At 53.9% G+C, this 60,948-nt stretch overlaps 2 protein-coding genes and 1 long non-coding RNA gene across 3 annotated transcripts in view; 2 read left to right on the forward strand and 1 right to left on the reverse strand.

The window, feature by feature from the left end:
• Positions 1 to 8,311, forward strand: part of STRIP1 (striatin interacting protein 1) — an 18,050-nt gene extending 9,739 nt beyond the window's left edge. The window contains exons 12-21 of the mRNA XM_060090230.1: positions 1 to 51; positions 1,156 to 1,227; positions 1,716 to 1,790; positions 1,978 to 2,075; positions 3,381 to 3,507; positions 3,720 to 3,820; positions 4,586 to 4,652; positions 5,214 to 5,318; positions 5,967 to 6,171; positions 7,345 to 8,311. The exon at positions 1 to 51 is cut by the window's left edge and continues 13 nt beyond it. Of these exons, the coding sequence (XP_059946213.1) occupies positions 1 to 51; positions 1,156 to 1,227; positions 1,716 to 1,790; positions 1,978 to 2,075; positions 3,381 to 3,507; positions 3,720 to 3,820; positions 4,586 to 4,652; positions 5,214 to 5,318; positions 5,967 to 6,171; positions 7,345 to 7,592 (1,149 nt within the window). The 3' untranslated portion in view covers positions 7,593 to 8,311. The remainder of the gene's footprint in view (positions 52 to 1,155; positions 1,228 to 1,715; positions 1,791 to 1,977; positions 2,076 to 3,380; positions 3,508 to 3,719; positions 3,821 to 4,585; positions 4,653 to 5,213; positions 5,319 to 5,966; positions 6,172 to 7,344) is intronic.
• Positions 8,312 to 12,342: 4,031 nt separating this feature from the next.
• Positions 12,343 to 22,687, reverse strand: ALX3 (ALX homeobox 3). The gene is made up of 4 exons (XM_060090231.1): positions 22,411 to 22,687; positions 16,882 to 17,198; positions 13,892 to 14,020; positions 12,343 to 13,478 (listed from the first exon to the last, which is right to left on the reverse strand). Exons 1-4 carry the CDS (start codon positions 22,685 to 22,687, stop codon positions 13,170 to 13,172), a joined length of 1,032 nt encoding a protein of 343 aa, XP_059946214.1. The 3' UTR covers positions 12,343 to 13,169.
• LOC132484100 (uncharacterized) lies at positions 21,496 to 60,443 on the forward strand. Its single transcript, XR_009531148.1, has 5 exons — positions 21,496 to 21,771; positions 26,393 to 26,598; positions 57,394 to 57,598; positions 59,693 to 59,906; positions 60,358 to 60,443. It is a non-coding gene; the product is annotated as an uncharacterized LOC132484100 (long non-coding RNA).
• Positions 60,444 to 60,948: the final 505 nt, after the last annotated feature.

Consider the following 60,948-nt stretch of genomic DNA (forward strand, 5'->3'; position numbering starts at 1 on the left):
GTGGTGGGGCTGCCCAGGCCAATCCACGAAAGCATCAAGACTCTGAAGCAGGTAGGTGGCTTTGGGTGAGCTTTTGGCCTAGGTTGGTCCCAAGTGAGTAAAGTGAGACCAGCCCTTTGGGAAAAGCCTTTTTAGACTTCTGTCTGCCTGAAGGAACTGGGGGTGGAGGAATAGGTGGACAGTGGCAGCACCCTTTAAAACAGTTTTTCATGCGTTTTACTTATTTTAACGGAGCTTTTGTTTGGGGCACTTACTGGGGGTTCATGAAAGATTATATTACCTGACAGTTGGGTTTTAAGGGGCTTAGTAAGTAGCCTGCCTTTTCCTTGCCCAAGTACTAAGGCAGTTGAGTTAGGGGAGTAGGCAGAGGGAGATTGAAATGCCAGCTTTATTGCCCGTGGAGTGATTGGAGAATGAGGCATGAGAACACAACAACAATAGGTGTCCAGATACTTCACTTCCAGAGTTAGGCAGACTCGCCTACCCAGACCAGGCAGTGCTAGAACCCTGCTGAGCCTGGTCAAGGAGCAGAAGAGTTTACAGCCTTTTCTTTTTTCTGAAGAGAGAAGAGAAAGAGGGGCTGAGACTGTCCTGTTCCTCCTCCTGTACTCACTAGACCGGGAGGGGAGGAGTGAGTGTGGGGGGAGGGGCGGGGAGGGACCAGGAATGCTCTGTGCACTGGTGTCCCTCCACCTGGGAGGAAGCAGCACGAGTGGGGAAGAGGTGTGGCCCCTAATAGCATGTCTGGAATGTAAATGTTTATATGTTTTTGAAATACGTTTTTGAAATTTGTAGTACCAAGTGGGCTTCATGCAGGGGCTTTCTGAGCATTTGAGTACTTGATTCTGAGTACTTGGGTGCTTGATTCTGCTTTTGTTTTCCTGTCATTGTCACTATCTGAAAAACCCCTTTTCTCCTTTAATTTGCTTTTTTTTCTGATCTATTGTGTGCTTTTTTACACTGGTTTTAAGAGGTAGGTGCTCACTTAGAAAAATATTTCAGGTTTGGGAGTTTAGTTCGGGATCTGTATGGTGACTTAGCGCTCTTTGAGAAGATGGTGTTTGAGGAAAATTGTGTGGGGTCTTTGCCAGGTGTGGGCATTTGGCCAGTGAATGAGGGGTGTTTTCCCCGGTGCCTCGTTCCCTCTCTCTCCAGCACAAGTACACGTCGATTGCAGAGGTCCAGGCGCAGATGGAGGAGGAGTACCTTCGCTCTCCTCTCTCAGGGGTGAGTTGGAGGCCTTCCTCAGTCCGTAGGATCACAGCTGTTCCCAGCACTGTGCTGGGCCTAGACCGCAAAATGCCCCAGGCCTGCCCTCAAAAAGCTCCCAGTCTGGCTCCCGCTGCAGGGCTGGTGAGTGTCAGGTCCAGGGCTAAAGAGCACAGACTCTGGGCCAGCCACCTTCCTCTGAATCCTGGCTCCACCATTTAGTGGGTGGCGACCTAGGCAAGGTACTGGCTCTCCTTCTGCTTTCGTTTCCTAGCCTGTTAAATGGGAATGACAATAGTACCTTCTCCATAGAGTTGTAGTAAGGATTAAATGTGTTTTTACAAGTAAAGTGTCTGGCATGTTGTATTATTCAAGGTTTGCTATCATTATCATCATTTACATCCATACTTACAGATTCTCCTCCAGGCAGCCAGCAAGCTGGCTCAGGAGAGCATCGGCAGGACCGGGCTTTGTATTTGTACCCATTGTACCCATTTTGTTGAAAGGGAGAAGAGGAAGTCGAGCAAGTCCCTGCAGAAACCCTCTACCAAGGCTTGCTCCCCAGCCTGCCACAGTACATGGTGAGTGCACTTCTCGGAGTGCTCTCCCTGCAATGGGGTCCCCTCCCGACAACACTGGCCTTGAGAACATGCCCGCCAGTGTCCTTTAACCCCTCCTTCTGCTGCCTGAGCACCTCCAGAAGGAGCACCCCTCAGGGCCTAGTGCTGCCCCTGGCCCTCCTCGTCCACGTCGTCTGCTCCTCCCCAGATTGCGCTGCTGAAGATCCTGCTGGCCGCAGCTCCCACCTCAAAGGCCAAAACGGACTCAATCAACATCCTAGCAGATGTCCTGCCTGAGGAGATGCCGTGAGTATCAGGTCTTGAGTCTTGAGTGTGTATGGTTCCTGTGAATGGAGCAGGTCAGGGGCAGAAGGGTAGAGGGGAAAGGGGAAGTGTTTGCCTTTTGGTCCCACTGTTTGCTAGGTTGTTTGCTGTTGTCATTCTTTGTTTTTGTTGTTGTTGCTGCTGCTGCTGTTGTTTTGGCTCAGCTTCTCTGCAGATTAAGTTTAGGGTATTCCTGGCTCAGAAGAAAGAAAACGTATTGGGTGAAATATTCAGTTTTACTGCTTGGGGAGGTGGCTTAATCTGGTTGGCCTGGATTCTAGTGTAGACTCTGCCACTGAGTGAATATCTGAGTGAATTGGTGAAAGTCACTTCCTCCTCTGTAAAATGAATCGGACTGCGTTTGACATTTCCCCAAAGGCTCCTTTGAAAGCTGTGTGATTGGAACATCCAGGACGTACAGTTTTAGCTTCTGGACAGAAATCAGCCAACAGCTGGACCTGAGCTGGGTGTAGATTCTTTCCTATTTGCCAGTGAACTGGCATGCAGAATATTTTTGAATGTCTCAGGGTGATAGTAAAATCCTTAGGGGTTCTACCTCCCTGGGGCACTGACCTCATCTTTTTGATGTGAGAGTACAAACCAAGATCACTTTGTGCTTTGAGAAGGACCTGGGCACTTGATCTCCTGCCTGCCTACCAGTACCACCCAGCTCTGAGGCCAATTCCCTGGTGGGTGGGCCCCTTGCGTCTTGTGGTGACAGCCAAGTGAGGGAGGAGGCAGGGTTGGCTAACACCAAAGGGAATGTCATGGAGCACCAGTCCATCGTGATGGTCCTTGGGAAAAAGACTCCACAGTCAAATATTGATCTCCTCTTACAAAGATTTATAGTGAGAGCTCCTAAATTTGCGAGAAACTGATTTAAGTAAATGCTTCCTAAATTTATCTGACTCCAAAACCCCTTTTCCCCATAATATGAAACAGCTCAATATACTGGTATTCCACAGAACACACTCTGAGGAACACAAGTTCATATGGTGGCAGAAGCTTAGGGGAGATCTTGAGATGAGAAGTTCATTTTTGGAGGAAAAGCAAAGAAATAGGCTAAGAATGTGTTTGGGGCATCACAAGGAAGAAATCAATTGTGTTGAGCTAGATTGCTTGGAAGGTGGGTGGGTGGGGCTGGGCCTAACCTCTGAGATGTCCGTAGGGTGGGGGTGAGGTGGGAGCTTCGCCCAGAGAAGGCTCAGGAATCCCATCTCTCCTGGGACCACCAGAGAGGAGGGTGCTGCACCTGCTGGGGGCCCACCCGGGTGATTGTGCTTCTAGCACCACAGTGTTACAGAGCATGAAGCTGGGAGTGGATGTGAACCGCCACAAAGAGGTCATTGTTAAGGCCATTTCTGCGGTCCTGCTGCTGCTGCTCAAGCACTTTAAGTTGAACCACGTCTACCAGGTACCTGCAGCCCCTTCCTTCTGTCCACTGGGCCAGGGCCTCAGGCAGTGCTGCTCCTCTAGCCCCAAAGAACAGAGGCCTTGGCCTTCAAACCTCCTTGAGCTCTGCATGAATGTTCTAAGACACAGTCCTCCAACCAAGGCCTCTTATCACTGGAGGAAGGAGGGTGAGGTCCCACGGGGCATGCTTGTATTTTTTCCTGTTGCTTGCAGTTTGAGTACATGGCACAGCACCTGGTGTTTGCCAACTGCATCCCTTTGATCCTGAAATTCTTCAATCAAAACATTATGTCTTACATCACTGCCAAGAACAGGTGATAAGGACCAGGGATCAGGAAGGGGTGGGTATGGCCGGACGGCAGGGCTCCCAGCTGGCCTCTCCCACTGAGCCCGTTCAGCACCCACAAGCCAGTGCTCTGCCAGGCGTCAGGACCCAAAGATGAATGAGACATGGTCCCTGCCTATAGAGAACGCCAGTTTGTCAAACCTGAGTCTAGCTAGTCTAGTGACAGGTGACTCAGTCTGTGTTCGCCTGGATGGGAGGGCTCTCATCCTGGGCTCCAATACCGTCCTCACTGCCCTTCTGTGCCCCCCCCCTTTTTTTTTTTGAGGAGACTGGCTGGGCGCTTGCTCTCAAAGGAGTTTGGCCCCGTGCACTGTAATGTCTTGTCCCCACCCCATCACCTGGCACCAGCTGTACTTGACATTGACGGCTCGTCAGTGTGATGCACCACAAGCTGAGCTATTAGCCAGACACAGTCTCCAGTGGGGGCTTGGCATAAATTAATTGCCTTGAGAAGTCCACCCCCTGCTCCAGATTTATTGCTGTGAGGGATAATGTGCTCTCTCCACCCCTTACAAGATTACGAGCTTGTCTCTGGCTACAGAGGGATCTTACAAGTTCACTTGTAACAGGTATTTCCCCGTCTTAGAGCTGGGGAAAGTGGGGGTGGTGCGGACAAGGTCGATTACTGCTTCTGCTCCCACAAGTGAGGGAGGGAGGCCAGGAGCCAGCAGCTGCTCCTCCAGACCCCAGCCCTTGCTCAGGGCAGGTGCCTGGGCTCTCTTGCCCTGTGCAGCATCTCTGTCCTAGACTACCCTCAGTGCGTGGTGCATGAGCTGCCAGAGCTGACTGCCGAGAGTCTGGTGAGTAGCTAGCCTCTTCCCCGGCGTTCCCTTTGGTGTGAGGGTTGTGGTGGAGAGCCTGCCTCCCCCTCACAGGGGTAGAGGTTCTTCACGGGTGCGGTCACTGTTGAATGCCTGGCTCTTGAAGCACTGTAATTGCATAGAAGGGCTGAAGGGCGGACCTTGCAGAGTGGGAAGATTTGGATTTAGGGCTTATTTCAGAAGTGCGGTCTTCAGGTGCTGCCGACCCAGAGCTCACCTGGTCGAGTTGTTTCCCTCTCCCCACACTGGAACTCTCTGGGGCCACAGCTCTGAGGGGGCCTGGGTGCCCCAGGTAGTGGGGGCTGAGACCACAGCCCCCAATATCATGCTCCATGTTTCCTGCAGGAAAATTCTAGGGAGCACCCCTTACCCTCTGCCAGCTTCTGGGATGGAGGTCCCCCTGGGCTGAGGGGAGGAGAGGGTTCCTGGTACACGCGTGGAGAGACTGAGCAGTGCTGACGTCACAGATGGGAGGACCTTGGAAACTGCGGAGCACCTGCAGCTGTGCAGGAGATGATTGTTCCTGGGTTTTCCCTGTAGGAAGCAGGTGACAATAACCAGTTTTGCTGGAGGAACCTCTTTTCTTGTATTAATCTGCTTCGGATCTTGAACAAGCTGACAAAGTGGAAGCATTCGAGGACGATGGTGAGTCAGCGCAGTCAGCAGGCATGAATCTTGGAGCTCAAAGCAGCGTGCCACCCGCTGTCCGGTCCCCTTCACATTGGAGGGCAGGGGTCCCCAGGGTGGGCTTGCTGCTGCAGCCGCATCCTTCTCACCTAACTTTCCTGTAGCCACATCCTTGCATTTTAAGGGCTGATCTCTGGTGCCTTGATCAGTTGAACTGGAAGCTGGAAGAGGCTCAGTCATGTGCTGAAACAAATCTACATATATAGAAGGAATTTTCTGTATCCTCTGAATCTCCACTGGTTCTCTCCACCAAGGTTCTGAGAGTCTCCTTAACCCTGAGTCTGTGGATACCTTTGGGGTGGAGAGGTCCATGAATCCTCTGAAATTGTGTGTATGTGCACATAGGGATATTTCTGGTGAAGGAATTCATAGCTTTCTTCAGATTCCAGAATGACCCATAATTAGGATGACCAACCATCCAGCTTTGCCTGGGACTTTCCTGGTTTTAGCAGTGGAAGTGTCCCAAGTCCTAGGAAACCCTTCAGTCTGGGGAAAACTGCAACAGTTGGTCACCCTGCCCCTAACCGCAGAAGGGATAGCAGCATGGTGGTGGTGCAGGCATTTATTTCTGCCCTCAACGTGGGCCTCCCTTGTAACCCTTCCCAGATGCTGGTGGTGTTCAAGTCAGCCCCCATCTTAAAGCGGGCCCTGAAGGTGAAACAGGCCATGATGCAGCTCTATGTGCTGAAGCTGCTCAAGGTGCAGACCAAGTATCTGGGGCGGCAGTGGCGAAAGAGCAACATGAAGACAATGTCTGCCATCTACCAGAAGGTGCGACATCGGCTGAACGATGACTGGGCTTACGGCAATGGTGAGGCTCCCCGTGAGGCGGGGCGGGGCGGGGGTGGAGGCGCGCGGGGAGGCGACAGCTTTCCCTCTAAGCTTCCCTCTGAGTAACCTGGAAGAGCCCAGCTCCTACTTCTGTAGCATCAGGATGGGAGCCCTGGGAAGGACTTGGAGAAGCAGCCAGGCTTGGCATCTGTGATCATACCCATTCCTCTCTGTGCCTCCCCTTTCCTTTTCCAGAAATTGTCACAAGACTTTCTCTGTCCTCTCGTCCTCTCCCCCCGCTGCAGCTGCCGTGGTTCTGGTCACTGAAATTCTCACAGCTCCTGATGGATTCCCTGCCAGTTCCTTTCTCCCCATCAGTGCCTCAGACTTCGCTCTAGTGATCTTTTTAAAATACAGATCCAGTGGTGGTACCTCCCTGAGTAAAATCCTTCATTGGCTTCTGATTTCCCTAAGAGTTAGTGCCAGACTCTTAACGTATTTAAGGCCCACACTTTGTCCCTCCCTGTCCTCATCTAAGCTGTTCCAGCTTCCCCTCAGCCCAGCTTCCATCACACCTAGGGCTCTGGGCACAGTCAGTGCACATTGGCCATGCTTTCCCCCAGTTTTGTACTCTCTCCCGGCAGGGTACCTCCCCATACCCCCTAATTGTTCTGTATCTGCGTGTGTTCCTCCCCTCCTGACCTTGGCCTCCCTGGCAGAGTGGGTCTTCCCGGTGTCCCCTGAGCATGCTTCCGCACCCTTACAGTTCTTGGCCACAGCACCAGGACCATATGGCTGCATCTGCACTCCCAATGCCCTGAATTTGTGCAGAGCCAAGGTGGCCCACAGCACCTGGTCAGGGAATTGAGAGAACAAGCAGATGAGGGGATCTGCAGGTTCCTGCCTCTGATCCCAGAGAGCGCGTGACTTTGAGAGAAGCATGTTGTACCCCTGGCTTTCCCTCGCTGGATCCACATAAACTGCAGTGTAGCCTGTTTCTCCGTAGCTCTGGCTTTTCGCCTTTGCCCTGACTTACCTGTGTGTCTAGGAAAGAAGTCCTGTCAGTTTTGCCGAGGATGGGCCTCGGAGGTTTCCTGCTCCTGGTTGACAGTCAACATTCCAAGCCCAGCGGCGTGGCCCTAAGCTGCAGTGAACCCCAGGGGAGCTGCCACAAGGGCTTGGCTCCTAACCGTGGCTTCCTGCTTTGTCCTAGACCTTGATGCCCGGCCTTGGGACTTCCAGGCAGAGGAGTGTGCCCTCCGTGCCAACATTGAGCGCTTCAACGCCCGGCGGTACGACCGGGTCCACAGCAACCCCGACTTCCTGCCTGTGGACAACTGCCTGCAAAGTGTCCTGGGCCAGCGAGTGGACCTCCCTGAGGACTTCCAGATGAACTACGACCTCTGGTTAGAAAGGGAGGTCTTCTCCAAGCCCATTTCCTGGGAGGAGCTGCTGCAGTGAGGCTCCTGGGCAAGAGACTGAAAATGAAAGAAGGGATGATCTCCAGGTACCCCAGGGGCTGTCCTGATTCCTTGCTGCAGTGCTCCCATCCCCCTCCAGGTGGCGGCACAGCCCCACTGTGCCCTTCCCAGCCAGCGCTGGGTTGGCTGGGGAGTCTGCATCTGACCTCTCATTGATTCCCAGCGTCCTGCTCGGGAGTGGTCATCTCTCTGCTTGGGATCCTCTCTTCCTTCACTCCTCCGCGCCCTCCTCTCTTGGACATAGTTGGTTGCAGCTCATTTGTCATTCCACCCAAGGCTGGGAAAACCTGGGATGGGCTGGGAACCCGCTGCATCTGAATTTCAGGGGTCATGCTGACTCTTCCTGAGACACACAAATCCTTGGCATGTCAGCTTGCCAAAGAGGAGGGCTTAGGATTAGAGCCAGGCCAGAAAGTCAGAATCTTGGTTTTGCTTTGGGGGGTTTCTGATGTCGTTCCAGCCTCTTGCTAAGTTTCATCCAGAAGCAATTGCAGAGGCTCCTGGAGCTGCCTCAGCAATTTGGTTTTGGACGGGGTTGGGACAGGAAGAGAAGCTTCCCTTAACCAGAGGTGCCATTTTTTTTTTCTTGGTGTGCGAGGGTCTGTAAATATATATGAATCTGCGTGTGTTCTCTTGTGTCATGTTGGGGTTTTTAATGTGATTGTGTATTCTGTTTACATTAAAAGGAAGCAAAAACAATGCGCATTGCCTTGTCTGCAGGAAATATGGCTCCTGAATATCTCCTCCAGGTCTAGAAAGAGTTTTCTTGCCAGCACTGATAGGTCACCCCCTTGTCCCCGCCACGCTGCCCACCTTTCTCATCTGAGGGGGAAGAGGAGGGGGAGTTGGCACTTATCCCAAGTGTTCTTTCCCCACATCAGTCTGGTTTTGCTCCAGGGCTCCCAGCCCCAGGGCTCTGGGTTGCTGGAGCTGTAAGTTGTCTGCACCCCTGGATTAGAGGTATTACAGTAGGTGCCCCAGGTTTCTCTGGATCACACCCCTGAGCTGGACGCAGCCAGACCAATTTCAGTATTAGGGAGGGAGGGGCCAGGTCAGAGAGGGGGTCGACTGTGCTGGACCCTCACTGGGGCAGATGGGAACTGAGAGGAAACTTAAGTGCCCAGAGCCTGGGGCAGCAGACCATCAGGAGTCCTGGGAAAGGGAGTGTCGGGAGGCCCAGGAGCCTGCGTGGCTGAGGGAGAAGCAGAGAACACCTTTGTGGGCGGTGTCAGTTTGAGGCTTCTGGAGCCTGCATCTGGCCTTCAGATCCCTGGACATGTCTGCCTCCACCTTGCTCAATCTTGAGGCTCTGCTTCTGAGGACCTTACCATTCTGATGCTGAGAAAAGGAGTGTTCCCTTTTAGGAATTGCTTAAAGTTCCCTTATCTTACCTGTAGGCCACCTATAGGGGGTTTTAAAAGAAAAGTCTTGACTAATAAAAGAAACGTACTCTGGGGGAAATCTCCCCTTTGTTGGCTCTTCTGTTCAGTAAGTGTCCACTGAGCCTCAGTCCAGGCCCTGAGCTGGGCCTCTAGGACAGGCCTTTATGCGCCAGTGTGATTATGAGCAGCCCGGTAGGAGCCAGCTGTGTGTCCGTATGTAAGTCACACGGCCTAGGAGATGGGAAGTCCCTGTGATTGGCCTTTGCCACAAAGTAACTTGCACAGGACAAGGGACTTTGACACAATTTATGTGTGCACAGTGGATTCTCTGCTGTTTCTTACTAGGGTCAGTAGGAAGTACACATCTTGAGGTGGCAGTTTGAGTAAGTTGGATTTTCACATTCTTGTTTGACCACGCAGCCTGGCTTACTGAAGCCGTCTGGCTGAGGCTTTGACCTCCTTCCCATTTTTTGATTGCCCCAAATCTCTCCTCTGAAGCTTCTCTGAAGCTTCACCTTAACTAGAGGTGCCATTTTCTCTCTTGGTTTGCAAATGTCTGTAAATATCTCTATATAAATCTGTGCAAAAAGAACACAGAATATCAAAGCTGCAAGGGCTGTAAAGCTTGGGCAGGTGGATCCTGCATCTGTGGGCCCAGGGGCTGGCCCAGGAGGGGAAGTGCCTTACCATGGTCACAGAGTGTGCTCTGGGCAGAATGGCTGTTTGAAGCCTGGTCTTTGTAGAGAAGTATCTCTGGAGCATCAGCCCTGCCATCATACCTTGGAGGCCTGTTCTGGCGGTCCCCGTTCTGGGTGCCCTGAGTGTCGAGGTGAATAGGACACCACACTCTTACTTTCCTTGACAAGCTCACAGTTGATGGGGAGCTGGCCATAAAAGCAAGTAAGAGAAGTAGTGTGCTAGGTACTGAGACAGACATCTTCAGGGCTCCACAGGACCCATTGCTCCCAGCTGGTGCCCACCTACTGGAGAAGGGACAAGGCGAGGGGAGGCTGCAGTTGTTGAGGGGAAGGCAAGGGGGCTCCAGCATCGGGAACAAGGGCTCCAAGAGTGGACGCTTTGTGCTCATGGCTGGGATGAGCCCGTGGCCAAGGCTGGAGCAGGGGTGAGGTATGTTCTCCCTCTGCGGGATACAGGAAATGCCCAGTTCCTGGGGATACTGGGCTCTGTTCCCGTCTGTGGCTGCAGAGGGTCTGCACTTTGGGGTTGTAATTCAGGTTGATGTGTAAAGGATTGGGGGAGGCCGGGGACGAAGACTGAATGCCTCTAATGAGAAGCATTTCCTGATGCTGGACTGAGGCTAGAAGCTGGGACTGAAGGGCGATCTGGCTAGGGCCCTCCCCTCCGGGCCTGGTGTCCGGGCCCCTGCCAGGACCAAGATTTGGGGCTTCTCTGGGTGGGCCTCACAGGAGCAGAGAGTAGCCTTAGCAAAGGGAGACCGAGCCTAGCACCTCTCTTGAGATTCCAAGTGGGGCCACTTCCCTTTTCTTTTTCACAGGGGCCAACCAGAGCCCCAGCCTGGCCTTGGGAAAACATCGGGCCTAGGCTGAGGGCTGAGGTTGCCTCTGGAGTGAGGCCATGGGGGCAGGGGCGTCTGGAGACCTGGGGGCTGTCTTAGGGGTGAGACGCCTAGGGTGTGGAGGAGGAGGGGAAGATGGAAGGACGGCTAATGGGAAGCAGGTGGAAGGGCTGCCTGAGTCCCAGCCAGGGGACAGGCTGGCTGGGATGGCCCAGTCAGTGGGAGAACCCGTCAACTCACAGATAATCCTAGGGAACAGGCTCCGGGATGCCCATTCATATTCATTATGTGTGAAGTGGGCGGTTGTAAAGTTAGCTTTCTCTTCATTTAGCTGTCACTAGACAGAAAAATATGAGCTGTGGGCAGATGCCCCTGGATGGGAGCCAGTAGCTGGTCTCTGGCCTCCCTGTGCCCTCCCCCACCAGGGCCTCCCTCCCGCACAGGGCCCGCTCTGGCCTCTGCCTGCCTCTCCTGCCGTTGCTGCATTGATCTCTGACTCAACTTTATTCTCTTCTCTTGCCTGTCTCTTCCCCACTTCTGCTTCCTTGCTTTCACAGATTCTTTCCTCTTCCCTCTTACTAAGCTGTGAGAGAGGGAATCATGGTTTTTCTTGACCATCACTCTATCTCTGGCACCCAGCACAATACCCAGCACAAGTGAGCACTCAATATTTCTAGAACAAACTAATCTTTCGCTCTGCATCTCTCTTAACTTTTGTGAGACAAAAAGTCCAAAATTTTGCTGGCCACTCCTTGGGTGAAGAAACTTCTAGTGCAGTTCTCTTAGCCCTGGAATTAGAAGTGTGGGTTTGTACCCCGGTTCATTATTGACCAGCTGGGCGAAGGTGGTTCTGTTCATGAGCAGTAGCTGGGGCTGCCTCTCCTTACTGCCCAGACTCTTCCCTTTCTGATGCACATGGGGCTCGCACCTGGACCTCAGAAGCCAGGCCCTCAAATGAAGGGAAGGGAAGAGAAGGAGGACACTGGTTTCCTCTGGGTGATGCTTGGGCCTTGTCGCAGTGACTGTCTTGGCCGGCAAATCCGACCTGATGGATTTGCACTCTCCTTGGGAAGAAGCACGGCCCTGGCCACTGGAATCTTTGTGTGCTTGGGTTTCTCTGGGCCTGGAGGAGGAGGCCCGGGGTCGGGGGGAGCTGGGCTGCTAGCTGAGGCTGAGCTGCTCTGAGCAATGTGGTTGTGTTTACTGGGAGGGTGGGAGGGCCAGGCCTGCTTTTCTCCTGCCTTCCAGGAAGATAAGGCAGAAAGCGGGGATGAAGGATAGAATGGGTAATACTCTCAAACCACAAGAAAGAGTCCTGGCTTTCGTCTCTGCCCTACAGCTCAGACATGCTCCTGGGAGTCTGGGAGCAGGGAATGGCCACACCCCCGCTACTCTGGGGTCCCAGCCTAGGGGAGCTCAGAACCCTCGGTGGGTTCCCTGGACTTCCGTTCCATCTCCACTCCAGTGTCCGTTCAGCCACAAGCTTATTTCAGCTCTCTCCCCTTCCCATGCCAAATTTTCCCTTCCAGATGAGCCCAGCAACCCTAGAGCCGGGCTTTTCCCCCTTCCTCCTTGTACCAGCCGAAGCCACAGGGACCCCGAGCAGGTGACAGAGCCAGGCATGGCACACACTGAGGGCTGGCCGCAGGCCCATCCTCCCCTAGCCTCTAGGATCCCTGCTTGGACCCCGGGCACAGACCAGCCTTAGAGCAACCAAGTGCCAAACCCTGAGGATACACAATCACCTGGTATAAAAAATACTGCCACCTTTATTATTATGCTGGGCAGCACATTTTTTTACAAAAGTACCTTTACAGAAGTGGGGTTTGGAATCTCAGGGGTTGAGTCTGTGGAAATCTGTTTTATTGTTACCAACAGCCAATGAGTAAACCAAGGGAGCCTAAGGTTTCTATGGCATTGCTCTGGCCTGATCTCATGGAAGAGAATCCAAATGTTTGGTGGTTTCTGGTGAATTTCTGCCCCTTGGAGGGGGAAGAGGACTCCATAGCATGTTGCAGGAGGGGGCACATGTTGCAGGTCAAGAGTAGAGATGGCTGAGCAGGGGAGAAGGGGTACCTTTTACACTGACCTCCAGTTTACAGGCCCTTGTCAGCGCCAGACGCTGGGTGCACGCCCCCTTGTGGTGGGAGGGGGAAGTGAGGCCGGCCCTAGGTTGTCATACAAGACTGGTTTCCCCTAAGAGGCAGGGAGCGCCGCCCAGTTCAACCTGTTTCGTCCTCCCATTTTCCTGCATTCCCTGAATGAAGTGCCAGTTAAGTTGTTTCAGCTGGAGGGATGACAGTTAAACTCAGACAAAGTCTGAAGGAAGCAGGGCAGTATCTTTTTCCCTCTGGCCCAGGGTTTGGGGGAGGGGACCCAGTGTGTGGTAGGAAGAGTCCTACCTGCTTTGAAGCCCCTTTTCTCCTGGGCAGCCTCACCTTATTCTAACAGAAAAGATTCTGTAGCTTGTTCCCTGCGGAAGCCTGAGGGTCCCAGCTGCTCTGCCAGGGCCTCCGGGAACCATCTGGGCCTTGGAGGCAGAGGTGTGTCCTCTCTGGCATCCAGGCCGGGGTGGGGTGGGAGCAGCTGGAAACAGAAACGGGGTTGGGCAGCTCAGTCTGCATGTCCACGTGACAGATCATGTGGTCCAGTTCAGCAGGCTGGGTGGCTCCTTGGACTTCACCCTGAGTGAGATGAGGCTTGGAGACTTATAGTCGCCATCCGGGGAGGGCTCAAAGCTGGGGCCCCCTAGGGCAGGGGAAAAGCCATGGATGGAGTAGATGCCAGGGTGGGCTCCAGGAGAGGCTGGTACCCCCATGAAGCCAGCCACATTCCCATGAGAGTGGGAGTATGGAGACATGCATGGGGAGGGGATGCCCTCTGGAGACATGAGGCAGGGCCCCCTGGGGCTCCCAGACCCTGGACTGGGCCACAGGGAGTTCTGCAGCTGAAAAGAGAGAGAGAAAAAGAAAGCCCGTGAATCAGGAGCCTGGGGGGCCTCCTTACCTAGGGACTCTCTCTTTGCCCTTACGGCTCCAGAAACTTTACAAGAAAACTCCACTTGGTCCAGGTCTAGAATCTGCTCCCTCCTGCCCCCCAGCACTTGCAGTGGCATCTCAGAAGGCCCCTGCCATTACATCTCAAAATGAGATTTCCTCTAGTGATTCCTTTGTACCAACTGCTCTGCATACATCATTCATGAGACTGGTAACAGCCCATTTTGCAGAGGAAGAAGTGATTTACCTACAATCACTTGGAGCCCTAATGCTGCTCCAGGTCTCCCTGGGGCCACAGTTCACACTCTTGCTGGCTTCCCCACGAAATTGTCAGGCCCCAAGTCTGGGTGGGGAGGGGTCTCACCTGGGGATGGCTGTCGGTTCGGGGCAGCATGGAGATGTCATAGGCAGACGTGAAGGGGTTCCGCCCCTCCTGGATCTTCCCATAACGCTCACGCTTCCGCCACTTGGCTCTGCGGTTCTGAAACCAGACCTGGGGGCAGGTTGGGAGAGGTTGAGGGGGTAATAAAGCAGCCCTGAGGCGTGGAGCCCACCAGGGAGAGAGTTGATGGTTGCATCCTCCTGTGGGGCGGTGGGGAGCTGGCTCCAGGCTGGAGGATCTTGAGTTGCAGGAACTTATAAATTCACATCATCCTCAGGGCCAGCGAGGGAGCTGGGATGGGGCCTAAGAGAGGCCCAAGCCCAGAGCGGGTTTATTGGCCCCATAGGCCCTCCCCCGCTCCCCGGGCTGAGTCACTCTCTGGTTCTCCAGCCTGGCTATGTCTGGTATCGTTGGGGTCCGTGGCCTCAGAGGGCCTGGACCAGTACACATATGTTGGGTGTCTAGCACCCCTGCCTCATCTCTTTCCCAGTGTTCCCACCTTACCGCATCTGAGAAATCTTAAAGATATTTCTGTTTGGGTCCTGCTTCTGCTTAAACTCTCAGTGGTTCCCTGGAGACCTCGGCCTAGAGCCCAGCTCCTTCACAAGGCCCCTTGGCACTGACCCCTGCCCCTCCCCACAGCCTCATCTCCTGTCAGGCAACAACACTCAGTTCTTCTCAATTCTTCTTAGCTGCCTCTCACCCCAGCTCGCCTTTAAAACACTCTGCTCTCTTGCTCCTCCTGCCTTTGCCCACGTTTTCCCTGCCTGCGCTACCCATCCCCTCCACACACATACATCTGAGCTGGGCATCCTCCACTGGACTTCCTAAATACGCCAGCGTTGCTCTCATTATACTTACCACATCCCACTACCATTATCTGTTTTGGAATCCGCCTTTCCCATTCATTTGTGAGCTCTTCGCGGGTGGGGTGGCATACCTGTGTGCTGTGCACATATCTGGGGTGGGTTTGTCATCTGGTATGTGCCCTATGTGTATTGGTGCATGTATTGTATATTTCTATCATTTAATAAACTTTTATGTGTCAGGCTCTAGGCTGGACATTGGCAATATCAAAACCAAACCAAACCCCCAAAATCCTCCTGCTTTCCAGGGATTTAGCTGGGAGCCACAACAAAAGAAGCTGCGAGTGTGTAAAAGTAACCCTACCTGAGTCCCTCACTCCCCACACCGCCTCTCATGCAGGCAGGGTCCCAGAGCAGGCCTGGGGCAAGGCTGAGGAAGGACCCGCAACCGGCTCTCCTTTCCCTACTCTCCCTTCCCTGCAGGAGATGAAAGAGCCTGGAGTTGCTGATCACTTCTCTGGGAATTCTTCCCTGTCACCACCCGCTCTCCCCTCCTCCCTCTGAACCTGCCCCCTGCACTGTCCCGTGTGTGGTCCCCTTATTCCTCCCAACGGGGTGAGGTCTATGGGTGGTGTCAAGCGTCTGCCAAGCATCCCTACTCTTGGGCTTCACGGAAGCTTCTAGACTAGGTCTGGGGGGCCTTGTGGCCACGCCTCCATACTTTTAGGGTTGAAAAGGCCTAAAAGAGCAGTGGGGGAAGTGTGCTCTGCTTCCCCAAAGCGGTTGCACCGGGGCAGCTATTCAGGGTCCCCCCACACCCACTAAGGCCTGCTGGGGTGTCTGGATAGGTGACATTTGGACTTCTACGGCTTATGTGGTCTGGGGTTACCTTGAATGCTGGGCCTCTTACCCTGATGGCCCCAGGCCCTGAGGAGCCCTGGGGAACAGTTCTGGAAGTCTGTTTTGGGTTCCACCTGGTAGGAACGTGGAAGCAGGAAGACCCAGCAGAGAAGGGGAAACAGCCCAACTCCCTCTGATCCTATGTTGAATCCAGCTGTAGGGCCTTCTCTGCTAGGCCGCAGCTGGCCTCTTTATAGACTGACTGCTGGTTCCCATATTCTGCCAGAGCTGGTCCCTGCCCCAGTGCCCTCGGAGCCTCTGGAGGGGCCCCACCCAGATTGTGATAAGCGTGAGCTCTGCCCCTACTGAGTCTCCTCTGCCGGGAGAGGGACTGTCCTCTGCTTAGAGGTCACCTCCTCACCTTTCCCAAGAGGCCCAAACCCAACCCTTCTCCCGGTGTCTCTTATTTGGCATCAGGGAGCCTGCTGCATATCAAGCAGGTTCAGAGCAAGGCAGCAGTGACCATCTTCCTCTTGGGCCAGACTCTTACTGAAGCCTCCTTTTCCATCCCCACCTCCTGTCTGCCACCTTCATGTTCTTGCTCACTTCCAGCATCCTTGGACATGGATCCCCTTCCCTTCCTCCTTTCCCAGCATTCCTCCATCCTCCCACCCCATCCACACAGGCTGGGCCCCACCCTAGTGAAGCTGGCAACAGCCCCATCCCGCCCCGGGGCCTGATTTCTGTTGGGGAAGAGTCTGTTGTGGGCGGGGGCTCCCGGACAGGCTCTCCCAACCACAGTCTGGGAGTTGTCAGGACTGAGGTCACTGGTTCAGGATGGCTTTAAGCAGCACCGATCCTGAGACCCCCGGCAGGGACCCTCCCCACTCTGGGCAGCTACCTTGGGAGAAGCCCTGATTCGTGTTTTAGCATTTCACGTCTTCCAAAATGCACACATCTGTGATCCTCAAAGATACTCCTTATGTAGGTAGTACTATCATTCCCTTTTCTTAAATTGGGAAACCAAGACAGATTCAGTGACATGCCCCAAGTCACCTGGGCAGCTAGAAGTGGCAGAGTTAGGACTCCCATACAGGTCTTTTGACTCCAGGAGCCTGTCACCCCCATCCCATTCAGGAGCCTCAACTTGGGCCGCAAGCCTGTGGCCGCAGCAGAGCAGGGCGTGGAGGGGAGCCCAGGAGGGCCGACGGAGGCAGGCCGGCTCTGTGTGGTGCCAGCGTCCACCTCTCCCAGCCCCTCCGTGGCCCGGCTTATGGTCTGGATGGTTGAGGCAGCCAGAGAGCCCTGTGGCCGGGGTGCCCTCACCTGTACCCGGGCCTCGGTGAGGTCCGTGCGCAGAGCCAGCTGCTCCCGGGCATACACATCGGGGTAGTGGGTTTTCTGGAAGACTTTCTCCAGCTCCTCCAGCTGGAACGTGCTGAAGGTCGTGCGGTTACGGCGCTTCTTGCTCTTGTTCTTGGCCAACTCCATGGAGTCAGGGAGTCCCGGGGACAGAGGGACACGCAGGCTGGCCAGGCAGGGGCCTGGGGAGCCTGGCAAGTTAGAGGGCCCGTCTCGGGGGCCCCCTCGGCAGTCCAAGGGCAGCTGGGGGAAGCTGGCAGCTTTGGAGGCCTTCTCCTCAGCTGCAATGGAAAACACAAAAAGGAGGATGGAAACCGAACCGGGGGGTTTTGTGGGTGGAATAGAGGGAGGGGGAAGAACGTTGACGCTTCAGTCCCCGCCTCCCCCTTCCTTTTTCCTCCCGTCCTCCTGGCAGCCACCCTTCAAGGGAGCCTGGCATTCAGAGGCCTGCCTGCTGAGCCTCCAGCTGGGGAGGGGGCCCTGGGGAGCCATGTGCTCTGTGGTCTGGGTGGATCTGCTGGGGACAGAGCGGGGTTCATTCTGGGGAAGTATTCTGTGGTGGCACGTCCCACAGGGTGTGGAGGTGCCAGGATGGATGCCATGGCAGGGCCTAGCACAGGGGCGGGAAGAGGGGGTGGCCTCCTTGACCCTGACTCTGCAGGCCTTGGCTCCCATGCCCATGCCTCTGCTCCAGGACTGGATAGGGACAGGGATGCTCAGACCACCTTTGGCTGATCTCGCTGGGCCTTATTCTCTGGACCCCAAGTCTCAGGACAATGTCAAATCCCCCTGCCCTGGGGTATGAAAGGCAAGATGGGGCAAAGAAGCTTCAAGAAGGATTGTCAAATTCCTCTGAAAATACTGATGTTTGGGCAAGGACTTAAGCTCCAGCATTAGAGAGCAGGAGATAGGAGACAGGCTATGATCGGAAAAGGAGAGGTAGGGGACAGTGGAAACAGGGCACAGTTCCATAGCTCATCATTCTTGTCATCGTCTGCCCCTCCCCTCCCCAGGAGTTTCTGACGGCTCCCCCATTGCCCACGATTAACAAGCAGCCCCACTCTGACGTGCTAGCCCTCACTCAGGAAACTTGATGGAGCTCTACCACGACTGGGGCATGGTGAAAAATAGGTCGCCCTGATCACCCCGCCCTCTCCCTCTGGCAAGGACCCCCAGCAGCGTCGCCATGAAATCTCTTCTTAACAGTCCTCTGGGATGGCAGAAGCAGCGCCACAAAGATGCCCCACGGAGTCACACAGCCTCTTCCCTGGCCCCAGGCCCATCCCCAGTGGGGGCCTGGCCCCCGGGAAGCCCAGTGAGCTGGCACCAAGAGGCAGTTTCTTTCCCAGGACTTAGTGTTGGGATCACAGCTTGGGGGGTGGGGGGCGGGGTGGGGATAGAACTGGAGAGATGGGCTCTGGGGTTCTGGGTCTGACGAGTCCCTGTCTGCCTGTGGAGGACAAGTTGGGCAAGGTCCCCCCCGGCTGGAAGGTGGTGGGTGACCTCCCAGGACCACCCAGGCCGTGAAATAAGCTACGCTTCATGAGTGTGTCCTGGAGGCCGGGGAGAGTCAGGTAGGGCCTGCCCTCAGGCCAGTGCACAGTGACAGCCCAGACACCAGGCTTCTCTCATAATTCAGGTGGAGCATAGGTGGGGAAAATGCTTCAGTCCCTGACTTCTATTCCTGGGCAACACATTTTGGTTCTGGGGTAGTTCCACCTGGTAGGACCTGAGGAAGGAGGACTCAATGGAAGTTGAACCAAATCATTTTAAATGGTCAGGAAGACCAGGGAGACTGGGAGGGGGAACTGTACACACAGCAGGCCTGAGAGGGAGGCCTCGGTATCTTGGATTCAGAGGGAGGGACAGCTGGACGCCAGGCAGAAAAGGGTGAGGGTGGCTCAGGGACGGGGTCAGAGGAGCACTGATGTCACTGCAGAGGGCTCCCCAAAGCTCTGGGGCTTGCTCATCTGCCTCTTGGGCCCTCAGTGACTGTCTCAATAGGATCTGCCCAGATTGGAAGTGATCAGACCTGGAGGTCTGGGACTTGTCTTCTTGACCTTAAACCACCCAGCTACCAGGGTAAAGGATGAAAATGCAGCAGGCCGTCTCAGAATAGCTATCCAAAAAAAGAGCCAAGCCTGCCGGCCTCTGCTGGCCTCCTGGGACGTGGCCTCCCAGGACGTGGCCTCCCAGGACTGCCCATTCTGCAGCCCTCTCAGAGGACCACAGAACTTCTTCCCTTTTCATTGCCATTGTCCTGGAACCTCCATCCGCCTGGAGGACTCCAGTGTAAGGGCAGCAATCCCCCACTTTGGAGACAGGGGCATGCCTCATAGAACACCAAGCAGCCTCCTGAGGAGCAAGGCCCAGAAGAGAAAAGAGATGGAGGTGGGCTAAATGAAGGGCAGCAATCAAAGAAAGGCAGAGCAGGAATAGAAGCCAGCAGTTTGAATCTAAGCTTATCAGGGGAAAGGTGCTCTGTAAGCCCGGTGCATGTTTAAGATGTGCACAGGCTCTGTACAGGAGTCACTTGCACCTGGTGGGCACACTGGGTGATTAAGAGGGTAGTGCTCCTGTTGGAGATAGGAAGCCTTGGAGCTCAGCACTGGGATGTCCGTGGCCTGCACAACCGCAGAACCACAGCAGCAGTCTGTTGGGCCTGAAAGACAAGAGTCAGGAGGAGCACCAGCAGAGCTCTGTCCCTGACTCGGCTCTCACACCCCGGGCACTCCCCCACGCGGGGGGCTGCCAGAGCCCCTACTAGCGGCTGCCTCGAAGCCTTGGCAGCTCGGGAGCCGCACGGCTCGGGCTGCCTACCGGGAGCCCCACTGGCCCCATGGATGGCGTCCATCGACGCAGCAGGACCAGCCATCCGGCTTTCAGCTTTCGCGGCAGCCTTGCTCCGCGCGCGCCCTTTCCCAAGCTACCGGCAGAGCTCTCTGAAGCCTGGGCTTCCGCTGCTCCGGCTGAATATCCGAAGCTGGTGTGCACCTACACGCCGTTTGTAAACCCCCAGTGGGGCCTTGGTGCTCTCCCTCGAGGTTCCCAGCCTTGCCCTAGAGGCCTCAGCCGGGGCCAACGGCTGAGGACTCTTCTCGAAGTCCGCGGCCGGCCCGGAGACCGCGGTCAGCCTGGTTATCCGGCTCAGGGTCTCAGCGGCGGCGGCGGGCGCGTTCCGAGATCAAGAAGCCAAGCTAGGGGACAGACCCCGGCAGAGCAGGAAGGAACAGCCAGGCACTTCTCCGTCCCTCTGAGCAGCCACTAGCTGAGGGCGCGAAGATGGCTGGCGCCGCCAGGACGCGACCGCGGTGCAGACCAGGGCTGGGCGCTCTCCGCACAGGGCGGCCAAGGGCTGGAGGGGAGCGCCTTTCCAGGCTCTCGAGCGCGCAATTGCCCGGCCTCGCAAGGATCGCGCAGCAGATGGGCGCAGCTGCGCGCTCACTGGTCTGAACTGGAAACGCTCGGAGCTCGTTATTTTAAAAGCTAAGAAATTAAGCGGGCTACCCCTTTGACCAACATTTCCCACCAAGCAGACCGCGCGGCCCCAGTCCCCGGGGCTGTCCCTCCCTAGCAGCCCAGCTCTGCCACAGGGACGCAGGCCACCCGCCCGCCTGCCGAGTTCAGGCCAGGGCACTGAGGAATCCAGGGGCGGCCGGGGTCTCTACCCAGTCTCGGCTCGCACCCGCCGCGCCTCCTTTTCGTTTGGTCTGTCCTCTGCTCAACTGGAATCGTTAATTTCCTTCTCCCACTTGTTCCCATTTTGCTATTTTCTACTCTTTTAGGATGTCCTTTTTTTTCTTTCGTATTGTCTGCTGCTTCTCTCTTCCTCCGTTCCCTCCTTCTCCATTTACCCGCTTCGTTCGATCCTCCCCTTTCTTTCTTTTTTTCTTTCGTTCATTTATTCCTTTCCGTTCTGCCCAGTTCGCCGACCGCCTTTAGCTCTCCTTCTTTCCTCTCTCGTCTGTTGTTTTGTCCAATTTCCTTTTCCCTCTTTTTGGTGGTTGTTTACACTTTTTGGTTTTCTTTCCACGCATTTCGTTGTGAACACCCTCGCCGTCGCTAGATTCCTCCTCGCCGCTCGTTCTGCTCCAGCGCTCTCCGTAGTTTGCTCGGCGCCGGGGCCGGGGCCGGTCGCGATCCTGGCAGTCCGTGCGGGATCCGTCGCGCCCAGCAGGGACTCGGACCTGCAGGGTGGGTCCTGCCGGACGCGGCGCACCAAGCCAGGCCGGGTACCTGTCCCCGGCGGTGCTCACGGCGCTGCGCGGCCGCCGCCGTCTGTCTGGGATCAGAGGAGCCAGGCCAACTGCTTCTCATTAAGTCCCAACTGTGGTTTTTATCAGGAGAGCCTTTTTCAAAGGGCACAGACACGAAGCTCCGCGGACTCGCTCATTTCCTCCGCTGACCCCCACACACCTCCCAGCCCTCCCCTACACATTCCCACCGCCCCGACTGGGCGAAGGCCCGAGCTGCCTGGCCTCTCCGAGGAGGCCCGCGAGGCGCCAGCGGGGCGGAGGCGGGTTGCAGCCGATCTCGGAGGATCCAGCTCTGGGCCTAAGCTGCGGGATGTGGCAGCAAAGATGAGGCGGGCGCGGGCACCGACATTTCCACAGGTCAGCCGGTGCAGCGGGCGGCGGCGGGGTTGCGAACCCGCCCGCCAGGCCCCGGAGTTCAGGCGCGTTCTTGGGAGACGGCGCGGTCCAACTGGCCTTAGTGAATAGGGCACCGGCCCAGGAGCCGGAGGCACCCAGGGGTTAGGCCCGCTCCCGACGGCCCCGCGGTGACGATCCAGTGCGAGGAAGCCAAGACTGCGAGAAGGGCGGCCATCGCCGTGCATAACGACGGGGAGGCCAGGTTAGTCTGGGAAATAAGAACACAGTTATTCCGTATTGAGAATGGCCCCGGCACTGCGGCACTAGCCGCGGCCACTGCGCCGAGCGCCTAAGGCGCAGGCAGCAGCGCCTTTCCCGGGGAGGCCAGGCCGCAGCCCTCGGCTGAGTCCCGGCTTGGCCACTGTAGGTCGGGGCCAGCCCCAGGGCCCTCAGCGGGCGCCAGACACAAAAGCCGCGCTTCTCTCCCCGCATGGGGGCCAAGAGTTAAGTGTGGCGCCCGGGCCCTGGGCCCGGTCCGGGCTTCTGGGTCGGTGTCAGTTCCAGCCCAACTCTGGCCAAGCACGATCTCTCTTTCCCGGTTCCGGCCGCCTTCGGGCCCGAGTGGGCCCCGGGCCGTCGACACTCCACCCTCTCTCGACCTCCCGCCTCCCATTCCCGCCACCAGAGGCACGCGTGGCTCTGCCTCCCGCACTGCGCTGGCTTTCGCCCGGCCGGGACCAGCGTCAGTCCGGCTTCAGAGGGAGCCGTGGCGAAGGGCGAGAGAGGTAAAAAGTTAAGAATAGGCGAGCGGGAGAGGGAAGCGGGGAGGCCCCTGCGGGCCCGGGGATGGAAGACGGAGAGCTGGTAGGGGCTGCGCGCTACGCCCCGCGCCGCGCTTTACCTTCCGCGGGGCCCTCGTAGAAGTGGCCGCCGTTGAGCGCCGGGCTGGGGCCGAGGTCCTGCAGGTACTTGGCGGGCGGCTTGGCCGGCTCCGGGAGGTAGGGCTCTAGGGGCCCGCAGGCCGGAAAGCGGGTCAGCCGCGGGCCGCGGGGTGGCGCGGGATGCAGGTGAGGCGCGGCGGCCGGAGTTCCCTGGGGGCCCGGAGGCTCATCCCCGGCGGCCGCGTAGGGGCGAGGCCCGGGCCCCACGCCGAAAGGCGCGCAGCTCTCCGGGTCCATGCCGGCTCGGGGCGCACAGGCCGCCGGGGGCTCCGGGGCTCGCGCTGCCCGCGCGGCCTGTGAGCGCCCGCCAAGGGGGAGGGACCTGGGCGCGGGGGCGCGGAGCCCCCGGGAGCGGCGCGCGCCGCGGGGGGCGGGGGACAGGGGAGGGGGCCGCACTCTGACTTAATGCTGGAACCATCCACGTCACGTGCGGCCCCGCGCGGGTTAACCCCTCGGAGCCCGGGAGCCCCCTGCTTCACTCCAGTCGCGGTATCAGAAGCAGTTGGAGAGGGGGAGGAAACCACCCCCTCTCGAGGGCAGGGTCCCTTTTGTCTGCCCATCTTGGTGAGTCCCTTGTTTAGAGCAGCACCCTTGGCCCTGATATCTGGCCAGGAGGCTCTTGACCCTGGAGAGGTGAGGCAGTTCGGGGGTAGATACCACCTCCACCCACAGCAAATACTTTTAGGCCTGGTCTCCTGACATTAGCCTGGGATAATGGCCAGGCAACAGGTAGGGGCTGGGCTGGGACTTTATCTAACTCTCTTTACTGGGAGTTGGAAAAACTTGCCTCCAGCAAAAACACCTCCGTTAGAGATCCCTTGTTTCGGGGAGAGGAGTCATTGGGAGCGTTGTGTGGAAACAGCTCTTATCTGGCAATGGGGGCTGGGAGCTGGGCACGATCATTGCTTAGCTGTGGAGCCTTGAACTAGCCACTTAGTGTCCTCATCTGACTGTGGAGGTTGGACAGAGTCAATCCGCATAGTCTTTCTGTATATTCATGGTGGGTTTCAGAAGCAGAGGCAGGGCCACAGCAGACAGGGGGCTCCCAGAGGCAGCTCAGGACTGAACAGAGTCCAGCAGAGGTTACCTTAGGAGCAGGTGGAGGAATACCTAGAGGGTTTTGTGTTTGAACAGCAGGCAGGGAGTGAATGCCTTTTAGTGGGCAAATGATCTGGAAGTCCCTGGGGAACCACTGGAGAGAGGCTGTCTGAAGCTTAGACCTTGGGGCTCTGCTGCCCCAGGCCTGCCACTTTGGAAGGAGGCCAAGGTAGGAACTCCATCTCCTAAGAGTTGGGTCTCCCTAGCCAAAAGGAAGCAGAGGACTAAAGCAGTAGCTTAGAATTTCCAAAAAGTGAAACAACCTCCACCCTACCTAAGATCTGGGAAGAAATACCCAAGGGCCCTAGGACCCTGCTTACTTCAGTGGATTGAGGAGTCCCTAGGTCTGCTTACACCGATTTTTATTTTCAACGCCTCCAGAGGCTAGCAAGAGGGGTGGGGAGTCAAACATCATTTGTATTTCATTTGAATTCTCAATTTTTAAAGGAATCCAAGGGCCCTGGTGTGAACACCTCCCTCTTCCGCTGGGGGCTTAGAGGGGGTTTCTTGGCTGTCCTCAGCCAGAGTTGGGCTGTAAATCAAGGCCAAACAGGAACCAGAAGCCTTGCATCTCACAAGTAGTCATTAAGCCATTATTAAACGTACCGTAACTTCTCTGAAGCCTTACTGGTTTAAACACCACATTGGAGGCATTATGGCCATTAGGGCCCCTAATCACAGACTGCAGACTTGGGGTAGTGAGATGGCAGCACCTGGGGCTGCTATTTCCAGCCAACAGGGAGGCTTAGCTTGGAATTAAGCTTCCTCTCTGGCCTCACCAGGGAGATCCATTCTCTAGGATCCAGTGGATCCCAGCTCTGGGCAACCAACTTGTATTGATCACTTTTGCCCATTAATAAGGGTTTTTCAATAGTTATTGTGTTAGTAAGTCAACTATACCTCAATTTAAAAAATAACAGATATTGGGGTAGGGCTGTAGATATTGTTGACTTTTTTAGGAGCATGTTAATATCAATTCAGGACACCTCTTCTGTTTAACAAAGTAGTCAAGCAGCTTACTGTGGAAGATGCAAGTATGACACAGGAAAAACATCATCAACAGTCTAAACAAGGCAGCTTAGCTTAAATGCCAAGTGTTTTGCCTCCTGTGATAACCGTTCTGAGGCTCAGTTTACTCATCATAAAAATGGGCCACACACGTGGACAAGGGATATTTGAGAAGCACTTATTTTGATGGCTGTGATGAACTGTGTTCATTTAAGAGATTATTATTATCATAAAGAGATCCAGAAACTGCAGCCCAGATTTCTGGGTTACATCACTGAATTGGTGGAAGGCTCCTGACCCCAGATGGAAGGGGCCAGAATCTGGGGCTGAACAGAGAGACCTAGGGAGCCGCACCCCTTCCCGAGCCCAGAAGTTCCTCCTGCCATTCTCCCGCTCTTTGAACAGAACCAATTTCCATGCTGAGATGGTGTTGCCAATTGAACTGAGGTGGCGGGAAATCACAGATTACATTTAAGTTGGGTCAGGTAGATGGGGTTGCCCCTGTGGGAGGGTTTTCTTCCAGGACCATGCAAAACAGAGTACTGAGAGGAGGCTTTCCTTCTCTCCTTTTAAACCACTAGTGCAAACTCTTACCTTTATCCGTATATGGTCTGGGCAGGTGCATAGAAAAAACAAAAATGCAACCTCAGAGTTATTAAGTTTTCCCTTCTTAGGAGGGCTGAGAGATCATGAAGTATAGGGGCCCTCATTTTGCAGATAAAAACACATAGTATGTACAGTGTGCCAGGCACTATCTAATGTATTCTCTCTATATTGATTTACTTAACCCTCACAACAACCCCAGGAAGGAGGCACAGTTATTATCCCCATTTTACAGAGAGAGAGACTGAGGCCACAGAAGGGAGCCATCTGTCTAGCGTGGATACAGCCACTTAGTGGCAGAACCAAAATTTACGCTCAGATCCATGGTTTCCCACCTGACACCAGCTGTCTCTCAGTCGTTCTTCAGCTAACGTAACAAAGCTGGAATCATTGGATGCACACCCTCCTTCTCCCAGAGGAAGGTCAGAACTTCTTCCTGAGAGGGAATTTGAGGCCAGAGTGGATGGGGACAGTTGGTCCAAGATGGAGCCATACTGCTGCCTTTCTGATCACCAAGTGACAGTTTATTGAGACTTACCATACCCAGCTGTGGTGGCCAGGACAGTAGGTGGAAGGTGGTTTCTGCTAAGCTGAGACCAAATGAAACAGAGCATCTAACACCTGAGAGGTTTTACGACCCACCAACACAGCCAGATGTGGGGCAGAGTTTTAAGAGAATTTGTGAGTTCACCATTCGTGCTATTTAATAACCAGCTGAATTACAATAGCATCTTGTCACTGATGTAGTGTCCAAAGACTCAGTGAGATGAGCTGATAGGATGATCCAGACAATTCTGGGTCCTATCATGTAAAAAAAAATGTCTCCACCTGCTGAGGAAAACCTACTTTTAAAATGGGAATGAAGGACTTCCCTGGTGGTGCAGTGGTTAAGAATCCACCCGCCAATGCAGGGGACATGGGTTTGAGCCCCGGCCCGGGAAGATCCCACATGCCGCAGAGCAACTAAGCCCCTGCACAACTACTGAGCCTGTGCTCTAGGGCCTGCGAGCCACAACTACTGAGCCTGTGTGCCACAACTACTGAAGCCCACATGCCTAGAGCCCGTGCTCCGCAACAAGAGAAGCGACCGAAATGAGAAGCCCGTGTACTGCAACAAAGACCCAATGCAGCCAAAAAATAAATTAAAAAAAAAAAGGAAATGATACTTATTGGCTGTTTCTAGGCAACTGTTTTACAGTGACTGATTGTTTCATTCATTCATTCATTTAATAGGAGGACCTATTATGTGACAGGCATCTGCTGGCAGTGGGATACAGCAGAGAGCAAGACAGACATGACCCCTGCTTTCATGGAGTGTAAACTTTGCTGGAATGGAAATGTCTCCTCCACAATGAAAAAAAAAATCGTCATTTGGATGTGAATGAGAATGGAATCTGGTCTCCAGAGCAAAGTTCCTGGCTTCTAGGCTCAACTGTAAGGTCAGTTCTTGAATTAGGGAAACATCAGTCCCAACTTCAGCTTTCCTTTCCTTTTCGACTTCTCTCAGTCTACACCACACGAAGGCGAATGTGCTCCTTTCTCTCCCAGTGGATGTCCAGAAGCGGTCAGAACAACGGGAAAGATGGAACCTCAGATCTGACATTTGTTTGACAAATACAAAACTTCCTTCCAGACAGGAAAAACTCAGTTGCTTTTTTTTTTTTTTCTTTGAAGGCAAGACAGTCAGTATTACCCTTGTCCTGTTTAGACTTTGAAATCCTAAATTGATCCCTATGAAAATTCTGGGTCGGGGAGCCCAAGTAGATTGTTTCTCATTAGTGACATTCTTCCTGGAAGGTCAGGCTAAGGAATGGTAAATAAACCTTCAGATCCGGTACTTCCTCCTCATCCATGATATTTAAAAGAAAGAAAGGAAGGGTGGGGGGAAGAAAGCAGCAGCTTTGTGCTGTGGATACCCAGAATCCTTGGCTTTCATTTGGACAATCCAGGCTGAAGTCTGTGCTTTGGAGTAAAATTTCTGGGAAGTTAGGGAGCTATTTTTTCTCTTCTGTTGATTTGATCTCCTTCATTGGGAGAGCCAGTTAACCTGTCTGTACCTCAGTTTCTCCCCTGGAAAATTGAGAGGGATGATTCTGTAGTTCAGCTTTTCTGGAATGAATGAAACAGTATTCATAGAGATGTTTCCTGAGCCTGAGTTCCCCTGAACCTGTATTTGTCTGCTCATTTTCTCCACCCACCTCCCTTGGGTTGGCTTGGAATTGGGGCAGGGGCCAGAGAGGTGGAGCTATGTCTGGGATGTGGCAGTGTCCCAAGGGTCTGGTTTGCCCTGATGTGTGCCTTACTGCCTTTGAGTGAAGGTGAATGTGTTCTGAGGCAAGTGCCGGCACGGACCAGGGGAAGTCATTTTGTGAGGGTGTTTTTGATGAACTCTTTCTTGGTGTGAAACAGAGGGGGGCAGGTTTAGACTTCTTGGCAATTTTCACACTTTGATCAGTCGGTTTTATGTATTCGTTTAGTCATCAAGCATTTGTTGAATGCCTGCCATGTGCCAGACAGTGGGGCTCTGCAGTCGGGATAGACTCAGAGACACAGACCACTTTTTCTCAGGGCTTTTCCACACCAGCAGTAGAGACACAGAGCGACAGACATGTATATATCAGGGTATGTTGTGCTGAGGCAGGAGAGCACAGGGGACTATGGGGGCCATGAGACGGGCACTGTCCTCGCCTTGGGCTGGGGGCAGCTGGCCATGGAACACTTCCAGGTTGAACCCTGAAAGTTGAGTGAGGGTCAACCAGGGGAAGGTGTATGGAGATGGCAGGGAGAGGGGGCATTCCAGAGAGAACAGTCCAGAGGTGAGAAAGAGGAAGCCAAGTTTGGGGAACTTGGATTTGTTGACTATTGCTGGGGCCTGGGCAGGCAGAGAGTTTGGGGAGGGGGGGTGGGAGGAAGACAGACAAAGGCAGAGGAGTCCACAGGAATCAAGGGAAGGTCTGGGGTCAGGGCAGGCTGGCACCTCAGGTGTCAGTCCCTGGCATCTGCCAAGCCCAGCTGCAAGTGCTGGATTAGCTTGTGGGAGACGTAGAGGAGGAAGCCCCAGTCCCTAAAGGCCTCCCTAAGCTAAGGCGGGAATGCAGGAGCCACACCCAGAGGGCGGATATCAAGAAAACATGAAAACAACAGCAACAAAAAAGCACACCTGCTCCCTGGAGCCATGAGGTGGAGAGCTGAGCGGAGGGGCAGAGGAGCTGAGGGATGTGGGCGGACAGGTAGGTGTGCGAGGCCTTGCGGGCCAGGGCTCTTACCGGGAGTGCTGGTCAGGGCACCCCTTGAACTCATTTCAGCAGGAAATCCATTGGTTCCAGAGTGTAGATTCCAGATTTGTTATTTTACAGGGCTAACAAGTATGTAATTATCACATTTGGGGCCCTTCAAAGGAAATGCAAACACGCACCACTGAACACCCTTAGAAATGTGAGCAGAACCCACCCCAGAGTTCTGGATGGAGCTCACCACCATGTCACACATACATCCACTCCAGCCCAGGGTCTGCTTCTGCGTTGGAGGAAGAGAGAATATGAAGGCCGGGCCTGAACATTACAAGGGACTGGGAGAAAAGCAAGTGAAGAGGGTGGAAGGGCCTCTGCTCAGCCTCTTTTGGAGTCCCCTGGGAAGGAGAGGGAGTAATAGTATCCACCACTCAGAGAGCAGCTACAGTGTGCCAGGTACACGCCATCTCCTATCCTCTCTGTGTTACAAAGTCGGTATTAATATTCCCATTTTACAGAATGAAGAAGCTGAGATTGGTCTGTGTATTAGTTATCGGATGCTGCATAACAAATCACTCCAAAACTTAGTGGCTTAAAACAGCAATAGTCAGTGACTGTGGGTCAGGGATTCAGGAGCATCTTGGCTGAGTGGTCTGTCTTGGGGTGCCTCATGACCCCATGTCAGACATTGGCCAGGCTACGGAGGATTGGCCTCCAAGGTGGCTGGCTCACATTGTTGGCAGATTGGTGTTGACTGTTGACGGGAGGCCTCGATTCCGCCCCATGTGGGCCTTCCCACGTGGCTGCTTGCATGTCCTCATAACCTGGCATCTGGCTTGCCCCACAGGGAATGAGCCAAGACACCAAGGTAGAAGCTGAGATGCCGTTTATGGCCCAGCCTCGGAACTCACACCCCATTACTGCTGCCATATTCTACTGGCCGCACACATCAGTCCTGATCTTGTGTAGGAGAGGATCCCACACTGCGGCTCCTTGGGTGCCACTGTGTACCCCACTATTGCTGAGTGCTGCTCGGATTCCAACCCAAGTTTCCTGACCCCGAAGGCAAGGCTCTAATGCCAGATGTTGGGTCAGGAGGAGTGGCTGCACTGATGGGTTAAGAAGGGGACTTCAAGGGGCATGATGGGGTGCCTGGCAGGCAAGTGGCAAAGCCCACTGGGCAGTGAGAGCCACGTTGCCTGTCCTGAGGGAGACTGGGGAGATCCCCAAATGGGACCATACATGTTTTGTGTACTCTGAGTGTTCAGCTGTCACAGCAGGCAAACTCCTAGTGGGCTCCCTCAGTACAGTGAGCTGATATCAGGGCTCCACAGGGGGCTCTTTGTTCACATGGGTGAAGGAAGGAAGCAGACTTACCTTTCACCTGAGAAGGGTATTCAGATTCCCTGCTTGCCTTGCTGTCAGCTTAGCAGAGGGAACACTGGCCTTAGAGCTTGAGCTGAGCACTGCGGAGGGGAAATAGTGTTGAGAGCCCATTGTGAGGTCGGTCTGAATTAGGCACTCTACATTTTAAAATTTCATATAATCTGCTCTGGAGGTAGCTATTATTACTCCTACTTTACAGATGACAATATAGAACTCAGAGAAATGAAGTAAGTTGCCCAAGGTGTCACATACTTCCTAAATGACAGGACCAGGAGGCCCCCAGACAGGTGGCCTGGTCAGCTTGCACCATCTCCAGCAGGCACACTGCCTGAGTCTTCAAAGACAGACAAGGGCTGCACCGGCCCCAGCCATTCAGTGGATCTGAGCATTCGGTGAGGCAGAGACCGTGCTGGGCAGAATTGTGGGCCAGGGGGATGCAGGGGGATGCACCCCAACTCCAAAGCCGGAGTGGGTCCTTCTTCTGAGATTTTTTCTCCTGGGGAGATGAGATTTGTTTTTTTTTTTCTTTTTGCGGTATGTGGGCCTCTCACTGTTGTGGCCTCTCCCGTTGTGGAGCACAGGCTCCGGATGCGCAGGCCCAGCGGCCATGGCTCACGGGCCCAGCCGCTCCGCGGCATATGGGATCCTCCCAGACCGGGGCACGAACCCGTATCCCCTGCATCGGCAGGCGGACTCTTAACCACTGCGCCACCAGGGAGGCCCGGGAGATGAGATTTGGACACGTGAACAGTAGTCCTCTAAGATAACTGCTAAGGGTGAGACAGGCTGCCCTTGCTGAGGAACAGATGTGAGCAGGGAGGGGCTGCTGCACTCCCAGGTCACTTCCAGGTGCAGAAGGACACCACTCGGTGGTCATGAGCACATAAGCACTGAGCCCTGAACTCCCAGCTGCACACCCTGAGGACCAAGGCAAAGGATCATTCCCCCTCTCAGGGAATCCTGGGAGACCTCTGAGCAGCCCAGGAAAAGGGGGGCTGATGGAGAGGAGGGGGTAGCAACTGAGCGTGGGTCAAGTGGGCAGGGCGCCTCTGGGCACAGGGAGCTCAACTGCCTCCTGCAGGGGGTTTTGTGAAGGAGTAGCAGACATGACCACACATAGGCTGGGCAGCACTAGAAGGTGGCCCATGCAGGATATGGAGCCTACTTTCTTCTGGGCAGTGGGGAGGGTATTGAGAGGCACTTGGAGCAGGGCCTGGCCCATAATAAGTGCTCAATAAGTGTTAGTATTATTACCGTTGTCATCGTTGTTTTTGTTATTTAGCAGGAGAATGAGAGCTGTGCTTTGGGAATATGATTTTGGTAGCTTAGCAGAATAATAACAGTAACGATGGTACCTGACATTTATTGAACACTTACTGTGAGCCAGGTCTTTTAAGTACATTGTCTTATGTAATTCCTTATGAGGCAGGTCCCACTATTTCTCCAGATGAGAAAACTAGGGCACACAGAGCGTAAGTAACTTGCCCAAAGTAGCCAGGGGACGTACGAGAAAGGGACATAGTCAGCGTATAGGAAAGTGGTCCAGGCATGAGGTGACTAAGGCCTGACTGGGGTGTGGCCGAGGAAATGAAGAAGGAAGGCTGAAAGGAAGAGGTAGTTAGTGGGAAGGAGTGACCAGACTTATTGCCACATGGGTGGTGGCGTGTATGGATGACCCACAGCCCAGAGAATGGGGGCTGCAGAGACAGGGCACAGAGACATGGCTTCAGGGGACATGTTGAACCTCTGAGCCAGATTTCCATGCTGAAAGGGGTCCTTCACTCAGTCAGTACACATTGTCAACTGTAAAGCCAGTGCATCTCCAAAGCCCCAGGCTACCCGCTGGACGTTGGGGATCTCCTTAAGGGGCAGAGGGAGGAGGGCACCGAGTGGACTTTCTGGGCTCTGGAACCCTGTGATCAGTGCCATCCTGGTGACAGCATGGGGCATCCCAGGTGCTGAGTGAGAGCGGGCCTGGCTACTGACTCTTCAAAGAGCCCTGGCTACGAGGCCGCAGGGGCTGTTGGAGGTAGGGAGCCCGACCCTGGGGATGATTCCTGGGAAGCAAGCAGGATGCTTGAGGCGGGGGGAGAGCAGCGGAGGAGACCTTGTTCTGAGTCGAAACCTTGGTCCCTTTAAGTGGGTGGAGAGGGCCTGCGCCCTCAGCTGCGGCAGAGGTGGTTCCCTCCACCAAGCTCGCAAACTTCAGGACCGAGATTACAGTGATGGTTTTAGAAGCAGCTCTGCCAGGCCTGGTGAGGGGCGCGGGGCCGAGGTGCCGGGTTGTTAGTCTGCTGTGGGCGCCTGAGGCTCTGCTGGTGGAGTGTGAGCATAGTGCGTGCGCGTGTGGCGTACGGGTGGCTGGGTCTCCCTGTTCGGGAAGATGCCGCGAAGCCCTGCGTTTGCTCTGGGGGACTCTTGCAGCATAAGTAGGCAAGCCCTGGAGTTTGTGGGGTCCTCAGAGGGAAGGGTATCTATAACCACACACAGACCCCAGGGCATCTGGGGAAAGGCAGCTCTGTAGGCACATTCACACCAGATCCATTGGACAAAGAGACCGGATATTTTGCTGTTTGATAAACTTCGTAAAACGGTGCAGCTGAGTGATTTTGCTGCTGCCTGAATGGAAGTATTCTAAGAACCCATGCCAAGAAGATAAATAAGGCCGTGGCTCCAGGAGAGGAGCTGAAACAAATGTGCGGCGAGAGGTACATCAAAGTAAAACTAGTTCTCCTGACGACCGGGGTTCTCTGTGTGACTGAGTGTGCGCATGTGTGTGTCGGGCCAAGTGTTTGGCAGATACTAGGCTACATCGAGGGGCCTGAAGATGTACCCTGGGCTCTTGCCAACCCCTCTGAAGGCCTGCTTGAGATTTAGCTAGGATTAGGCCCAGCCCTGCTTGGTACAAAGGGAAAGAAGCATTAGCCACTATTGGAGATTCAGGCCCTGCAGTCAGCCAGCTGGGGTTAATTCAAACTGGAATATGTGTACGGAGAGGGCAGGGATTCCTCAGTGGGCAGGGTGACCAGTCCCTATTGGCCAGCAAAAGATTTATCCTGCACTGATGACAGGGGATACAAGCTTGAGTGTGAAAGCATCAGCTCTCTCTTCTGTGGCTCCAAACACCTCAAGGGATGAGGGGGAGATACAGGGGCATGGAGATAGAAGAGAGGGTTAGATCTGTATGGGAGTTTAAACATCATCTAGCCCAAAGGTTATCAAAGTATGGTCCTCAGGCCAGCAGCAGTAGCATCTAGGAACTTGTGAGAAAGGCAGATTATTGGTGCTCCCTGAGACCTACTAAGTCAGAAACTCTTGGGGTGGAGCCAGCAATTTTTGTTTTAACAATTTTTTTCTGGGTGATACAGATGCAGATTAAAGCTTGAGAATCACTGATCTCGGTTGTCATCTTCATTTAGAAATGAGGGAACTGAGGCCTGAAGAGGGAACTTTTGCCAGGAACAGAGAGCTAATTAGGACGCAGCCACTTTTCCCCTCACCCATATGGTCTCAGCTATTTATCTTGCAAATAACACGGGGGGACTTTAATACGTTTTTTCTTAGAGGCAATTGTTATGTGTTTATATATTTTCCATTTGTTAATAAACTATTTAGATCAGCAGTGTCGCTGGGGCCCAAACCTTGGAGTTATTGGTTGTAAAGTTTAGGCTCGGGGAAATGGACTCTCCTGCCAGTTTGGCCCCAAGTCCAGGCGGCCAGGTCCCATGCCTGCAGCTGCCCCCAAGTCACCAGCACCTCCTTCCCCTGTCTATCCCCAGTTGCTTTCTCTGTAACTACACCACCAGCCCCATAGGCTCCCTCTATGTGCGGATGTTTTGGTCAATAATCCCTCCCTCAATCTGCAGGGCCAAGCAAGGGTGGACGTGGTGGGATTAGTTTCGCCCACTGGCCTTCTCTGCCTTCCCGAGAAGACCTGCCTCTGCTTCCGGCTCTCACAGTGGGCCCAGCATGTTTCCAATATTGCATCAGTGTTTTCCCCAACAGAGTAACGCTTTAATGGGGCAGATTTGTTCTCTGTACGGGAAACATGTGGGCCCTTGTCAGACGCCGTGGGAGCGAGTTGCCCTCCACCATGGCCATCGGGTCACCTCTTGGGACTCCCATACCTGTGCTCAGGAGAAGGGCAATTTCCTAGATCCGGTGGTGTGAGGAGGATGAGGGGCCCTTCAAGACTTTGGGGTGAGTAACTCCTCTAAAAGAGCAGAACCATGATAGATAGCCTGTTTACATCAGCCCAGATTCCTGGGAAATTCATACAAAAATTCTGTTGTGGTCTAAATTTCCTAGCAAAAGAGGAAGGAACCAGTTTGCTTTGTCCAGTGTAAACTGGACCTTACTGAAGGATTTTAAATGGGAGTGGGGTGGGGTAGGAAGGGAGAAACGCACTCCCTTCCTCCTCCAAAGGTCTAGATGGAGATGGTCTGCAAGAGGGTGAGGGGAGGAAGCCCTGGGGAAGGACAGAGTCCCTGACCTCTCTTGTTAGAGAGCCCTCCCGGGCCCCAAACGTTAATGGGGACTTGACTTTCTTTTCCCGAGCCTGGGATTCTTTTCTGAGCCCTGAAATCTCTGAAGCTGGCATTTCTCACCTTCAGGGAGCTGTGACACCAGGGATGTGCTCCTCTGCTTTTCCTGCCAATCAGGGGTCCATAACCTGCAGTTAAATAATTAAAGTTAATTAAAGTTTATTTCATTTTGAGCATTTCACAAAGCCCTGGAGATAACTGGAGTTTCCCTAGAGTGCTGCAAAACCAGGTTTGGAAATCTCAGATCAAGAGGACATTGGGCAATGGATGATGGAGACAAAGGAGGAGAAAAGAGAGCAAGAGGTGGGGGGGGCGGGGGGGGGAGAGGCAGAACCTTTTGTTTCCACTGGGTCTCCTGTGTGGGCTGGAGGGCTCTAGTTAGTTAAACAGTGATTCAGTCCAGAAATGGTTGATTCCGTTCTGATGTACCGGGAACAGAGATAGAAAAGACACAGCCAAGGAGCGACGGAAAGAGACAAAGAGAGGGGGCTCTCCGGGTCCCCCAACACAGCCACTGGCAGTATCATCCCAGGAAGAGACCTCTATTCTCCACTCCCTCGTGTCCCCCAACCGTAGGGATTTTAGGGAAGCCCCCTCTTTACAAATGAGAAGTCTGCTGATTTGAATTAGGCCCCTGAAAACTTGCCTCCTGCTCCGGAAGATTTATTTTATTAAGTGGTCCACACCTGAAAGTAATTGAGTGTCTTGGTATGGGTACAGGGGCTGCGGAGGGAGAACGGAGTGGCGGCGGCGGCGGCGGCGGCGGCGGCGGCGGCGGCGGCGGCTCCCAGTTCCTCTCCGGCCCCAGGCTCTGCGCCTCTCCGAGCCCCGGTCTCTCCGCCGCGCCTCAACCCTCCTCTGCCTCCCGCGCCGGCGTTGCGGAGAGAGCGGCCTGGCGCGCGAGTAGGAGTAAGGAGGGATACGTGGGGCGATCGGGAGTTGCGTGTGAAGGTGGGTAGGTGGCTGCGCCCAGCGTCGCCCTCGCGCCGACATACCATCGGGCCCGCTGACCCCGGTGCCCTAGTCCCAACCGCGCGCCCTCGCCAGCCCTTAGACATTGTCGCGCTGGCACAGGAGTCCCCGCCCAAAGTAGGAATAAGAGAGAGATTGAAATAGATAAAAGCATTCGAAGTTTAATGTCAGCATCAAATCTCTATAAAACCAGATCAAAGAGAACAGGCGCTTGGTTTCTTCCGGGATCGCCGGGGGCCTTGGGGCTCAGGGGGCCCCGGGGGTTGAGTCCGCGGCCGCCCGGCGCGTTCTTCTCTCCACCCGGGGCCGAGGATTCCAGCACCGCAGCCCGGGGCCTGAGCCCGGCCGGGGCGCACGCGAGCGGAACCGAGGCGGCGCCCGTGAACTTGGGGCCTGGTGAATTAAGAGCGGCCCGCAGGTTGTCCGCCGCGCGTCGGGGTTCTCCGGGAGCCGAGCTGGAGGAGGCGGGCAGAGGAAACGCGCGAGCCGGGAGCGCGGCGCGCGGGGCCCGCGACCCGCGACGGGCAGACGGCACGACGGGAGGGTGGCAGACAGGAGGGCGGGTGCCGGCTGCTCCGAACCCGCCGCTGCAGCTCGCGTCCCGCTCTCTTCCGGGCCGCAGGCCGTGGCGAGCGGCCCGGCAGCTAATTGCCACTGTCCGTCGGTTGTGCGCGCCGAGCCGCGCCGGCTCCCGCGCCTTCCCTGGGTTCCTGCGGCGCGGACTGTGCGTTTGCTTTCGTTTTCTCCGTTCCGTTCTTCCATAAACATACGTGTGTTTCCCTTTGCGTCCCCAAAACGGTTCTTCTAAGGTGAATGACCAAATGGAGCTTTCTTCTCGTGCTTAGTCGCCGACAACTTTTGCAGGGTGGAATGAAACTCCCTGGTGTTTCCAATGAGACGTGCAAATTGAGCTCTTTTCTAATTATAAACCTGCAATCTCACAGAGGCTTCAAAGTTACGACCACAAGAAATATGAATGAAGATAAACCCTCACATCTTGAGGATAAATATGGAGAACTTTATTAGTAGCAAAATTATAGTCTCTTTCTCTCACTCCACATAAAAAAGAATTGTAAATTACCGACGTTCTCTGCCTGTATCAATTTTATGTGCTGTAGCATTCCACCCCTCCGGACATAAATTTACATGTCTGCAGAGCCTGCTCATAGGTAAAACCACATGTCTATTTTGTGTGCCTGTGTATGCTGGCACAGTAATCTTGCCGCCATGGACAGTTCATGGCGATGGACGTTGGGACAAGAGTCATTCGATGAGCATGCATGGAGCACTCTTTGTGTTTAGACACCCGGGAGAAATACCCAGGACTCATAATGGTAAATACACCAGCCAAAGAGGATTTCCTCTCATACATAGCCTGAAATGACAGGAAATCCACAAGCAGAAAAAGGGCAGAAAAATTAAAGAGAGGCTGAAGAAAAGAGGTTGTTGCTGTGAAAAAGAAAACGGAAGAGAGAGAGACAGAGAAAGAGAGACAGAGAGAGAGAGAGAAGGAGAGAAAGAAAAAGAAAGAAAGAAAAGACAAAATGTAAAGAGACAGATGCAGTGCTGAAAGACAAAAGGGATAGAAATTCACAACAAAGGGATGGAAATGTCACAAAAAGATTTTGAGAGGGGAACAGAGGGGAAAAGGAGAGAGGCAGAACACTGTTAGGACAAGAAATATATAAAGAGAGATGGAAGGAGAAGAGGGACAGATGGAAGGAGAAAGAATAGGCACAAAAAGATGTAGAAGAAAGGCATCAAGAAGGATGGAGAGACAAAGAGCGGAGCCCAGAATGGGGGTGGGGTGGGCTGGAGAGGAGAAGATAGAAGCCTTGGAAGCTGGGAGCCTTCCCAGGGCTAGGCGCCTCCCCAGGGCCTCACTTCTCAGATTTCCTCAATGCAAGGGAAATCCAGGGAAGCCTTTGTGGGCGCCGTTTGTTTGCTCCAGACCCAGATCTGATGATGCTGTTGATTTGGTTTTTAAACAGTGGGTTTGCAGCCTTCTGGGCTGGGGCAGGGGTCTGCTAGCCATCCTTAAACCTGCAGATTGGATTGAATTTCGACCACTTTGATGGTCCTGTAATCGTCTCCCAGTTTTCCAATTTCCAATCCCCTCCACCCGGCTGGGGGTTGAAAAGGAACTTTAAAGACGCCTTTGATAACGTCTCACGGTTACATATTTCCATAACAATTTTCTTTACCAGATCGTTATGTCTGATGCAGCCCCAGATGTTCTGGGGGAGAAAAGGGAACCAGTCCCCCTGTCCCAGCCTGTCAGGCACTGGAGACGGGCGTGGGGAGGCGAACTCAAGTGCCTCAGGACCCAGGATGCTCCAGCCCTTCTCTCCTCTTGTGGCCCCTTCCTCCAGCTCTTCCTTGGCCACATTTTTCGAATCTCTCTCAGGGCCAGGGACCCATCCTCTGCACACAGCTCAGCCACTAGTACGGCTCTAGGTGTCTCTTTTCCACCCAAACTTGCCTGTTTTGGATCTCCTTCCATGCTCTCTGCTTGGTGACGGTTTGTGAAGTGGAGAAACCACTCCATGCTCGTGTCTCAGTAGGTCAAATTGATTCCAGGTGCCTTTCTTGAGAACTTTAACGGGCCTTTCTGGAGACACAGTGTCCTTAGGAGTATCAGGAGACTTCCTTCTTCCTCAGACAAATCTATTGAATATTACTGTTTGAAGGCACTGCGATGGAAGCAAATGTCAATCAAACGTCTCCTACCCTTAAGGAGTGCAGCATCTGCACTGTTGGGGAAAGGAGACATGTATGCAAATAACTTGGGCTGAGGGCTGAGTGAGTGTGAAGAATGCAGGAAAGAGGTGTAATAAAGTGGCCCCAGCGTTCAGAGGCAGCAAGATGACTCTGGCTGGAGACATCTGGGAAGGCTTCACGGAGGAGGTAGCATCTGCTCTGTGTCCTGGAGGACATGCAGGGTTAGACTGCGTGGTAATGCGGAACAGTAGGCACTGTGGTAGGCTGATGGGGGAGACATTTGGAGGCAGAGGCACTTTTTGGTGCCCTCCCTCCAAATCAGACCTGGGCAGTTATTAGAGCAAGCTTCTCTCATTCAATTCATTTCACTCAACATTTGTTGAAACCAGGCACCAAGCTGGGCGTGTGCTGGGCACTGGGGCATAGGAACGAAGGAGACAGGTTTCTGCTGTCCTGGCATAGATCGATCATGTTGCTATAGATCATGTTCCACAGAATTCTAAGGGGCTACTCAGGGCCGCTGGGGCAGTGAAAAGGAGGCCAAGCAGCCAGCAGCCAGCCCCTACTGCAGCCAGGGCAGTTCCACTTTTTATATACCGAGGTTCCTGTGAAACTTCCTTTAGAAGAAAAGCGGGGCTCTACCTCTTGAAAAGAAAGAAAGAAAATCCCTAGTTCATAGGTACTTATGAATTATGAAAAATAACTAAGTGAATAGTTAACTAAATGAAAGCATGAGTGTGTGTTTGCCAAAGACTGTGATAATCCAATTCTGGACACCTAAGTTTTGATTTAAAAGATCCAGGGTCCCTTCTGTGCTTTCACTGTCTGTCTGTGGTCTGTGGATAGAGTGTGCATCAGGTCCCAGGCTGCTGTCTTCTCTGAAGTTGTCTTCCCACATCCTGCTCTTTTCTCCCACTCCTCAGATGGTTGGGAGTGGCTAGGTTCCAGCTATTCCTAGAACACTCAGAGGGTCTTATCCTAATGATATCCCAAGACCCAAATGGGGGGTACAGTGGGCTGAACTCAGCCAGTCAGAAATCTTACCCCTTGCTTTTTGTTGTATCTCATGAGTTGCAATATGATAAAACGCCACCAGGGGGCAGGACAGAAACGTGGGGTGCCGCTCTCTAAGGGCATTGTCCATGGACAGTGTGGAGAGTCCATAGCCCATCTAAGCACTGCCCTTCAGGGTAGACTAAGATGAGTGCACATAGCCCCTGCCTGCAAGAAACTTACAGTCCCATGGTGACTTCAGGAATATAGTTCCCTACTTCTTAAGTGGGCAGAGGATTCAGTCGGAGTTGTAGCTGGAACCCCTAGCCTCTTCCTGTACCGCCCCCTACCCCAGCAGTCCCAGCTGTGCCCCAGAGGCCTAGCCTCCACTCAGGGTCCCCACTGGTTTCTCCAGCTGCAGGAACCAAGGCCAAGGGAGCCTCGGCTTGGCTCTGCCTTCCTGCGATGACCCCAGACATACGTGGGGTACATTGACTATTGTGGGCTCCTTGCAGGTGGGACCCCTGAGGGAACAGGATGCTGGAGCCCGAGGCTAAGACCTCGCAGCTAGGGGCAAACAAGCCAGCTCTGGTCCCCCTCATCTAGGGGACCACCTTCCCCTAACCTAGGCTGGCGTCTGCCTACAGGCCTGCCGTGAGGCCTCTTCCCCCTTCCCAGCTGAGAGGAGTGTGTGCCCACTGTGCTGGGTCAGGAAGAATGTCACTCAAAGACTAGGTGGGCCCGTGTGCATAGGTGTGTGTGCTTGTGGGCTGGTGTGGGTGAGAGGCTGTGGGCACTCACCGATCGCTGAGGTGTCCCCACTTCCAGCCTGCCCTCGGCGCCTTAGCCCCTCAAGCCAAAGACATGTATTCAGCACCTGTCCCGCTCAGGGCCCAGGGCCAGCTCAGTGGGAGATGGAGACATGAACTAGACGCAGTCCCCACGTTCGGGGGCCTGAGCTGTAAGGGAGGCCCAGTCTGCGGGCTTCAATGGCCAGGTCATGCCCGTCCTTTCACTGCTGAGCCCCCTGTGCCTGGCAGCAGGCCTGGCACAGAAGGGACATTTCATTATTTGTTGCGTGGATAAAGGGAGGAGGAGAAGTAAGAAGGCATTCCAACAGGGTGGCATGGTGAGTCCCTAGGCAGGACTGCTCCTCGGGGGACCAACCATACAGGTTTTAAACCTGGAAGTCTTGTCTCTCAGGAAGCCCTTCGGTCGCAGGCAAACTGGAGGGTTGGCCACCCTAGCTTCTGCCCCCGCAACCCCTCAGGAAAGGGCCAAGCAGCTGGTTCCTCCTTGGCCCTCCTCTAGTCTCCCACCCCTTTCTCCTTTTCCCCCCACCCAGCAGGGTCTCCTCTTAGGTCTCCTGGGTCTTACCCTGCCCCAGCCATGACCCCCCAGCCTGACCTCCAGGGCTACCCACTTCCCTTTCCCTCGGCCATTCCTGATAAGGAGACTAGAAGCAGGTTTGCCCTTTCACCTCTGCATATCTCTCCACGGAGCCCCCGGGTCCCCACATCCTATGTCACATCCTCCAAGTCCTGCAGCTCCCCCAGGCTGCAGGTTTTAGGTGGGAGAGGACTGCGGGGATGAGGGGGCTGCAAAGGCCACAGCCCTTGGGACACGAGCCTCTCCCTATCCTGGCCGAGGACGGTCCGGGCGCCTGCTCCCAGGACACAAGAGCTGCTGGGCAGGATGGCTGAGCTGACCGAGTCCTGCGCTGCATTTTGACTGACATTCTTCGTGGAATTGGCCGGATGTTTCTCCTTCACAAGAGACACAGCCTCGGGCAAGACAGCTGTGCCTCCCTCAGCCCAGCCGCGCAGCTGGGGGTGCTGAGAACCCAGGACCCACAATTCCTACTTTTGGGATAACATCACTGGGCCAAGAGGTCTCCAGGGAAGGGGTGTGGTGGCTTCTTTGGGGTCCTAAGAGGTCAGCAGGACTCGCATCTGAATATCTTCTGTTCTTGTTCTTCCCGAGCTCTGTTCTCTACCTGGGTCTATGGACTGCACGTGGGCACTGTCATCTGACTTGGGCAGGCAATGCGGTGCAGGGACCACCTGATACACAGAGTTACCTGAGGTCTGGCCTAGGCCAGGCCCTGCTCAAGGCCCTGAGTCATGCCCAAACCCACTCCCTATTTTTGGTAAGTGCATCATTTGGGGACATTTTGGTCCAGAGCTTCCATCCCCATGAATTAGAAGTGTGATCAGATGCAGCTGTTATTTAAAGGGCACATAATAATCTTTGCTGATTCAGAAGGCATTTCGTAAGTTTGCAGCGTTTGGGGAAATAACATTGGTAACATCAAATTTGTGGCCTTGAGATGGTGAGAATTCTATATGCGGAGAATTTTTGCCTTTGGTGAAATCTAGCCACAGCAAATACCAAAAGCAACATGGAAGAGAAAAAGTTATCCACCTGCAGCCTGACAGGGCTATAAAGAGAAAGGAAAATGCTCTCGCCCTTGTTCTTGGGTGATTTGGGTGATTATGAGCTTTGTGTATGAATATGAGGCTCAGGGCTCTTTTTTCCATTTCTTTTTTTAAAAATAAACTTATTTTATTTATTTATTGGCTGCATTGGGTCTTCATTGCTGCGCACAGGCTTTCTCTAGTTGCGGTGAGCGGGAGCTACTCTTCATAGCGGTGCCTGGGCTTCTCATTGCGGTGGCTTCTCTTGTTGCGGAGCACGGGCTCTAGGCGCGCGGGTTCCAGTAGTTGTGGTGCACAGGTTCAGTAGTTGTGGCTCGTGGGCTCTAGAGCGCAGGCTCTGCAGTTGTGGCGCACGGGCCCAGTTGCTCCGCGGCATGTGGGATCTTCCCGGACCAGGGCTCGAACCCGGGTCCCTTGCATTGGCAGGCGGATTCTTAACCACTGCACCATCAGGGAAGCCCTCTTATTTCCATTTCTGCATCTTTTATAGCCATGGTTTTCCAGGCTGTAGTCATATGAGTAGCACCTTCGTGATTTTGGCCACATATGAGTGCCCCTTGTACTGTTAACATTTTTCTTTAAATCAACTGACTACACACACACACACATGCATGCACACGTACACACGAATATCTTTCAAAAGGACATTGTACATTCTTAACTCCAAATGGGACACCAGGAGCACTTGTCTTAAACAGAGGGGAGCCAGAAAAAGAAATAAAACTAAAGCATGGAATGTGATTACATTGTAGCTAGAGTTGCCTTTGGAAGGCTTTGAGTCTAAGATTTGCTTTCTTCCCTTAAACAGGAATGTCAGCAAGCATTAGAGGCAGTTAAAGTCCCATCAGCCACAGTTTTAGTGACCAGATGCAGCTATTATTCAAAGGTCATATTGTGATCAGGTCCGAGAGAGAATTGGACCGGAATGATTATTTCACTGTCTCTTCAGGGCACCATCTAAGATGGTCTCCAGTTCTGCCCAGAGCCCTGAGTGGTTCTGCCCAGGAGGTATTTTTCTCTGGCCACTGGCCCAAAGCATCCCTCTCAGCTGATTTCCTGAGCACACCTTTCCTGGAGCTCCTGCCATCACAGGTCTGCTCACCCGCCCACAGGGAGAGGACTGATGGAGCTGCTGGAGACAAGGGGTGCCTGTCTCCCCTTCTCTGATGTTGCGCAGAATATTCCAACCTTAATGAGACAACCTTAGAAAGAATGTTTCCACTTTTCTTAGAGCTACAGGCAGTTTTCCATGATTATGAAAAACCCCAAGCGTGAGAACAGGCAGGATGTTTGAACTCGACTTCCTGCTGCTGTCGATTCCCAGTGGTATTTTCCACTCTTCCCGCTCCCTTGAGTTCTAGACTGGTATGTCCAGCTGTCCGTGTGTCCTCTCCACTTGCAGGCCTAAAAGGCATCTCAACAAAGCAGAACTCTCCACTCCGCCGCAAACCAGCTTCTCTTGCAGGCGCCCCCGCCTCAGCTACAGGCACTGCCCCTCCCCGGTTGCTCAGGCCAAAGACCCACGTGACCCCTTTCCTCACACCCCAGGTCCAGTCCATCCCTCATCCTGTTGGCTCCACGTTCCCAAAGTACCCAGAAGCCAATGACTCTCCCCACCCGCTCTGCCCCGTACCTGGTCTCCCTGCTCCTGCCCGTTCTCCACACACCAAGGCCAAGAGTGATCTTTGGAAGTGAGAAGCCTGATTGTGTCACCACTCAGCTCAGACTCCTCTGGTGGCTTCTCCTGGCACTCAGAACCAAACTCAAACTCCTCCCGGGAGCCGGGCCCTGGGTCCTTCCTTCTTCACTGCACCCTCCGCCCGGGGCTCGTCATGCTCCCGCAGTGCTGGCTTCATTCTACTTCTCCAACACCCCACCAACCTCGGGGCCTTGGCGCCCGCTGTTCTCTCTGCCAGGCGCGCTCATTCCTCATCCTCACAGGGCTCCTGCTTTGCTCCTTCCCTTCATTCAGGTCTCCACGGAAATGGCACCTCCTTTGGGAGATGCCCTGACCTCTCTGAGACAGTACCTTCCATTTACACTGCTTTGTTTTTCCTCACAGCATTTGCCACTGTTGACATCGCTTGCCTGAGAAAGTCTATTTCTCTTTCACTTTTCAGAGATAATTTCACGGGGTACAGAATTCTTTCAGCACGTTAAATATTTCACTTCCCTTTCATCTTGTTTGTATGATGAAGAGTCTGAGGAGAAGTCTGATGTAATTCTTACCTTGTTCCTCTGTGGGTAAAGCATTTTTTTCCTTCTGACTTCTTTCAAGATTTGCTATTTGTCTTGATTTTCTGCCATTTCAGTGTGGTGTGGCTTTGTGTAGATTTTTTGGTATTTATCCTGCTTGGTGTCCTCTGTTGATGCTGTGTTATATATTTATTTGATTATTTCTGTCCTGTCTCCCACATGAGAATGTAAATTCATGAGGACAGGGACTTTGTCTAATTCACTGCTTTATTCCTCTGTCTGGAATAGTTTTGGAAGCTAGTGTCATTCAATAAATATTTCTTGAGTAATGAATGAGTAATCAAGTATAGAGCCTCTCATAGGTTTGTGTAAGAAAGCAGTATCATGTAATGTAACTCATACTATAAAATGTCACTTTATGTTTTCTTAATTTGAGGTTGTTTAATCTATTTTTATATTTCAGCATGAAGTTGGCAGCTGCACTTTCTTGGAATAATATTAATAAAATGACTAGCACTTACCGAGCGATTACTACATGGCAAACACTTTGATGGGCTTCACATGTATTAACTCAGTTAACCCTCACAGGAACTCTTTAAAGGAAGTATAATTATTATCCTCATTTAGAGATGAGGAAACTGAGGCACAGAGAGGTTAAGTAACTTGTTCAAAGTCACACAGATACCAAGAAGTGGAGCTAGAATTTGAACTCATGAAGCGTGGCCCCAAGTCCATGAGCTTCCATGAACCTAATGTCTCTATTTGCTCTTTTCATTGAGGTATAACTTATGTGGGCCAGGTGCACTAACCAAGAGTACAAATCAACAAATTTCCATGTACTCCCAGATCTGGAACTAGTACTTGCCTAGTGCCCCCCAGGCCTCCTGGTGTCCCTTTGATTCAGTTCCCCACAAAGTAACCCTTAGTCTAACCTCTATCACTCACTGATATTGGGGAAAACTGTCTTTTATCCTCTTTAGTTTTTTAAAAAAGTGTTAAAATACTTTTCTTTTGTCTGTTCTTTAATATCCTTAGTTGATTAAATGACAAGTAAGAACATTGAATAATTTCAAGCAAGTTAGACACCACCCCCTGCCTTCCCCCGCCCGGCACTGCTCTCAGGTGCCTTCCTGAGTCTCCTAGATTGAGGGGGAGAGAGGCCTTTTCGAGAAAATTCTGCGTGTTTGTCACTGTGTCAGGCCCATGGCAGGTATTTAAAACACCTGCTGATGGGTGGACAGATGGATTGGTCATCTGCAGAGATGCTCTATCCCTGCCCTTGAGGGTTCCTGGAGAGAGACCTGTCTTTGTCTGGGGTGAAGGCTCCAAGCTGCCAGCCGGTAAGGTCGGAGGCTGCCAGCCTGGTACCAGGACCTGTCCATCACCTTCTGGGGTCCCCTGGCTGGACTCCCACACTTCCACCCTGTACTCACATGGCTAGAATCCCCCTCAGACCTATAGCTGACTCCCCTGCTCCAGCCCCATCTAATGCCTGCTCAGAACTCACCGACTTCACAATCCCTAGCCTCCCCACTCCCGGGGCCCTTCCCTGAGTGTCAGCAGCAATTTCCTGGCAGGCCTGGTGACAGTAGCCTGAGCCAGCCCAGGGGAAACCCAATGCCATGGTGTCAGCAGCGGGTGTCCCTTGGTGTCTGGGGAATGGGGCTGAGACTGTGCAGAGCTGAGCCGCCCGAGGGCGTGGAAGGGCTACGACCACCCTGCCCCCACGGCTCCCTGTTCCTTCCATACTCAGTGCAGGCATCTGTGCCCACTTGCCCTGCACCCAAGGACCCTGGCAAAGACACCTCTTTCCTGCTTCACAACTGGATCAGGGCTAAAAAGTCACCCACACGCTGGAGACAGTGCCTGGGGTGACAGTGCCTGGCTCTGGGCCGGCACACGTCCTTTCTAATCTTGCTCCGCATTCAGAGAGATGGCTGCATCCCAGGCCCCATGGATGGCCAACAGTCCATGCCTTCTGCCTCTGCTTTTACCTTGTTGCTGGGTCTGTGCACGACACCCACCTTTTCTGTTGTCCAGAATTCTCGTTAGGGGAGGACTGGGTCTCCTCTCTCCTCTGTATCCCCCTCAGGTCAGTAGAGTTATTTTCCGAGGACTGGTCCTTGAGTGTGGAGACTGCTCGTATTTTGTTTAGTCTAATTGCCTCTTAACACACTTGGATACTTATGAATTCTTCTATTCTAAATTTAACTGACGTGGCGCTACTGTATGCACCGTTTTCCTGGATAACGTGTGTGTCCCCTGCCCTTGGCACAGAGCAGGGGCTAAGTGGAGGCAGGCTGCATTGGACTAGATCCACTTGACCTACAGAGGGGTGGGGAGACTCATGGTGGAAGGACGGCTCTCAGCCTGGTCCCAGCCTGGCAGGGCTGGGAGATGCATCCAAAGGAGTGGGCCAGTGGGCCAGTGGGCCAGGGGGCATTCATTTGGTTTGGGCCTAAGTCTTGGCTACTGTCCAGTTAAGCTCTTGTCTCATGGCCAGCAGACCCTTGGTTGTTGTTACTAGAACTTCTCTCATGTGGGCTGACTGAACAGGTGCCTCTCCCCGACCCCCTTCCGGCCTCTGCCTGGAGTGGAGCTGCAGACTCAGTACTTGAGACTGGCCAGTCTCTTTCCCGGGAGCTCAGTCACCCTTCCCGGAGCCGTGGAATGTTGCCCTTGGGATTCATCTTAGAGGCTGCCTGAAAGTCCTGTCTCCTTCTCTGTCTCTTCCTCCAGAAGAGTAAACTGAGGCTGAAAGTGCAGTAATTTGCTCAGGCTTGCCCAGCCATTTGAGATTCTATGGCCCAAATCTCCCCACCCGAAGTCCCTGCTGACCCAGGCTGTAATATGTCCCGTGCTCCACATGTATTAAGCACTCGCAGCGTGCAGAGGTCTGAACTGTGCCTCAGGCTAGGTAAGAACGTCTCCAAATAAAATGATAACAGTTGTTCCCAAACTTGTGGATTTTATGGACCAATTAAAAATTAAGGGGATGGACATAGGTTTGACAATTATAATTTTGCCAAGAATAGGTTTTCCAGAAGTCCTACTTTCATCATGTTTTGTAACAAGAAAGAAGAACATTTTAAATCAGAAAAGGGACGATATTTCAAATTTAAAAGCTGACTAAATGTTACCATATACAGAATTCATTATCAATTTTTCTCTTTCACCTCTGACTGGTAAAAGCATCATCGTGGACAAAAGCCCTTCCTTGGACCTGAATTAGAAGACCCAGTTCTGTCTGAAGGAGCCCATGCTTTGGTCTAAGGGGGAGTGGGGATTGGCCCAGAGGTCCAGCTATCACCTCATAGTCGCCTCCGGGCAAGGGTGGCCCAAAGTGTTGGAGTGTGACTGGGGCGTGGGCAGAGCCAGTCCAGGCCTTTCTCCTGGTGCTCGGAAGGCCGGGGAGCAGGAGGGTTCTGGGAAGGGCCTCTGGGGGTTCTGCCCTTAACTGTCTGATGTTATTGTTTCCATCTGGAGGCTTTGACCTGAGAACTAGCCGAGGCTGTTCCATTCTGGGGGTTGGAGCACTGGCTAGATATCCTGGGCCTTCGGTGATTGTACCAGCTTCTTCTCTCCTTGGCTGTGTGACCTTGGACCAGTCCCTGAACCTCTCTGGGCCGCTTTCCTTGGCTCACAGGGCAAATGTGAGGATAGCCACTCTGATAGCAACTGTACAGCCGTGTAGCCACAGGGGCTTTTTAAAAAGCTGTTGCTCCAGGATCCCAGAGCACCCACTGGCTCGACTTCAGAGCCCTTCCTCTACACCCCACAGCCTCCAGGTCTTCATCAAACCTGAGATCTGCCCAGGGATGGCATTATTTTTCCAGCCTCTTGCTCCTTCAGGCCTTGATTCCCTCAACCTGACCCTGACACCTCGCAATTTCCACTGGGTTCTGCGTGTTTGACTCACCATCAGCACCTGTCCCCTCTGGTGCTAGCACATCTGGCATGAAGCTTGAGTCCAGACACCATTGCTCAGACTCCGTGGTGGCCCCTGGCAGGGGTTTTTCCTGCCATTGGGTGGTGGAGACCGTAGTTGACTCTCCCTCACCTCTTTCCCATCATCCCTCATTCCAAAGGCCAGGAGGAAGCCTCTTCTCTGGAAAAAATGACTCCCCGTTGGCTCTTCTGGGCTCCAGGGGGCTCCCCCAGCCTCACAGCATCCTCCCCTCCTGCCTCACAGCAGTGCCAATATGGGAACTGTAGGCCGCCAGCCCTCTGCACTCTTAGGGAAAACCTGTGTCTTTCCCTCCCTCCTTCCTATCCTTTTCATCCTCCCTCAGCCCCCAGCCCCCTGGCCCCCCAGGTCCTCTGCCTCTCAGGCCTTATCTGCCCCAGGATCTGACCTGCAGATGCACTCACTGCTCGGCGTGCTCCTGACCCTGGGATGGCATCACCGCCCAGCCTGCCTGCCCCGGGGCCAGCTCCGGCCTGCTCTCCTTCCCTTTAAAAGCCCCCATGTCTTGAAGCTGATTAAAACAAACACAGCTCATATTTTTGTTCTTAATCCAATTGTGCGCTGGGCTAGGGTTGGGGAGGGAGGATAGGATGACAAAAGCACATTCCTCGCCATGCCAGGGGGGGAGAGCCAGACCAGGTACCCGCCAAGAAGTCCCCAGCAGCTGGGGAGGCCGTGCGTCCAAGCGGGGTGCTGTCCAACAATAGTGGATGGACCCCTCCCTGAGCAGGATTCAGCTGCTGCTCCCCGGGCAGGTCAGGAGGAGGGACAAGTTCTTCAGGCCTTCCCAGAAGGGGAACGAGAGGCCCTTCTGGGAGCAGAGTGGCCAGCTGGGGGGCAAGGGCTCCAAATAGAGGCCTTTATTCTCTCTAGTCTGGAAATGAGACATAATCCTCTTGTCTCAGCCGACCCCTGTGACATCCCTGCTCAGCACTTGGCCTTGGAGTTCCTCAGGACACACAGACCCAGACACACACTGTGGACACCTTCCCCTGGTAGGCTAGGCCCACAGGCCCCTAAGAACTCTGTTACTGTCTGAGCCAGAGGTGATGCCTCCATCACCCTGAACTTCCTGATGAAGGGACCACTTGCTGTAGAGCATGGAGAGGAGGGGGGCCCAGTGATGGTGCAGATGGTGCGTACAGAGTCTGGAGGCCAGGTGCCCGGGCTTGAATCTTACTCTGCTACTTACTAGTTACGTAGGCAAGTTATTTCATCTCTTTGCACTTCAGTTTCATCATTTGTAAAACGGGATAGTAACAGCAGTACCTACCTCGTAGGGGTGTGAGCTGGGAAAACAAACACTCAGAACAGGATCTGGCCCTGTATTGTATACTATACTAAATATACCATCTGTAGTTGGCATATACTATACTATATTCTGGCACTCTACTATATACTGCTACCATAAGAAATCTTGATCATTGTTATTATTGAAGACAGGTGGAGGTAATCCTAGATCGGTCGTCTAATAGCTGGGTGGTTCTAAGCAAATCATGCCTGTTTTCTGAGCCTCAGTTTGGCACCTATAAAATGGGAACAGACTCATCCTCAGAGAATGATGGTGAAGTTTAGATGTAATAATAATCACGAAAGTGCTGTGTTTATTGAATCTTAAAAATTACGTGATTTCATTGTTAAATGAGACCTTAAGGGACAGTCTTGTCCAAGAGAGGAGGGAATAAGATGGTTAGATCAAACAAAAAAGATAGAAAGGGAAAGAGGAGAAAGAAAAGGTAAATACCAAGTGGAATGGTCCAGAGAATGAGCATAGGGGTGAGACTAATGAAAAGGAAAAGGAGAGAATGAGGAGGGAGAGGGAAAACCAACAACAGCATCCACAAAAATATCAGAGAAGGAGCTTGATAGAGAAGACAGTCAAGAAAGGAGGGGCAGTGAGCAGGATGGAGAGGGACACAGGCAGACCTCAGTGAGGGGTCTCGGGGTCTGCCTTGGGAGCCTGTAGGGCTGGGCTTCCTCCTTGGCTGAGGTCTCCAGGCAGGAGAAGCAGGGAGACCCTGGGAGCAGGTGGAGACCCTGGCCGCTTCTTCCTCTCCACCAGGCTTCTGTCAGCTCCCAGGCTGCCCCACCCCATCCCCACTGCCCATGCACTGAGCCAGAGAGATCTCTGCACCGAGTAGGATCAGAGGCCCAGGTGGGGAAAACTCTCCTGGGCTCTTCTGTGAGGCTGCTGGGATGAAGCTCTAGCTCTACATTGGAGAGATGCTTAATCATCTTTCCCCCCAATTTTAGATGTCTATAGCTTCAGTCTTTCAGGGCTAAACAAGATCTTAAAAATCCATTGTTTGAATGCTAGTCTGAACAGCTCGCCTGCCTGGCCAACTCCAGAATGGGCTGAATACCTCTTAGGACAAGGCCCTCCCTGTCCTTCAGAGGAGTTTGCTGGGCCCCTTCCAAGACTGATCCACAGTTACTGTGACTGCAAATCAGTCAGTTGATCAATACCAACTTTGTGCGACCTTATTTTGAGCCCTATCTGAAGGACAGAGGGGCCAATCAGAGGGACACACTGGCAGGCTGCCTGGTACATTGAGGGTGGGTGGCAAGGTTGGCCTTGCTGAGGCATCCTCGCCTCCCAGGTTCAGGGCTCTCTCATTCTCCTTCCCTGCCCCATGATCACTTGCCTTGGGCTGTGACAATTCCCCACACCACAGCTAGAAACCACGATGTATCAGTAGGTCAGGGAGAGGAGGACTAGAAATGGCCCGTAAAAGTCTCGGGCTCCCCATAAATGCAGAGCAGGCCTTTGAAAGCCCAAAGCACTTTTATGTGCTAGTTAAAGGGCCTTCCTGTTGTGTCGCCAGGATTTACAGGGAGGTAGGTGGGGGAATGGGGTGAGGTGAGGCCAAGTACAGCCTCCACCTACTGACACTCCCCAGGCTTTTCGGAGCTTCAACCCTCTGGGTCCCAGAGGAGAAGGGAGGAAGGGGAGGGCTTAGCGACTTCTCAGCTGTCACACTCCATTTACCAAGCAGGGACTGTGAGGCTCTTCCTCGGTTCTTTGAGATCCTGAACCAGCTCGCTGGGGCAGTGGTGACCAAGGCAGGGACATATTCCAGGCCAGCAATGCCCACAGCCAGGGGGAAGGAAGCCTTGGAAACATAGGCAGAGGCCGGGCTACCCGTGTGGTTTTCAAACACGTAGCAGTAGGACAATCCAAATGGCTTCATTTGGAGAGTTTGTTCCATGGCCCATCTTGCCATGCCCTATGTCTGATGCCAGCATTACAGGATCATGGGGAGAGCGCTGGGCATCTGCCTCCATCTCAACTCTGTGAGTTAGGGATGCCCGTCCATCAACCTGTCTCCACAGGGCACCCTGTAGGAATGTGATGTCCATGAATTTAAACTTCAAAAAATAAAAATAAAAAAGGGAAAGTCCCCATAAAGTGAGTGTGCTCTTCTGGCCACTGTCCCTCATGTCCCTTTCCTCTCTGGGAGAGCTGAGTAGGACCCTCCCTGACCCGTGTGGAGGGGCAAGCTGCCCCTCCCTGTTCTTCCACAGCATCCTGTGCTCACACCCTTACGCGGACTGCCAGCATCATGTAAAGACCGAGTGTGCTCTGAAGGAAAGAACCAAAGAGTCTGGCCACCCCTGGAGCCAGGCATTGTGCCGGGTGATTCACTCACATCGTCCCATTTCAACCTGCCACTGCCCCGCGCAGGAGACACCAGCATCCTCCGCGTTTTCTAGTTCAGGACAGAGAACTAGCATTTGCCAAGCTCTTCTCCTTTATCAGACCCTTTTGAGAAACAGTACATTCATTCTCCCCTTTAATCTCCCCGGCCTCCCAGCTGAATAGTATCAACCTGATTTGTATATGAGGAAACTGAGGCCCATAGAAGTTCAGTGAGTCATGGGAGGTCCAGGTGGGTAGTGCCCAGCCCAGACCTCTTTCCCCATACCTTTGTTTCATTTGAGCTGCAAGTCTCGCGCAGTCCTCGTGCTCAGAGGCCAGGGCGCGGGGGCGGGGAGAAAAGCCCTGCTGATGTCTGAGGTGTCTCAGCCTTTGGCTCTCAGGCCTGACTTGTTTTTGTCTTTCTAACAGCCCCGTTCCCTGGCTCTAGCCGCCCTCTCTGGATCGCTTCATCCCTCCTGGGGAGCAGCCGCTGGAGCACATTCAGCCTCCTAGGCTTGGGGCCCTGGGGCCCTGTACCCAGGCAGGGGGATTTCTGCATTGACTTCGCTCTGACCCCGGTCCCTGGCCTGCTGGCCCCAGGTGCCCATTGTGGCCTCAGGCCTCTGGCATTCTTCCCTGACGCTGCAGCTCCCCTCTGCTTCTCTGTGACCCTATTGAGTTTCCCCAGGTCTGGCCAACCAAACACTGCCATATGGGGGAGAGTTACATTTCCTGTATATGTGTCAAAATATCTGAGAGGATGTGAAATAGATCAGACATGTATAAAAATAAACTTTTACGGGGTGACTGACTACTCCCCTCCAGGGAGAACCAGCGATTCACTCTTCATCTGGGGCCCAGAAGCTTGGCTGGGGCCTTGGGGACCATTCCCCACACCCAGCTCCCCGTGGCTGTCCTCCCTCATTTTCTTGGGCTGGGCTTCAGCTCCTCTCCTGGAAGGCATTCTCCCAGGGGCCCATGGGCATGGAAACCCCTCCAAAATAGGGCTGAAAATAGCAAGTTACCCCTCTGGTCCCAGTTTCTTGATAGGGGTAGCAGGTCTTGTTCTTTGAGCTCCCCTTTCTCTCTGGCAATCTATGATTCTACCACCCAGGGGTCCCCAGGCTAGGCCACAGCAGGACAGTCTCATCACCTCTTCTACTGAGCAGAACACAAGGATTACATCTCAGTTGTTCTTTTCCTGTTGCATTAGGCTGAGGCCTGGTGGACTGGAGTGCAGGGGTCTTTCTGTCCTGGCACCCCTGCTTGAGTTTACCATGAAGGCTTGTCACGGGCATCTGCTTGTCAAGGTCATCTGCGTCTCCATCCTCCTGCTTCTGGCTAAATGGTTCGATTAAACAGGGCTTGTTCTCTTTATTGCTAAAAGTTTACACGAAGCAGCATCCCAGTTTCATATCAGAAATTTCTCCCTAAATGTTACCTTACATCCTTCTGAACCCAGATCCCCTTTTACCCTTCTCCCCAGCCATGAGCTGGAGAGGGTGCACTGAGGTTTTGGACAGCTCAGGCGATTCCTGCACTGACCACTCTGTGACCCCTCAAGCAGCTGCGTGAGAAGAGCCGATCTGCCAACCCACGGGATTCCCACCAGACCCTGTTCTTGGGCCATTGGTTCCCGTCTGGCAAAGAACCCAGCTCGGTCGCTTCTGCCTTTCCTCAGCCAAGGGGCCAGAGGGTCTCAGGGCTGAAGACCAGATCCCCAGCACCTAAGCTTAGTCAGAAGCCATAGCCCAGGGCCTTGTTTCCATTTCCCCACAACTCTCCAGGCTGGAGCCTTCCTCTTCTCGTCTTGGCTCCCACACCCCGCTTCCTGGCCCCAGGGCTGTCACTGAAGACACACCACTCCTGACAGACACTGGCGTCTGATGGGCAGCTGCCATCCTGCCAGGAAGCCGGTGTCCAGAGCTAGGGCTGCAGGACCATCTCTCAGCCTCTATTCAGCCTGGCCCTCCCATCACCCAGCCACCTGCCCGCTGCCTCCCAGGCCTCTTTTGAGCACCTTGTGTCCAAACCAACTGAAAATGCCAGACACAGCCTCAAGCCGTCAGTTACTGAATCTGAGGTACAGAGTTCTGCTGGGTGGGAAGACACAGGTATATTAAGGGTGTCAATGGGGTACAGTATTTTGGAGAGGCCAAGGGAGGGGCAGGGCTGACAGCTGGCTCGTGGCTCCCTGGACATTCTCTACTTCTCTCCAAGGCAAAGAGCCCCTGCCACCCTCGGATCTGGTCCTGCTGCTCTGTGCTCCCTGCCTGACCCTGAGTCCTGCTATCCCCGACACTTAACTCTTAACCAGTCCCCTGTGAATGAGAATAATGGGTTGACTTGTCTAGGAGTCCCAGGAGCATTTGTTAGGAAATGGACTTAATGTCCAAAATGTCCAGGGTGATATTCTTACAGCTGAGAAGCTCTTGAGCCCATGTTGGTGACCCTGGGAAGGCCATCAGCTGGGATCTCAGGCTGCTGGTCTCTTGGGTTTCCATACCAGGACTGACTCAGTTGAAGAAATTCTGATATCTCCCAGGAAGGGTGAGGCAGCTCCTGACTGGGCCCAAGTTTTTCCATTGGTTGATACAGCCCATGCTGCTGCCTGGAACATCCAACCAGCTGTTGGTTGGATTAGAAGTTTTCCCTCTTGTTTTTGGCTACAGCCTTTTCTAATGACTGGCTGCATGTGGTTAGTACTGCCAGCTGGAAGAGCAGGAAGTCAACCACTACAGGATCAGCAGTCTGCCCAGCCCAATGCCCCACCTGCCAGCTGGACGTCCTTGTGGTTGTCCAAGCCCAAATCAAATCCAAGTTCACTAGCTCCTTTGTCAGCTGTAATTCGGTCCCTCTTCTCCTGACAGAGGCCTGCCTGCCAGGTAATTCAGTTCCCCCAAGCCCAGCCTCACCTGGTCTGTTCCCAGCTTTCTTTCCTTTTTTCTCTCTGGACCTCCATTTTCGTGTCAGCATCTTTGGGGCAACGGTCTTGTGGCTGGTTACATGCCGTTTTCCCTGGCTGGAGACTGCCTTTAGATCAATTCAGGGAAGGGGGCTGGTGGGCAAGAATCTCAACCAAAGGCTGGCCTGAGCATCCTTAGATCAACAGCCAGGCTGAGATGGTGGAACAAGCTGCCCTGTTGGAGGACCAGCCTTGGCATCTCACCAGGAGCGACAAGGGGCCCCTTCGGTCCTGCAGAATCAGTGTGGCAGCATATGATGGCCACTGACTTCTCCGTCCAGACCCAGTGGTGGACTCGCAAGACCAGCAAGAGCAGGAGTTTGTTCAGGGCAGGGCTCTGTGGGCGCCTCCTCTGTCCTCAGTTTTAATGCATCATGTTTGATCTTTGCTGCATGGTGGAGGGTTCCTGCCCCTCTGATTGATGACACAGATCTTCAAAGAGCAGTCATCCCTGGAGGGAGGGGAAGATTCATCAAAGCTGTTCCCAGGGGGGTACCCGCCAATGCTAGGCCCTCCAGGACCACTCTGGCCCTCAGCTGGATCTATGGACCCAGCTACCACCATTCTGCCTGACCCAGGAGCTCCTTTGCTTCTCCATTTAATCTGGCTTAGATGTGAAAAAAATCTTTTTTTCTTATTGTTGCAGCCAAGACAAAACTATAGATTTTTTTTCTTTTTTTAGGAAGCGAAGGGGGAAATAGTACTCAGGAACTGAAGGGCACATGATGGGTTACAGAGCATCAGTCCTAATGGAACCAGAATCTGCCCCATAATGCTCCATGCGGCCTGGCATATCAGGCCCTGCCTCAGCCACCAGGACCCTGTAGCTATCCCCACTCCCTGGCCCCAAGTGAGGAAGGCAGTTTCCTATTTCGCCCCACTGATCCCTCCCCGGATCTCTGACACTATCTGATTGTTTGCTGCTCACAGCCTCCTGGAGGACTTTAAATTAAAGTTGGCCTGGAACAAGGCTTTTCACAGTTAGCACCCCCCCATGCTGCCCTGATGGATATTGAGAAGCTGGTAATGGCTGGTTCTACCTTAGCTTTCTTCCCAGAGCCTCATGCCTGTCCCTTTTTCTAGGAAAGAAGAAAACTGCTTCTCTCCCTCTCACCTGCCCCTCTGGTGCCCCACCTGCCAAGTCGGAGTCCAGCCCGAGCCCCACCTTTTGTCCCTGCTAGATTTGCAGAGCAGAGATTCCTCCTCACCGTCTAGCGCAAACGTCTGGCACGGATTTAGTGTGTGAGGAATGTTTGTGGAACGCAGGCGTGGATGCAGCATGAATAACCAGCCCTGGCTCGGGCAGCTGAGCACCCCCCTCACTCCCAGGGCCCACTGACGGTTCCTTCTCCGAGGAGTCATCTTGCTGACTTCCGAGGGTTTATAATACACCCCTTTAAAGTTCAGAGCACATTTAGTATGTTTAAATGAACGTCAGATACCGTGGCTACAGGCTGAAGCAGACTATCTTTTATCATCTGAAATCACGCAGCCCCGGGGTGCAGATGGGCTGAGAGGACACCCAGTGTGGATCACAGTTGAAGCACCCCCAACTGAGATGACAGGCCACCAGCCGCGCCATGGGCAGCGTCTCCACCAGGGCCCACCGGGGAAGGCCCTGGGGAGGAGGGAACTCCCTCTCGGCAGCAGTGCTGGGTGGGCGTTCCTGCAGCCCTGGTAGAGCACAAAGATGGCGTGGGAAAGAAAGCCTCTTTGCAGATCCTAGCTTAGGTTGGCAGCGTGTGTGTGTGTGTGTGTGTGTGTGTGTGTGTGTGTGTGTGTGTGTGAGAGAGCTGGGGGCTGCTCCTTTGGGGCTCCTACATGCACTGCAGGGATTTAGGGTGAGACGTGGATAATTCAGAGAAGTTTTAGCTGCAGTGAACACTTGTATGAAGGTGACTGGCCCCTGCCTGGTTATCCTGCCCCATCTCTCACCCCCGCCCACCATGCTCCACCTACACTGAGTCCCACACTCTTACACGTGGGCTTGTGCATGCTGGACCCTCAGGGTGCCCTTCTTGCCTTTTTCACGGAGGGAAGCTCCTGCTTCTCCTTCAGACCCACCCAGGTCCCTCCCTGGTAAAGCTTTCCTGGCCTGGCCCCCGCCTCCTCTTGGAGCTGGGAGTTCCTTCCCCTCCATTGTCAAGATAATGCCCAGTGCTAAAATGACAAGTTTATGTGTATGTGTCCCCCACACAGGGATGTGTCTTTCTATCCTTTCTTCCTGCCTCAGCACCTGGCACAGTGCCCAGCTCAGGGTGGGCACTGATGTCTGTGCTCAGATCATGGCTGCCTGGAGAATGACCCTCGGCGGGGAGGACGGGCAGTCTGGGGGAGGACGGGGCTCATCTCCTGATGAGGCTCTGGGCCCAGTCCCAGTCCTGTGCGCCCGGGCCCCAAGGGGGCGGAGGACCTAGACCCACTCCTTTGGGGCTGCTGGAGCCGCCCAGGGAGGTCACCAGTGACATCTAGTGGTCACAGCAGGCTGCAGCCCCACAAGGTTTTCCGGAAGGCGTGAGTCTTGAGTTGCACGTGTCTGCTCTGGGCTGGGCTTCTGAGCGGTTCCCAGCCAAGGGCCAGCAGGCCAGCAGCGCAGGACAGGACCTAGGTGGTTGGGTGCAAGGACCGAGGCCTGGAGAGAGGCTGGGCAACCCGCAGTCAGAGACTGCAGTCCACGTCCGCTGGGCTCCGAGACCTCCTGCCATCTCCCTCCCTCCTGCTCCAGTTTCCTCTCCCTGCCTGCCCAGGCTCGGGCCCATCTGCCTCAGCCTCAGCCCCTTAAGACCATGTCGGGGGGCTTTGAGGTCCCCACTGGAGCAGCCACAGACCCACTTTGGTACAGCTGCTGAGACAACCAGTGCCAGCCAGTGGATGAGGGACGAACGATGGGCCTCGTTTACCTACCAAACGCCTACCCTGGAGGGCACCCAGGGTACGGGACACCTAAAGAGCTGCCTGCCCTGTCCTGGGCCAGCCCTCACTGGCCTGCACAGAGCAGCTCTGGGAGACCCCTCCTCAAAGGGGCAGGGGGTCCCTGGTCACAGCTACAGGCTGTGGCACAGGCTGAATGGGGTGCTGAGCAGCGCGGTGGCAGACCTGAGGGCAGCCTTTGCAGCAGGGCTGTGTCGGGCGGGGGTTTGCCTGTGTCCCACCTGCCTGCCGCTCAGCACTCTCTCCTGCAGGCCTCGTAGAGTGCGCCCTGTGTGCTCAGGAAGTGCTGGATGAGGGGCTGCCGTGGGGTGAAGGAGGCATGGGGTGCCGGATCCAGGATTTCAGGCTTTCCACGCCCGGACTCCACTTTCTCTGCCAAAGTTTTCCCGTGAACCATTTCCAGACTATAAGGAGAGGGGAAGAAGGATGCTGTTCTCAGCAGGGAGGCCTGCAGAGGTATTTATTGTCCTTTTTTGCAGTAACAACTCCTTCCTGTTTCTTCTGCTCCCCCTCTTTCCTTTTCTGGCACAAGTGTCCTTTTGTACCTTCTCCCTGCTGCCTCTGTGTGGCTCCTCCGCCCTGCCCCTCACTCCTACCCCCTTCCTCTAATCCCTCCGGACTTCTCCCCTTTCTAAGCATCTCCTGTGCTCAGCCCTCTTGTTCTCCGCCCCTCTCCCCTCTCCACTGTTTCTGTGGCTCTATCTGCCTTTCTTCTGCTCGCTTTGTCTCCATCCCCGTTTCTCAGCGTCTCTTAGTCCCCCTCCACCCAGCCTTTCCCCCGCCCCCACCTCCCCTGGAAGGTCAGTTTGACATTATTAAAGTGTAATAATAACTTGATAACTTGCCCAGGGAGTGAGGTGGGCAGAAGCATAGCGTACCATTTTCATGAGCCGTTTGCAGGGCACCTCTGCCACCAGCTGTCAGCCAGCATCTCTCAGCCCCTTCCTCCCTTGGCCTGCTAGGTCTGCAGAGGCTGCTCTGTCCGCCTACCTGCGCCAGCAGGAGAGCTCAGCCCGCCTGTGGGGAATCACACTTGGGCATGTATCTTCATGCAACGGGGTCTTCCTTGACAATTGGGGGTGAGAGCTCACATTTCCAAGTTTTTATAAATACTCACTGGGTGTCTTTATGGGTCAGACACTGTGCTAAGGTCCTGGGGGCATGACCTGCCTCTTGTGACCTTTACAAGAGAGAGGAGGCGTTAGACAGGGGATACAAATGAGACGCAAGGAGCAGGCTGCTCAAGGCGGCCCCAGCCTGGCAGCTGGACCCTTGGCTCTTATCCTACAGAGTTCAAGCCCTTTGGGTACCAATGTCCAGGAGTCCTGCCAAGGGCTCCAGGCATGTAAGGGTTCACAGACCTGTCCCAAAGCACCCTCCCCCTGCCCACTCTTCCCCTCTTGCAGACTTTGTGCTGGTTTCACAGTGACACAATTACATTTATAGTTGTTTGTGAGAGCGGTTGGGACCCACCACTGACCAGTGTTCTCTCTGTACACATTTGTTCCTTTCCCTCAAGTCGCAAAACCCACTCATTCCCATTAATCTTCCCCCCTAATTATGGCAATCATTGTCTGATTGCCTGTTCTGATTACACAACTACATTTTCTCATGCTAACTGCATAATGAAGACAAGCAATTGCATGGGAAAAAATTACGAAATTTCCAAGCTCCAAATACAATTTGAGGGCCCAGCAATGTGCCTCCACTGTCCCCCTTGGGCAATGGGGGCTCCAACACAGAGGCAGAAGTCAGTGGTGACCGTCTCTCAGCTTCCGGGGACACTGCTAATTCTAAAGCTTCTGTCCTCATGGCCCACTAGCACACTGAGACTCTCTAGACCAGGAAGCCTGATTTGGAAAGTGTGACCCAGCATCTGTGGCCCTTGAAGCCCCTGTCGCAGAGGTGTCAGCCTGCAAGTGGCCACTAGCCTTGGGGAGATGGAGCCTGAGCTGTAGTCTTACCTGCTTCTAGAGGCCCAGGCCCCAACATTTTTCCCCCAGTGGCTGCCAGTGTCCCGGGCAGATGCATCTAGGAGGGCAGGCTGAGGCAGGTGGCTGGTTCTCATCTTCCTCCAAGCTCAGGACTCTGGCCCCTGCCACTTTCCTGAGATGTCCCATAGCCTGGGAGAGAGATTGCAGGCCACTCCCCTCCCCAGTTCACCTTCCTTTCATCTCCTGCAGAAGACGACGCAAACCTTGGCCCCCAGGAAGCCTTCCTATGTTAGCTCTGCTCAGGGTGACTCACACCGAAGCTCCCCTCCCTCCGATCCTGTCCATCCCACAGTTTGTCCACCACAGGGTCCTCCCATCCGGGGGTTGGGAACTCCCAGATGGCCGAGGAGAAACCTCATCCACCCTTTGCTCCCTCAGCACAGACAGACGCTCTGCCATCATGGAGTCCATGGGGGCCACCACACACTGTATGTACATCTGCAAATTCTATCTTATTCCAAATGCACCAAGGGAGGTGGTTATTTAAAGAATACTATAGAAGATCCTTGGGTAAAGACTGGAATCACTTTCTGATTTATTTTCTATGTAATTTCAGATTGTCGTCTCTCTAGGGAAGAAGGAGAGGCTGCAGGCAGGTTCATAGCCTTCCACAGCCTGCCGTACTGGACACTGCATCCTCCTGCATGGCTCGGCCTGTTTAAATTTTGTCGTCTTCATTCAGCAAACATGCATGCGAGGCCTTCTGTGTACCAGGCTTTGTGTGCTGGAGGCAGGGGATACGAAGACAGATGAAACCTGTTCCTGCCCCCGTGAGTCACTGAGGGAGACACAGACACATGTAGATGCATCAACACAGGGAGCATTCAAGGCGGGTAATTGTTGCACAGAGGGAGGTAGGATTACCTCCACCCAGGACTGGGGAAAGCAGGGAAGTACTCATGGAAGAGGGAGGGTTTTTTTTTTTTTTTTTTTAACATCTTTACTGGAGTATAATTGCTTTACAATGGTGTGTTAGTTTCTGCTTTATAACAAAGTGAATCAGTTATACATATACATATGTTCCCATATCTCTTCCCTCTTGCGTCTCCCTCCCACCCTCCCTATCCCACCTCTCTAGGTGGTCACAAAGCACTGAGCTGATCTCCCTGTGCTATGAGGCTGCTTCCCACTAGCTAGCTATTTTACATTTGGTAGTGTATAAATGTCCATGCCACTCTCTCACTTCGTCCCAGCTTACCCTTCCCCCTCCTGTGTCCTCAGATCCATTCTCTACATCTGCTTCCTTATGAGGAAGGAGTTTTTAACCAGCGTTTTGAAGGATGAGTTGAAGAGTTCAAATGAAACAGGCAAGTTGAAGAAAAGGCGGGTTGACGTGGCTGGAGTGGAGGATGCAGAGTGAGGTAGGCTGGGTGGAAGCAGAGCCAGGTCGTGATGCCCTTGGATGCCAGGCTGTGACGCCCTTGGATGCCAGGCTGAGGAGCTAGTTTTGATTCCAAAAGTAAAAGGATGAAACCTGATGGTGTCACTCGCAGGAGTGCCACCCAGTCAGCTGCGCCTTCCCTGCCTCCCTCCTCGTCTCCTCTCCCCGACCAAATGAGCCCTCTTATTTTTTCTGTCCACTCCTCCTCTGCATCTCCACTGACCTCAACCCAGTTCAGACTGTCACCGTTCTCCAGCCTGTGGCTTGGAACTCATAGTGCATCTCCTCCTCCAGTCCCGTCCCCTTGGGGCCATTCATTCTTGGGGGAGATTCCTGACTTTTGAGCTTAGTTTGTTTATGGACTAGAATTTGGTCACCTGCCAAGAGTGAGAACATGGGGTTAGGAGGAGAGGGGAGGGCAGCTGAGTTTG

Source organism: Mesoplodon densirostris, chromosome 2, assembly GCF_025265405.1.
Source record: "Mesoplodon densirostris isolate mMesDen1 chromosome 2, mMesDen1 primary haplotype, whole genome shotgun sequence".
In the NCBI taxonomy this organism is placed as follows: domain Eukaryota; kingdom Metazoa; phylum Chordata; class Mammalia; order Artiodactyla; family Ziphiidae; genus Mesoplodon; species Mesoplodon densirostris.

Coding starts and splice junctions, on each gene's coding strand:
- ALX3 (XM_060090231.1), bottom strand. CDS start 22,687: ATGGACCCGGAGAGCTGCGCGCCTTTCGGCGTGGGGCCCGGGCCTCGC. Junction 14,021..16,881: donor TCACCGAGGCCCGGGTACAG/GTGAGGGCACCC, acceptor ACCTGCCCCCAG/GTCTGGTTTCAGAACCGCAG. Junction 13,479..13,891: donor GAACCGACAGCCATCCCCAG/GTGAGACCCCTC, acceptor CTCTCTTTTCAG/CTGCAGAACTCCCTGTGGCC.